Genomic DNA, 72089 nt, shown 5'->3' on the forward strand with positions numbered 1-72089 from the left:
CGGTGGGGGTGGGATTGGGAGGGGTGGTTGCACCGCCGCTCCGATTTAAGACAAAGTTTTTTCCATGCAACCCACACCGCAAACCCGCGTCGGTCGACAGGGTCTGACGTCGGAAAAAGGAAAACCCCCCGTCCCACGAAAAGTGCGGCCTCCCACGATGAGATGAACAAAAAAAAAACGGTCAAACCGGTCGCGGTGACAAATAACCCGTGCGGCCAGTCACGCGCCGCAAGCGCTTGCGCCTGGAAAGAACACGCCGTCGCGAGTCAATATTTATGCTGCGCACGATTGGAAGGAAAGGAACACAAAAAAAACACAAGATCTGACGGTGAGACGGGATTAATGCTGCGGTTATCACTGGGGCGCGTCTCGAGTTGCCACGCGCTGGGCCAGTGCGCGACCCAGAGGGGTCGGGGGGCCCCTTCACTCTCAACAAGAACGACACTGAGCGCGTACATTTCCAAGTAAGTCTCTTGTTAGAGTATCACGGTATATATCTGAAATACTTTTTATTTTATTTTAATTGTCGGTTGGAATCAAACACGAGCGATGAAGAGAACAGTACCGTTAATATCACGTTCACCCAATTCATTACATCACACATCTTTATTTACAGTATATCAACGTCGGTTTGCGATGAACATTAAGGAAATAAAACAAAACCAAACTGTGCAGTCTGTGGAGCACGTTTGCTACCGAGAAAATAGATATGCCAACCAAATGACACCTAAATACGTACGATCATAGCATTAATCAAGCACAATTATTCGCCAGTGTTCATTAAAAAGAAAGCTTCCAAACATAAACTGGCCTAAATAATATACATTACTCGAATCAACTGTGCGTGGTGCTACACACCAGATAGTGTTGAAATATATAAAGAAACCCCAACAGACTAAGGCAGCCCCAACGTGAACAAAGAAAAAAATAACCAGACAACGAAAAATTATATTCTGTATGCTACACAGCCATAAATTAATTATCCCCCTTACAAAATATTTATTTTTTATAATTTTTTTTACCTCCAAAGTTCATTCTTACAGCGTATAAAATCAACATTCACTTGGATTTGTAGCAAGCTATACAATTACAAGTGAGAGAGAGAGAGCAAGGCTCAGAGCAGTAAACAATTCAGGCCTATTTCCATTACAAAATGTACCCAAAATATTCAATTTTTTCTCTGCTCCTAATCTATGTATTTAGCAAAACCGAGCCTCTGCACTCCGTCCCGTGTTTTCGCTCCACCTCCACCGTGATGATCTGTGGTCACGCGTCAGCAGCTCAAGCCCAACATCGATGTGCCCTTTCGTTGCATGAAACAAACGAATACTAAAAACCCAAAACGTAAAATAACAAACCCCTCCCCCCCCCCCGTTTGAGAGCTGCCCACAGTGCGGCCACGACGCCCGCCCGCTGGGACGCCCGCCACACCGTACGTGAAGAGAAACCAAGCCCGGCCGAGAGCAACGCATTTTGGCAGAAGGGCGACGCTGTACAACGGCAAATAGGGAGATGGTCAAACGCTTAGCTCGGTGGGTCTGTTGGGGGGGGGGGGGGGGGGGAGCAACCGGTGCGGTGAGACGGGAGTGGGGGAACGCATTTTTTTGACCAACAGCCACAAGAGTCACCGTTTCATGCAAAGCTGCCCGCGCGCAAGCAACGGGGGGGACAGGGCTGCCGCCGTCGGGTTCGCCGTACACGTGAAGACGACGTCACTTCGGGAGGGTGAGCAAATGACAAAGCAGAAATGTATATCATCATCACCACCATCACTATCATCACCACCACGAGATGTGGGGCGCACACACGCACAGCTCCTGTACACATACCCGCTCTCCAGCACTTCAAGCATCACCACGAAATTAAGCTCACTTCCACGGACGTGAAATAAGCCCCGGAATCCAGGTAGCAGAGGCGGCGGTGGCGTCCGGCGGGCTGACGACGCGGTTACACAGTACCCTGAAGGACTAAAACAAAATCATATCTGGAGTGCACCAAACGCCAACATCCGAGTCCAAGGCTCGAGTGACATTACCAACCACGGAGAGAAAATTTCACGAGAGAAGGGACGGCGAGGGCTGTTGACGGCGGAGGGCTGAGCATTTGGGGGGGGGGGGGAAGATAAGAAGGTTGTGGTGGGGAGACGGGGAAGACAACGAGAGGTGGGGGGGCGGTAGGGTGGGGGGGGGTGGGGGTGGCACTCGCATCATCTCCCGGGGCCGTCGGCTAGAGCTTGAGCTCATTGGAGATCTTGGAAGCGATGTTCTTGAAAGCGATGGAGCTGCCTGAGATGCGCTTGAAGCGCACGCCGTTGAGCGAGAGGCGCGGGAGCTTGCACACCTCCATCTCCCAGCAGACGAGGTCACTGCCGACGCCACCGCCGCCGCCGCCACTTCCGTGATCGTCGCCGTGCATGCAGTAGAGCAGGAAGGGCTCGCGCACCTCGCAGTCGCACCGGTTGGCGTCCAGCACCTTGCGGATCTCGCGCATCATCTCGCGCGCGTCCATCGAGCTCGTCGTCTTCATGCTCCACGTGAAGCGCAGCGCGCGGGGCTTGGGATCGCGCGGGATCTCCTCCCGCGGCTCAGCAAACGGCGTCCGGCTACCGCCACCGCTGGCGGTGCGGGAGAAGGCGGGAGGAGGAGCGGGGAAGGTGGGAGGAGGGGGAGTAGGAGAGTGGGCCAGAGGCAGGGGGGTAACATGGGTCAATTAGTCTGGAAGTCGGTGACTTTTTCCAATTTTTTTTGTCTTTTTCCACAATTTTATTCGAGTTGGTGCCAAGTCATGGGACCAATAATCCAGTTGGAACTCCACCGATCAGTGCAACAACTTTGCCACGGAGAAATGTCCACAGAAGCTGTTAGTTAACGAGATACCTCTGAGAAACTCTTCAAGTGAAGTCTGGCTAACAGAGTAGTGGTCAGCACTTTACCACCCTCCCCTACTGCAAGCAGATCAATGTTCATTGGATGATAGTCAAACGGATCATTTTCATTCTAAGAGCTGGAATTTAGCCCAATAAAGTATGAAACCGCATTCAACGTGACTTTTATTTCCCGCGTAGTCATTGAAGGGTGGGCTGCGACCCATCAACTATCGCGACACTTGCGAGCTCAGCTTTTAATCGGAGGCGGCAGTGACGTGGATTCACAACTCCAGGATCTCAGCGGCGTCGTCTCACCGCTCTGACCTGAGCCACCCCCCGGCCACCGCTATTTGCGCAGCAGGGAGCAGGGCAGTGCAGGACAAGAACGTCAGCTGGGGGATTGCAACGCCAACTCACCTGGGTCCCTCGAGCCTGCCGTTCTTCTCCACCTCATTGACAGCCCTCCAGAGACACAAGAGACACGGAGCAGCAGATTAGACACGGCGTGGTGGACGAAGGTGCCATTCACAGAGGTCACACGGAGAGAGCCAGACACCAAGACAACGTGGCAGCAGAGTCGACAAGACAGTGCAACTACTGGCCCTTTCCCGGGGTTGAAACGAGGCCACCGAGGATACCACACCGTTAACCGCAACGTTAACCGCACCGTTAACCGCACCGTTAACCACACCGTTATCCACACCGTAGCGTTAGCGATGCTCGGCCTCGTGCTGCGCCAAACAAAACCGGGCCCCATTTTCGCGCACAGACGGAAAATGGATGAGGGCTCTCGTAGGAGAAGACACGACGACAGGAAGGACCATCGCATTGGCGTGGGGAGAGGGGGGGGAAGGGGGGGGAGGAGATAACACAGGCGTCGTTGTGCCACGGGGAGGAGCAGAATGCCCAACAAAGCAAGGCTCGGCCACCGTGCGCTTTGTCCCCATGCAGGAAAAGCACGGCACACCACGGGGGGGGGGGTACATATCGCGGGGGCAACACCGCATGGGCAACACCGTGGGGGCACACCGTGCAACCAATCACAACAACGAGCCACGCGCAGCGCAAGGAGAGGTTAGGGTTAGTGTGGCGAGCTGGAAACGGATGCGTTGGGGTTATGGAGAGACCGACATGAAAAATGAATAATGGTGCACTCGGCCTACCTTCTGGTAAATCGGATAGACAGATTTCTACAGCCAAATAAATAAATAAAAAGAAAGCAAAACAAAAAGGAAGAAAATTGTGAGATGGCATGTAAACGATAAACGTTTGACTTTAATTACTTTTAAGCTTGGGCAAATGAGCATGTGGTTCAGGTATACACAGCATAACAAATGTTGATGTCACTTGATTGAGTCAACGGGGCCAAGCGGTCCTTCTTCGAGTGTTGTCAAGTAGCGTGGTGGGCGAGGCGGTGGGCGGAATGGGTGATTAAGGAGATGCAAGTGCACTTATAGCACGGATGAATGAATGAATGAAAATGTCTGTGTTATGCATTCCAAACGCGTGGCCTCCTAAATACCACACATTTAAATCGAGCGGCAGAAAAAACTGGGGCACGGCTAGCAGCGGTCACACACTATTTTCAACCCTTGACCAAAGTCAACAAGAAAAAAATGATTTCCTGCTCAAATGAGTGTCGGCGGCGGTGCTCACCACTTAATATTTACAGCCCTGAGCCAGAGGGAGGTTGAACTTCCGCACTCCTACAATAAAATTCCACATTGCAACAGTCTGTTGACAATTGACCCCACCCCCTTCAACCAAAAGCGGTTACTCAGGTAAAACGAACATTTTCGTCACAGCCAATGCAATGATCCACGTTTATTTCTGGGCCAGGTCACGTGATGGTATTTTTATTCCAGTTTATTAACATCGGAGGGACGGGACATCAGGGGCGAGTGAACCTGTTGCCGCAAAGTCATCTCCCTCGCCTGGTACGCAGGAGGCCCTGGGTTCGACACTGATGATGCCTTCGGAATACTTTGGAGTTCATGTGATTTCTAACTCTCCCCATGGCGGTGGCGTGGATTTTTCTCCAGGTCCTCCCGTTTTCTCCTCTCCACATTTAGAAAAATGCACAAACATTGTTTGGCTGCTACTATAAATTCCCACGTATGATAATCCACTTTGATGAGCTATCAAGTATTCTCAGATCGCCTCTGAAACAAATCTAATAGCTTGGTGGGCTATACCTGGTAAATAAACTAGTTGAATTTTAACCTCCTCAACCGGTATATAAAATGGCAATTAATTTCTAACACTGTCTGTAAACATAAATTGGGTTCGTACGTTACTCTTTGTGGAACACCGCTTCCGCTTAGCATGTAAAGGCCATTCGCAAAGCAAGCGGAATTTTTCCATCCCACTCGGCTCATATACTTTGCTGGTAGTAGCAGTGGAAACAGAAAGCAGTCAAGTCGATGAAGCAACGTGCGCACGTCAGATATAAAAAGTCCTGCGGTGAAAACGCACAAACTTTTAAAAATCCAAAAGAGTAAAGCTGCTCGCATTCCATCGCACGCTTGTAGCAATCCATACCGCCCACCCCCCTGCCACCACTGTAATTTAACCGTCATCGGAAATACACGGTGTGGTGAGGAGATGGCAGTGCCCAGTGCAACTCCTTGTATACACAGTGGTGGGGCTTGCCTTACACACAAAGTCACTGTCATTCATGGAATTGGCACTTCTGAGAAATAAATCTTGAGACTCGGTGAGGCATTTCTGGGCGAATCACTGGCATCATTATTATAACTGGAATATTGTGTCGTAACTCGGAGCAACAATTCAAGAATAAGTTGATCTCATTTGTGCTTTTTTAATTTTTATGTCTTGTGTTGTACAGTTTTGCACTCTCCATTAGCCAATATGTAATATTATCACGCTACCTAAATTCGTTTGCCTTAACTGTAAGACTAATTCTCACACAAGATTTGATGCATGTACCATGTAAACTAAGCGTAAGGATCTATTTTGATCGATGAATTAATTGTTGCATGCCTAGACGATTGCACGAGCAACCTCGACCCATTAGGTAAAATATCGACATCGAGGTTTGTTAAAATAAACAGGCAAGCAGAGCCCACCCAAACACCTAAAACTCGTTTCACACATCCAAACGAGTCACTGGGCAAAAGCAAAAGTTGGGAGCATCTAAGGTGGCAAAAATTAGGTGGTGCCAATTAATATTGCCAATATAAGTGAATATACGTCAATGACCAATTCACCCAGAATCAGAGGTTGCAACCGGGTACCCGATACCCGTACCCGGCCGGGTACGGGTAGCCGTTTGCGACCCTGGTGCGGCCGGGTACGGGTACGGGAAGGCCGTGAGTCACTGGTGAGTAACCGTTTGTCACTCATTTCGGATAGGGTACGGAATGGGTACACGTACCCGGCCGGGAACGGGTACCCATTTGCGACCCTGGTGCGGCCGGGTACGGGTAAGGAATCAAAACCCGTTTGCGACCTCTGGCCAGAATATACCCTCCTGTATGTATTACTAATTTATTTAAACTGCATGCACTTGCCTAGCCTAACGAGGAGTTGCTCATCATTAACATAATGCTTAAAGAATGTTCCCACCCCTACCCACCAACAATGTTATCCCGATTGCTTTATTGGCATCGTATCATGAGACAAAGTCTCCATTCGGAACACTCGCAGAGCAGTAACTCGCCTACGTGCATAGTACAGAGCTACCTGTGACGTCTCTTTAAGTGACCTCTAGTCTGTACAGTAGAGGGCAGCACACTCATATGAATGCCCGTCCATGACAGCCAAACAATGCATTCATATGTATAGCCAAATTAAGCAACAGAACTCAATTTACCGTGATGGGTTTTCTTCGCGTGCAAAATCATTGGTCGACTCACTACGCTTGGGACCTGGCTTAATTACAACATTGTCTGCGCGTGTATACGAATCTCTGCGAAAGTCTACGATGTCTTTATGAAAGTCTCCGGTTTAAACGCAGGCGGCTGCTGAGACCCACGTTCCATCTCAGTGCTCAGAGCCACAAGCGGTCAACCTCGAGCATTTTGGAGTAAACACCCTGACGCTTGTCACCACGGTGCGAAGCAAAGGAAGACCAACGTAGTAATTGAATGAGAGTTTTCATCGTTCGGCGACATCATTATATATCGTTTTTGATAGAGCGTCCATCATGCTAGGGTGTTTCACAGCACTTTAAACAAGATATTAATACAATAACGGTTTTAAAATGTGGCTGATTAACAACAAGCAGATACATGCGGTCTCTGGTTTATGACGTTCCGATATACGACGATAAACATTTACAACGTTAATATGCCACCATGGGTACATTTACGACGCAGAAACTTGATTTACGACGGATCTTCTGACATGACTCCGAACAGGTTTGAACAGTCAGTTTGGTTTCCGATGTGACTTGGCGTGAAACTTTTGAAATTCTCAAGTTTTTTTCGGAATTTTGACCTATTACACCCTATTAAATATGGTTGACAAAGGGAAAAACACATCAGCAAGTGATGTGTCTCCTGTTTCTACTGTCTGTGGGAAAATAGGGTCAGATTTACGACAGGGTTGTAAAAGCAGGAACCAACTGTACTTGGAAAACTTACTCTGACCCAACTTTTCATCCATTTCAGAAAAAAATACTTTTGCATTGTCACAAATACAATTAAAAGGCACACAAACAAATCAACAAGGACAGAAAAAGCTCCCCACAGTATTTCCAGCCTTTTGGGGCATGCTTGTTTTGTTAGCGAGTAAACTAAAACTAACCCATTTATTTTATTTTACCAGGTAAGGCGCACTGCGCAGTATAGCTCTTCTTCTTGGTTCTTTCGGTAAAGTCACGTAGAAGGGAAGTAATAAAATAATAAAAATAAAACATAATAAAACAATTCTCACGACGTTTCGGCTACAACGCAAGCAGCCGTCTTCAGGTGAAGAATGAGACAATGCCAAGCTAGGAGCTTATATATAAGCTGCGTTGGAGGTGGAGGAAAGAGCGCCTTAACAAAAGAATGTGCATGTGAAGAGGAATTTAGCATATTCATGGAAAATGCGTAGGAGGTGGGCGGGGGGGTTTCAAAGTCATATTATGCCCATGCATTATGCAGGATCAACAGCACCAAGGGGGGGGTGCAGGGATTAGCAGTAACAAAGGAAAGGAATGTTAATGATATGTAGCTGCAGTTACTCAACCACCACGTAGAAAACTAAAGTATAAACTACATAAAAAACTAAAGTATAAATAGCATAGCACCATCAGTATACTTACTATACTCTACACTAAGCTGAGTTACTAACAGCAAGTAATACATTACAATTCTACGTCGTAAAAATTATATAATATGCTTCCATCTAAACTTTATTCTATTGCATCAACGAGCATATACCGTACTATATACTGCCAACATTAAATTATATACTGTATTGCTGTAAACCAACCTATATCTTATACATTTAATATAACACTATGTATTATTCTACCCACCCTAATGTGTGTCGAAATGGTTTATTACGTCCTTCCAATGATTGCTAAGCCAGAATCCATCTTCTCGGTTAAAATTGTTTCTGTGTTTGTATATGTGGATCGCCTCATGAACGAATCTCTCATGATAGCCAGATGGCTTGCAGAGAACCTCTGTCTTGGAGAAGTCAATGTCATGTGAGCCCACTGAATTGTAACAGTGATCTGCCACGGCTGAGGTGTTTGTCCTACCGTGTTTCAGGTCTGCCTTATGTTCACGGATGCGGTCCGAGACATGTCGTTTGGTTTCTCCAATGTAACTGTTACCACAGAGGCAACTTAGTTTGTAGACGCCAGGGTACTGTATGTCTGGAACCACATCTTTTACAGACGGGACCAGATCACGGATTTTATGTACTGTGTTGAATCGGACCTGGATCTTGTGTTTAATCAGGATTTTGGAGATCTTTTTTGTGACCCCAGCAATGTAGGGTAAGGTGATGGTCTTGAAAGGCTCCTCAACAGGATCCTTCTTGATGGTTGGAGTGATGGCTTTGCGGATTGTGTAGTCGGAGTAACCATTAGCCTTAAGAGCTTGGCGTACGTGTTTGAGTTCACTGGAAATGTGTTCATGGTCGGAGATGCATTGGGCTCTATGATATAGAGTCTTGATGAGGGAATTCTTCTGGGATGGATGGTGGTGGGAATCCGGTTTTAGATAAGCATCCGTGTGGGTGGCTTTCCTGTAGAGAGAGTGGCTCATTGAACCATCAGGTCTCCTTTTGATTAGGACATCCAAAAAGGGTAGCTTGCCATCATTTTCGACTTCCATGGTGAATCTGATGGCTGGGTGTATGGAATTGATGTGGTCGAGAAATTGGTCTAGAGTAGGCCGGCCATGTGGCCAGATGACAAAAGTGTCGTCTACGTACCTCTTCCATAAGGTCGGGCGTAGAGTGGCAGTCTGGATGGCGTCCGTCTCAAATTTCTCCATGAAGATGTTGGCTACAACCGGAGACAGGGGGGAGCCCATTGGGGTGCCCTCAATTTGCTTGTAGAAGGTTCCATTCCAGGTGAAGTATGTATTGGTTAAGCAGTGTCTCACCAGGGGGGGTACCCCAGCATTCAGTCCTTGATGAACCAAGTCTTCAATGATTGCGATGGTGTCAGGCACAGGCACCTTGGTGAACAAGGAAACCACATCAAAACTGACAAGCAGGTCGTCTGGGGACAGGGCAATCCCCTTGATTGTCGATACCAGGTCAGTAGAGTTTAGTACTGCAGAGGTGGTTTTTCCAGTGAAAGGCCGTAGGATTTCGGACAAAAAACGAGCCAGTTTGTAAGTGGGGGAGTTGATAGTAGAGACAATGGGACGAAGAGGTGTATCTTCTTTATGTATCTTTGGCAAGCCAAAGATAAACGTGAAAATAATATAACACATAGTGTTATATTAAATGTATAAGATATAGGTTGGTTTACAGCAATACAGTATATAATTTAATGTTGGCAGTATATAGTACGGTATATGCTCGTTGATGCAATAGAATAAAGTTTAGATGGAAGCATATTATATAATTTTTACGACGTAGAATTGTAATGTATTACTTGCTGCTAGTAACTCAGCTTAGTGTAGAGTATAGTAAGTATACTGATGGTGCTATGCTATTTATACTTTAGTTTTTTATGTAGTTTATACTTTAGTTTTCTACGTGGTGGTTGAGTAACTGCAGCTACATATCATTAACATTCCTTTCCTTTGTTACTGCTAATCCCTGCACCCCCCCCTTGGTGCTGTTGATCCTGCATAATGCATGGGCATAATATGACTTTGAAACCCCCCCGCCCACCTCCTACGCATTTTCCATGAATATGCTAAATTCCTCTTCACATGCACATTCTTTTGTTAAGGCGCTCTTTCCTCCACCTCCAACGCAGCTTATATATAAGCTCCTAGCTTGGCATTGTCTCATTCTTCACCTGAAGACGGCTGCTTGCGTTGTAGCCGAAACGTCGTGAGAATTGTTTTATTATGTTTTATTTTTATTATTTTATTACTTCCCTTCTACGTGACTTTACCGAAAGAACCAAGAAGATGAATCCCTGCAGTCACGAAAGCTTTAAATCGAAAAAAGTATAGCTCTTTTTTAGAAGCTGGCCACAAATAATAGCTCAACGAAGTGGCTTATGATCACGTGGAAATTTATATCAGCCAAATACTCTAAACGCATGTTGATTCTCAAAAACTGGAGGACCCAGAGAAAAATCCACACGATCATTGGGAGAACATGCAGACTCCAAATATACAGGCATCAGGGTCGGGATCGAACCCACAACCTCCTCCATACCAGGCGAGGTAGTTAACATCTTGCTACTGTGGTACCAGCAACTGTGACCGCCAGACAAAGCCAAAAAGCCCTCACGTATAGCCTTAACAGACTGTCAGGGCAAGTGCTGTTAACGAGCACCTATGAAAGGCCGGCACGGTACACGAGGGGGTGGGAGGCCAACACCATGCCCGGCTGCCTTTGTCCCCCCAGTGGCGATGTTTATTTAACACACCACACCAGGTACTCATTTGAGTCGACCTAGGGGAGGCCCAGGACCGGAACAGATAATCATCCCTGGCGTTGGCCACAACAACAACCACCATTCGTCACTAAGTGGCGGCGACGTCACCACGGCGCTTGTGCCAGGCTATGTGCACTTTAAGGTGTTGGCTACACACACACACACACAAGCACAGACGCACGCACTCACCTGCGGCTGAGCCGCGCCGTCAAACGGGAGAACATGTTGCCGGAGGCACTGCTTCCCCGGGCGCCGTCACGCGTGGCACGGGAGAGGCCGCCGGTGCCATCGCCGGGCTCTGCGGCGCCGCCAGCGTTGGCATTGCCGGTGGTGGTGCGCCGGTCGCGCACCTGCCCGCCGTGGAAGGTGCTGCGAGTGGCCATGCCGCGCGGAAAGTAGTTCCGGTTGTCGCCGGCTCCGCCAGCACTCACGCTGTGCGATGACGGCGAAGCACGTCCGCTCTGTTCCGCCCTGCCGGTGCCGCGGGAAAAATGGGGTGGGGGGGGGGAGGAAGAAAACGTGAAAATAATAAAAACGATAACGCCAGCGAAGACAACAAAGCACTCACACACACACACACACACTGGCCCACTCACGCACTCACCATACTGCAGGTCACAAGATTCTTCTCTCGCAAGTCTCCACTTTAGATTCCCCTCCCATCACCTCTTTGTCCAATCTCTCATGCTCTTGCTCAATTCGAGAGAAGTATTGTGCCGTTGATTGCTGGCGTCGTGGCATTTTGTGCCTTTACTCAGCAATGTTGATGAAAGTATTAATATACGGCCTCAAGATTCGATTTTTCGTGCGGCACGTGTTTCAGCATTAGCGAGTCTGATGCCAGCATGTTCTGCTTCTATAGCGTCCAGAAGCACACTTTACCGCTTACCCGATGCCACATTGAGGTTCGTTTTCATGCAGGAGTGGCCGATGACTTGGGACGTTACGATTGCGCCACTCTCCCCCACCCCCCCCCCCCCCCCAGCAATCTGATGGATTGCCACGATTCAGGTGCTCAAAGATTGATCGTTAAAATTTGCGCAAATTGTAATCGGTTCTTGCCCGCACGATTTAACGCGTTAGTCGAGAGCACGAGGATCAATTTCAATCGATGAATACATCGATGCATCATGGTTAATCTACTGCTGGGAGGCTCCCTACACGAGCCATTGTCATCTCTCACGCTTGCAAGAATCCATCTGCATTGTAAATATCCGTTCAGCGCTGACGCACGAGCCGATACCGTCGCTCTGTCTGTGCTGTGGAGAACCACTAATGATTTGAAAGGGGTTAATTTTTGGTTAGTAGCGACTAAGCCAAGAAGCTTTAAAGGAGGAAGCAAGGGTTAATCCAAACAGCTCCTATACGTACGCACCTCGGCTATGTACGCCGGGCAGGCATTTCGAGCTCTCGTAACGAGAAACAAAATATTTTTACGTTCTAGTCAAGCAAAGCCACCGTGTAGCACACGGGTAGCATCGCTGCGTTGATGCATTAAAATGTATGAGAGTGACATTACTCTCATACATGTCGTGCTAATGTTGCGTGCCCGCTTGACCGTGACATTCAAGTCCTTTGTAGTCATCGGTATTAATGATGAGGTGTGAAGACTTGTGTTGGGACAGCCGGGCGGCATGCACTGGCCTCGGTGCGTTATCTTCCAGATAATAATTTTCGTTGTTTCGATTGCGTCAATTTAACCGGTTCCGACAATTCCCACAAGGCTGTGCTGCAAGCGAAGGGTTGTACAGAGTACAACCCTTCGCAAGGCTGTGGCTGGGGGGGGACTAAGCAAAAAGCGTGAAACAACTTCCCTCCCCTCCACCTGAGTGACTATATTTAAATAAACGATTTAAGATCGATGATCGAGAACAGGTTCTTTATCCGGTCTCATCTGTACTCTCTTTCTCGGTCCAGGGGATTAGCCCAAAAGAGAGCTTCCTCAAAATCCATTGCTTACAACCAACCACAATGTGTGCCAATTTAATTTCAACGTATTTTTTTTCGTAATTTTTCCCAGTTTCATCCCAATTTTGCTATCGGCATCACATCATGTGACACAGAGCCTTCGTGTCGAAGAACGGCCCGCGGCGGCGGAGATCAGAGCTAACTCCTCTGAGATCCCTTCAGGAGAACGCACGTTCTCTACGTCACACAGGGCGTGTTCGACGATCACCGGAGGAGCGTGCGCGGCGAGTAAATGCGGAATCTGCTTCTCAGTATATGAAATCCGGAGGAGAGATCTCAATTTGTAGGAGAGATTGGTGAACGCGGTTCACGAGTACTGGAGTTTCGCAAGACCTAACAATATATCGTCTGCGCAAAACCTGCGCTGGTCGTAAACAGTCCAATCGCACGTGCACCAATTGACCCGTGTATTAGTGACCAACCTCAACAATCACGGTCGTTTTCGATTCAATGGATTGCGACTGCTTGGCAATTGCCGCCCGGTTCTCACAAGCGTGCGAGGGGAGCGCGGTGCGCAAGAGGAGCAGGGCAGTGGGGTGAGGGAAGGGCGGTGCGCGATGGGATGGCGATGATCGCTTACGTGGAGTAAAGCGAGTCGGACACCTCCGAGAGTGTGCCCGGGTGCTCCGACGAGGACAAGGACTTTTGGTGGCGCGTGCGCGCGGACACGACCGTCGGTAAGGGGGCGCCGGCGGCAGGCGAGGAGGAGGAGGAGGTGGTGGTGGAAGAGGCGGCCACGACAGAGGAGGCCCCGCCACCGCGATGCTGCGGAGACTCGGGCGCGCTGTGCCCAAGCAAGCGGCGGGATTTGTTTTTTAGCAGCGAGGATGAACGTTGCGAGCCGCGGTGGGAGCAGGGGCATGAAACACACATGGGGGGGGGGGGGTCAGGGAGGGTTGGTGAGTCGTCGGTCACGTGAGATGTGGATTAAAAGGCAATGGACGCAAGGGATGGCTGCGGAGAGTCAGCTGCTGCAGGAGGGGTAAGTGGGTTATGCTGAAAGCCTTAAAAATTATAAAATAGGAACACGACACGATGGGCAAGGGGATGCAGCGATTTAACCAACTCGTGAAAACCTGAAAATGTATTTGCGCACTTTAACAGCCATAGGCGAGTCAATACTGCACATGTTGGCTGAAGTACTCCTAATTTTGGTAAAAAGTGGCACAATCGTGCCTTTGGCAAATGCTCAGTTTCACCTGCCCTGCAGTGTACAATGCCAATTTTACAGCTTACTTCCAAAGCAGTGAAGAGTGTCTCTGCAAACCCCTTCCCATCAGTGGAGAACAGCCTATGGCAATGCAGTAGGCAATTTCAGCACAACTTATATTACTTACAACTCGTCCGCGCAACTCTGCGGGGAAACACACCTGCAAAACGTCCTCTTGCATCGTTACCGCAGCCGCGAGTGCACATACGCACACACGTCAAGATGCACATCCGTGCATTTGCAAGCGCATTTAAACATGTACAAAAGAGCACGTGTACATATTTAAATTGTTCGAATGCACCGCTGGCGCATGACTACACAGGCGAGAGGGAGGCGCGACGCGGCAGAAGCAACGCCCCCCCCCCCCCGCGGAAACTCACCTGTTCTCCTTCCCGTTCTGTATCGAGGACGCGGTCTGGTCCAAAGGTTCATACGGGTTGCGTTGCGAGCGCCACCCTGAAGCCGCGTTGTTCTGCAACGGTGCGCACGAGGCAATACGGCGTCAGGAGCCGCGTGCTATCTCGCCAAGGCACCCGCCGCGGTGGTCGGTTGCGACACGCGACATGCGCGCGCATGCGTGCACGTGTGTGCGTGTCAGCAGTTCCGACGACACCGCTAGGTGACGTGACGAACCACAGTCGGAAAAGCGCGCACGAGAGACAGAGAGAGTCCTGCTGCATGCATCGCTCTCCAGAGCCCAGGGCTTAATGTGAATTACAGCTGACAATTGGCTCAATGACCTCTGGCGGATGCTCTGGTGCACGGTGTAAGCAGTCACCGTAGTGAAACCCGACCCGGATGACGGTGCTTTATAAGCGTGCCCCCCCCGTATCTCGCCGTCTCGGACCCGACCGCCCTGAATGTGTCCAATCATTTGGGATCTCGGAAGTTAATCTGGGAGGTTGCGGTGCCTGGTCAGCGTTTGGGTTAACCAGATGTCGTAGGCTTGGGCTGCGAGGTGGCAGCACACAACAGCGGAAAAACAATAGATTCTTGAATACATCTGTGCGGAGCTCTGAGTTATTATCCCTTAATTTATTTTCTCTCAAACGTACTCCAGGGTCTGTCCGCATGCCATACAATGCCAGTGGAGCCGGACCTTCTTGATAATAATTATTCGTCTCGCGGCGTGGCGACACTTTCCTGGGTAAACCAACGGCAAATCTCTCCAATGCACTTTGGGGATGTTGCGACACGAGGTCTGACGTTTTTCTGCACCCGCTGGGAGCTTCTTCAAATACTGAAAGCGAAACGTCGGACATCTTGTCTATCCATCAAATATCTATAGCGTCTTCAGAGCATTCAAAACCGCCTCGCCCGCACAGTGCTCGGCACTACAAACACCCCTTTCTCAGAGCTTCTCAATCAACTCCACTCGCTTCCATTGCAACAAGGCGTGCTACACAAAGCCGCTGTCTTCTGTTACCAAGCGCACACACATGCTAGGTCAAACGGCATATTTAGCATCTGCCGTCTCAGTCTACGTCCCATCTCGCAACCTCCGATCTGCCCGAAGAGGCGTCCCTCATCATCCTTCTCCTTCTCAAACCCTGTGTCGTGTCTCGAACCAGACGATGCGAACGTCACTTCGCTATCGTCTAAACTTCACTCTCCCACTCCTCTCTCAAAGCGCCACACATCGGCGGTGTCGTCCTTCTGTCAGAAAACTTCATCGACTTTTTCTCCTTCTTTCATTCGTTCTCCGACGCCACCGAAACGTCCTTTCAAGTTCAATTCCGCGCGCACTATACGTTTTCATCATTGCGCTATACGTTGTTTAACGATGAGCAAACGACGCCGAACGATGGGCGGCACAACCCGGTAGCCCATCTTGAGGGCTACGCAGCACGGCGACCGCGGAAAACCCGACGGCGCGTTGCCACCCTGGGAGCGCTTACAGACGATGACGGCGTGGAGCCCTTTTTCCGCGGAGGGTTCTCCAAACGGCCCGCGTTGGACGGGTCGAACACCGTCGCCGGGCTGGGCGGTGTCCGCTCCGCCTTCCCCGAGCCGCCGCCGCCTGCTTTGCGACTGTCGTCACCGTCGTTGCCGGCGGTGGACGGGCGCTTTCCATACGCCGGGACGGAGGACGGGCCGCCTGCTGTGGGACACGCAGAGGAGGAAGGCCGTCGTCACCGTCGCCACCGCTTAGGGTTGGAAACCAGCGAAGGAGTTTCCCCACCCCCCCTGCCCACCTTCCGAGATCTACTTGCGTAGGAGGATAGGCTCAGGGAGGGTTCATGTACAGGTGCAGCCCTGCAATAGCTCGCTCACGCCACCATTAGCGGAATGTTCTCCCCGCGGTCGCTTGCATTTTTATCCGGGTCTTCCGGTTTCTCCCTCAACATTACAAAACATGCATTTAGAGTATCCATGGCCTGCTCTTCCAGAATGGCCTGCCCTCCTGGAAGGGGTGACAATACCCACACTTTACCCCACCACACGCAAGCTTCCGTTTTACTAATTGTGATGTACCATTTATACACTTGCCACTTATGTTAGCGGTGAATGAAAATGTAACCCAAGTCACTGTGTTTGTAGCGCAGTGCGCCAACCACTGCACCGCCATTCCCACGGACAAAGACAAAAAGGACTGGATATCCCCTTATAGCCTTAACAGACTGTTGGGGCAAGTGTTGTGGTTTGGCATGGCTGGCACCACTCCTGGCCACCTTTGTTTCCCTAGTGGTGATGTTTACACATCACACCAGGTACTCACTTAACACTAAATCGACCTAGGGGGGGGTCCAGGAACAGTTCAAATAACTGTCGATGATGACGGCCATGAGCGAGAATCAATCGCAGTGCGCTAACCACTGTGCCACCATTTCTACACGCTCGCGCACGCACACACACACACAGACAACTCCAGTGCCTTGTGATCGTAAACGATCCCATGACACGCCTTGTAAGAGCACCCTACTGTGAGCTGGCGCCTTGGTCAAACTACCACGCTCCTCCTCAAACCACCGTCGTCATAAACCAGACAAGGCGTCCCTTGAGAAGGGGCGGGGGCGGGGGTAGTAATTCAACAGAGCCTCCTTGAACAAAGTCCATTATTAAGAGGAAACCCACTCAGCGCAAAGGACATGAAATTTTCGCGACGATTCCCGCTCCTCTATCTAAAATCAAGAGTTTCATTGAGCCTCTCCCTTTCACGAGGAAGACGATGCGTGTTGTAAAAGGAAAATAGTGCAGCAACAGCACAAAATGCTTTGAAAGAGAGAATAAGGGCGACATTACAAAACGAATAAGGATAACGTTGTAAGATAAAGATGTGATGTACAATCCGTGATTGGCTGTGGGAGGGAGTTACATAGTTTCGATCAATGAAACAACAATCACCATCAGCTAGTGTCTATCCACTGCTGGATGTAGTCCTCCCCATGCCATCATCATAACGAGCTTTGATAAAATCCACTATATGATGAAGGCCTCCGCAAACTGTCACCGTGCCTTAAAATCCTGTGATGCCACAATCCACCTCATGCCTACCCATTAAATGAACTTCACCACGCCACCGAAATACAGTGTAACAATTTTTTTTGTTTCTGGGTAGTAAGTGTTATTTCCTAATTGATTATGCATCAAAAGTACAGAAAATGTCTATTATTCCCCACAAACTTTGCTTTTGTGACCAGGACAGTAATATTTTGAAATTCACCTATTTTTCAATGAGAAAACGGGCGAATTTGTGTCTTTTCGTTCACATCAAGTCAGAAAAAACAACATATGAATACAAATTTACATGTATTTATACTAAAGTAATACAAAAATTACTACAAAAGATTTAGACACTAACGCACACTACCACAGGCGGGACTGGCCACAGCGGACAGAGTTCTCTGTGGGGAGGAACACCACTGCACATCAAATTGGGCCTTATGAAACAATTTGTCAGAGCTGTAGATAAGGAGTCGGCAGCCTTCAAGTACCTTCAAGACTTCTTCCCTAAGCTGTCTGAGGCAAAGGTCAAAGCCGGTGTCTTCCTCGGACCACAGATGAAGAAGATCCTGGAGTGCAATGAATTCCCCAAGAAGCTCACTAGTTAGGAGAAAGTGGCTTGGGACAGCTTTGTCGCAGTGGTTCCGTGGCTTCCTGGGCGATCACAAGGTCGAAAACTATGTAGAGCTGGTTGATACTCTGGTGAAGAACTATGGCACAATGGGCTGTAGGATGTCCCTCAAAGTCCATATCCTTGATGCTCATCTTGATAAATTCAAGGAGAACATGGGAGCGTACTTGGAGGAGCAAGGCGAGCGCTTCCACCAGGATGTACTGGACTTTGAACGCCGTTACCAAGGACCGTATAACGAGAACATGGGAGACAACATTTGGGGGCCGATTCGTGAAAGCGATTTACAGTATAATGGTAAATCTTGAAAAACACCTCATTTCTAAATCTTTTGTAGTAATTTTTGTATTACTTTAGTATAAATACATGTTAATTTTGATTCAAATGTTGTATTTTTCTGACTTGATGTGAACGAAAAGACACAAATTCGCCCGTTTTCTCATGGAAAATAGGTAAATTTCAAATGATCACTGTCCTGGTCACAAAAGCAAAGTTTGTGGGGAATAGGAATTTTCTATACTTTCTAGGCGTAAGCAATTACGAAATAACACTTAGTACACAGGAACAAAAATTGTGTTACATAGTGTTATTAGTGGTCATCCTCTAGGGTGAGTTTAAAAACAATTACTACATATTACTTGCAATATTATCACCGGAAACAGTTCTCGGTTGAATCTTTTAATCCAGAGACTTTTACTATGTCATGTCCACATTAACAATGAAAACCCCATTTTTCAAATGATACCCAAGACACAAGGTAAACAAAGTATATTACAGGTAGGAACAACAGGGTCCACACTGCCCACCAGGGATTATTTATCTGTCGTGCATAGAGGAATCGAAATCGAAACCGAACCGATTGCTTTTCGATTCGTCATCTCGACGATTACTTCCGTTTCCGGCGTACCCACCCACACCCACCGCTGTCCAACCAAGTTCCTACCTGCCCACTCCGCAGGAACGTGTTTAGTTGACCGTTGTTCACGCTGAAGGTGCAGAGGGAGCGCAGTAGCTAGCACACTCCACAACTGACTCAGCAAGAGACGAAGAAAAATTCCCAGCCACAGCGAACATGATCGCCGATTGATATCTGAACCGATGTTGGACCTGACCTTCCACCTCCACCAACCCACACTGACCGTAGGGGGAGGCCTTCATCCGGCAGTAAAAGGTAAAAGTGCAGCCCTGCAATTTGCTGGCTCGCAGCATTACCTACGGAAGGGCTATCGTTCAAGAGAGCTCCATATCATACTTGGCCTACTCTTCAACTCTCACTTGGAAGAGGTGGCAACTCCCACACACTTTACCCCGCTGCACGCGACCTGCCGATCGACTGACTGTGGTGCAAGCATTTACACAGCTGGGTGGACAGATGGGGGTAGGGAGTGGGGAGATTTAAGAAACCTGAAGCAGTTGTTTAACACCATTGTTTAAACTGCCGGCTGGGAGACGGGCGACCTCTGGATTGCAAGTCCAGCGTACCGCTAACCGCTACACTGTGCCAGGGTCCCAGCAGTGGCCATGCTAAAGTCTACTACGTGCTCAAGCGAAGTGAACCTGTCCTTTGGACGAGTGGCCACAGCTAGTAGCCGAGATAAGAGTAGGAACAACAACAGTCAGGGGAGGAGTAACAACTTCCTGTAAAGATTCTGTTGACAAGAAACCCCGGAGACCAGGTCACTGCAAGGCACTGGAAGGCACAAAAACCCCCTACCAAAATTTGCGATAGTCTGCAACATTATGATTTATTTGCTGTAACTTTGTTATTTTTTTTTCACCAAGCTCCCTGCACGGGACATATTACATTATTGTAACATAGCCGGTGGCAGAATGTTTTCTAACCCACGTCAACAAATAAAATCAACAAAAAATAGATAAATAATACAATCACCACTCCACTTTCTTTGTGACAAGACTGCAGATTATTATTCATTCTTCAGACCGCTTTGCAAGTGGCCTTTTGAGATAGGTGCGGTGGGATGTGCCTGCGTTCCAGCGCTCTTGAGCCAAAGGTTGGTGGATCACAGAATGATTCACCTGGACCATCCCTCCCCAGCACAATTTGATAAACTGTCAAAATCAACATGGTCAAGAAGAATGACAAGAGATTACAATACCGAGCATCTGACGTATGCCCTTGACCTTTAAAGCCAGATCAATCTTTTATAGTAGGTTGTTTTTGCTTTTTGACCCAGGTTACCCTCGAAAATAAGATGCATTACCTGGTTAATCAAAATAAACTTGAAGCTTCCATAGCTGCATACCCTACTCTGCAACTGAATTCCTCAGCATCTGTTTCATGCACCTGTACCCAAAGGCCAGAAGCTTATTTTCTATTTGCTTGTTAAAATCCAGTTCTCTGACCTACAAAGATATAAAAATAACTCCTGCCTCAACAGTCACAAAACTAAAACGGAACATCTCCCAAACTGGGAGCAGTGGCACAGTGCTCAGTGTCATCGTGCGATGAACCGGGATACCGGTGTTTGATTCCTGGCCACGGCTAACATCAATGGTGAATTATATTGGGACAGGTGCCGAGGTCCCCCTTCAATAACCCACACTGACCAACATGGTGGCCAAATAACCCCCATGATCCGCATGGCATCAGGAGGCCCTCATCCAGCAGCGGACTGACAGAAAGCGCTGGAAATGTGTAACACTAATCAGATGATTTCTTCTGCCGATTGCGCTGTAGGCCGGGCACATGCCAACAATGAGCATGTCATTGAAAGTGGTTGCACATGTACACCATCACCACCAGCCATCGTCAATCCACTGCTGGTTGAAAGCCTCCCCAAACAGTCCACCACCTCTCACAAGGATGTACACAAGCGTGACATTACCCCGCTTTCTGTGATGGTGCCCGGGAATGGGTACATGCTGGCCACACTCCGTCACTGGATACGGCCGAACGACGTCATACACACGTGCCAAACATTATTCCCGTTCGTTTCTTCTTACGCCGCCGGCGCCACTAGCAGCGCGGCGGACGTTGGCGGTCAACGCCGCCCCCGGCCCCCACCCCCTCTCACCATGGCGGTGCTGCTTCTGCGCGGCTGACGAGCTGCGCTGCACCTTGCCGTGCGCCACCGCCGAGCCCGAGCTGCCGTTGTGCACGTCGCTGCTGGCGCGCGGCTTCATGGAGAGCGACTGCGTGCTGCCCGACTCGCTGCCGTCGCCCTGCGCGGGAGAACCGGCGTTATCACCGCCGCCGTTAACCGATTAACCGGATGGCCGCGTGTTTATTATTTTGTTAAAAACAAAGAGCCGCAGGCCATGCACTTTATTGACGTTGACCGGAAAGGAAAGCTATCGAGTTCATTAACAATAACTAGTATCAAGAGCTATGCATTTCATTTACGTTAACTACAACTGAAAACTATGGGGTTCATTAACATAACCAGAAGTAGTGTCCTTGAAATACCAGGGCAATTCAGGTTAGGGGTGTTGCCGGGAACATATATATTAGTTTTAACAAAGTGGAGTTATTTCCATTTAGAGCACATTAAAACCCATTTTGCACCTTGTAATGATATTTTTTTAATTAAGAAGGTTAATAAACATCACAGAACCACAAAAAAATCACGAGCCAATTTTGAAACATGCAATGCAGTACTGCAGTCCTTAGAATGCAGCACCCAACTGGGACTGCGACTGCGTGACGTTCTAGATGTATGTTATATGAACGTTTAACTTCTTTCGTACCGTACATAGCCAACCGTGCTGATCAAAGGTTTATGCGTGAGTCCTCATTGCATTGCACACCGTCAAATTTTAGTTGCAATTGTTTTAACATTTTGAGTGGGCATGGTATAGACGCCAACGTTACATTAAGGACACAATGTAGTATGGAAAGGGAAGCATTCCGTTACAACGGGAACTAGGAGGGCAACGTGATTTTGTCAGAAGTAGAACAGGACTGGAAATAAAAGAACGACCTATTTAAAGAACAATAAGATACTAATATAACATTATTGCACGGTTGAGGCCACATCACGGAGTTACAGTTTAACTGTACGTCACAGCTACGACGTGTTAATGAATTCTTCAAACGTACAAATATTTAAATCTCATCTTGCAATCAATGTCCATAGGCCTACTCACTTTTATGATGAGACAATCTGATTTCTTAACTATAGGTGGAACTAAAACTTATATCATATAATAATTATCATGTATATTCCCCACCGTTATTGATCGTGAGCGGAAATCGAACTCGGGTCGCCAGGTTCATAGCGGATTGCACCAACCATTACACTACTGTTCCCCCACAAGGTTCAACATACACGGCCAAGACAAACTTTGCACCTACCAAAGTACTGGGCGTGTGTGCGCGCGCGTGCACGCGTGGACGCGGGTCAGACTACGCAAACAACCTCTACACCACCACGGCGTGGTTTTGAGATACCGCTGCAGTTCGACGCTACACAAATCTAAAAACTTGCATCGTGTTTTCCATGGAGATGGCAAGGGTGGCTTGGGGGTGGCTTCATAATGGACGCACGCGTTTAGCCTCGCTTTACGTGGTAGATGCGTTCAAACAACAGGGCGCGGACAAAGCGAAACCGCACGACACAGCTGCCTGCCGTGTAGCGTGTACAGTACAGGACACACACACAGTGCCGTCCCAGGCACCGACCGCATAACCCCGTGTAAGTGAATTTAAACCACACAGCAGAGGGAAGTTTGGGTAGAAAAAGATTGGCCGTATATACGGGGAAATGGCACAAACCAAACCCGCGTAAAGCGAGGGAAACCTCTATCAGAGCACTGAGCCGGTACTGCTAGGATCGCGAATTAAAATCTGGGCATCAGCCGCCCGAGACAAACAGCGTTCTCATGAGTAGTCAAAAGTCAAAGTGATTTCCTGCTCATATGAGAATTTAAGCGGTGCTCATATTCTGTTCACAAACCTCAGCCGGTTGGGTAAATTCCACATTCCTATGGCGTGCGCTAGGCAATCCACAGGAATCCCACGGTTGACCTTCCCACAAAGGAGCATTAATTTAATCAACTCAGAGGGATGATGAGCCAAGTAAAAAACCCAACCAAGATTTGAACTCGCAGACGCTCACTCTAAAGCGTAGCCAGCAGGCCAAATGAATGCAGCGAGTTGCGTGCATTATCTCCAGTTCTTATAAATGTTTTGGTGGGATTGCCATGCGACAGAAACTCTTTGCAGGGCCAATAAAAGTGTTTCACCGAGTGTAGATAAGCAGGCCTGTTCGAGCACTCTCTTTTGAGTTCGTTTACTGGCAGAAGGGAGTTGAACAATCCTCGCTACAAGGTTTAAAAATGTAAACATCTTCATCTCATATGATGCCAACAGCACAATTGCAATATAAATGGGAGCATGAAAACAATAACGAAATCAACATCTACATCACCAAGAAGTGACGAGCAGGCCGCAGTGAAAATGCCAACAGGTGTGTGTGTGCGCATTTTCAAGCGAGCGCGGGAGAGCATTTGCATACGAGTGTGTGCGTGCGAGTATGTTTGGGAGTGTGTGGACCAGGCATGGTTGCTGGCCACCCACCCCCTCGTATGCCGTGCCGGCCTTCTACGGTCTATCAGGACTATACGGGGGACCTTTGTCTATGGGAGCATGTGTGGGAGTCCATGTGCGTGTGTGCGCGAGTGTGCGTGTGCCTGAGTGTGCGGGCATGGGTCGAGTGCGAGTGTGAGCATGCGAGCGAGCAAGGGTAGACCAAGGCCGGTTGGGTCAATCCTCACCATTTCTTGCTTGCGTCCCAGGAGCAGATACGTGGCCGTGATGTCATCGTACTTCATCTCTGAGAGCGACTTGGTGATCTTTTCCCGCGCGAAGCCCATTCCCACCATGAAATCTGCGGAGACCAAGAGTGGTTCTCTCAACGACGCCGTCAAACGCCAATGCCCCGGCAGGGGTTATTAGGGGGCGTTCGGGCCGCGCCGAGGTTACACGGTGGGCAGTGTAAAGTGTTGCCAAATTCAGATATTTTGTCACTAATTTTTGCCAACCTTTGGATTTCCTGAGCGATAACAATTTGCCAAGAGATTCGCGACAAAATTATCTTACGAGTTTTCTGGCACAAGGACAGCTTTAGGAGCAATTCCAAGCATGTATTAAGTAACCTGTTTCAGTTCACCACGTTTTAACACTTGGCAAATTGTCTAGCAGTGACAAATTGTGATGACTATATTATCCATCAAGTGCCATCTAGCGATTTTTTTTTAGGTTAATTTGGCGACTTTCCACTCTGAAGCGGTGTTGGCGACGGTGACCTTGGCGGTGGCGCCGCCGATGGGGGGGGGGGGGGGGGGAGAGACTTGCCTATCCGCTTCGTGTCACCGATGTCGAGCGAGGGCTCCAGGTACGGCTTCAGCTCGTCATCCTCGTGGCCCACGTTCATCCAGCGGTCCTTCATGATTTGCTGAAGAAAAAAAAGGCCAAAAGCACAATGACGGGGCAACGAACCCAATCTTCTCCCCATTTATGGACCCAGGAGTATTGAGGCCGGGCCTCAGTCCGTGGAGTTATCATACCCCCCACAGCCCCCCCCCCAACCACTCCTCCCCATGTAGTCTATGCCTTATACACTGGGTTCTTGTTTTATTACAAAAAACTATTTAAAAAAACAATGACAACAGTACAGACAACTTATAGACCATGTCACTCTATGACTCCTGTCAAAGTGAAGTGCCTTAGATAACGTCCGTACAGGTCTTGCTTCTAGCTGTTTTCCACGGGTGATAATAAAGTGTAAGGGCGCAAAGTTAACCTATGGGGGCCAGGCTATGCTGCCATTACTAGCATGTAACATGTATGTATAACTTCTTTCGCACTGTGCGTAGCCAACCGTGCTAAACGGAGGTGCGGGGGAAGGACAACAAACTAAACAGAGCAGTTCTAAAGAAATTAATTTTCAATTTTTATTTCAAAGTGCATAGCTCCAGTGGCTTCCTAATTTCGGAAGAGCATTCCAGACAGCCGCAGAAGCGCATCTGAAAGCACACGATGCGGTGAGGGGCAGGTGCTTCTTTGACGCCACATAAGGTTTACAAAAAAATGCCCTCTGCCACAGTCCCTTTTGGCGACACAGAATACTGTAGGAGTGGAGTGGTGGCGTAGTGGTTAGTGCACTGCGCTATGCACCTGAAAACATGAACTCTATTGGTCGGCCATGACTAACATCACCGACGAGTGAAATCAGAAACAGTTCTGGACTCCCACAGAATCGGTGGTGAAGTCTGGTCAACCAACCCCCATTGCCATTACGGCAAGGGGTGGGGCCCTCATCTGGCAGTGGACTGGCAAAATGGTTATAAATTCCAATATGTTAAATTATTAACGCGTGATTATTTGATTGAAAATAAACAATTGCGCACCATGTAACGGCGCTGCGCTTTAAAACACAAACATAAATGAAAACACATTTGCTGTTGTCGTGACTACCCCTTACCACTGGCGGATAAATTTAGCGCAAGTGTCATCCCCTTTTCCTCAAAGGTTTGCACTTCAAATGAGAGCCGTATTGGGATGCGGGGGGGAGGGGGGCTTCGTCTCAGGCTGAGAAAACAATAAACGCCACCTAATCCTCGCGAGCTACTTCACAAAGCAACGACAGTGCAACCAGCACTGATGACATAACGATTCATTCATACAAATTCACAAAACGCAAGTCATGATACCAACACCACGCCTTGAGTCACATGTGTAAGAATCAACCGTTTCCCCATTCATAAACACATTTTGTACGAAACTGGCCCGTGGAATTCCCACTGGCAAACATAAAAGAGAATGTGAGGTGGTGGGATGGCTCAGAGGTCAGGGCACTAAGCAGGCACTGCTGAGATGACCAGTTTTTTGCCACCGGTAATTAAACCAAGTTTCTTCACTGCAGTGAAGTTGCTGGTCTCAACCCAGTCACCAACAACTGCACAAAAAAACATCAAGTAAAATTTCATCCTGCATATAATTGAGCTAAATTCCGGCTTCGAAAATTAAAAATATCGGTTTCAATGCCATGTGCTAAACAGTACATTAAGAACGGATTCTGGATAAAACTAGGGTGGGGGGAAAGCTTTTTAAGTCTGAATTTTTTTTGTTAAAACATTCTTCAATTGAAACGTGACTCCAAATTGTGACCCAGCATCCACAAAGTGAGCGGGGGGTGGGGCAGTGGGGGAATTCTATCACACGCATAGCAACCAACATCGATAGCGGATCGCTCAAGTCAAACTCTCTCAACGTTTCCTGCGAGCAAACATAAGAAGCCTGCGCACATGTCACCGTGCGACACCACGGCGATAGTAAGCAGTCATTCCGTTGAGAACACAGGGAGGTGTGTGGGGGGGGGGCGGGGGGAAAGGGGGCGTGTGGTCGTAGATCATTTCGCGAAGTTCGTCGCCGACTCTGAGCCCGCGTAAGAGTCGTGTGAACCGCGTGGAGGCTGTCAGTGCTCGGACCTCCAGGCTGCCCCGTTTGAGAGGATGCAGCACCAGGAAGCGCTTGAGCAGGTTCTCGCAGTCGGTGGACATGTAGAAGGGGATGCGGTACTTCCCGCGCAGCACGCGTTCGCGCAGCTCCTGTCGGCACAGCCGGACGGCGGTGGCGTCAGCAGATTCACCGAGGTCACCCCACCCGACCACGCGCGCGCAGGGGTCAAAGAGTAATGCACGCATGGAACTCCATTTTCTGGACGAATACGGGCCATGTATTTTTGTTTACTCTGCCTCCACAAACTCGGCACATAGCGATACGCCATCGTACGCAGATTATTTATAGGTACCCGTCGGCCGCTTGAAATGTTACATTGCCAAAGAATCAAATCTCGAAATGGATCGATACCCAAATTGTGACAATGCGAGAATCTAACGAAAAAGCACCTGGGGCACGTGACAAACAACGCGTGGCGTGAACCGAACACACATCGGAGAGAGAACTCTGCAGCACAACTGTGAATTACTAATCAAAACTTTTATTTTACTAGGTAAGGCCCCACTGAACTATATAGCTCTTTTTTCAGAAGCAACCTGGCCCCAAATGATAGCTCAACGAAGTGGCTTATCATCAAGTGAAATTATATGTCAGAGAAATATTCAAAACGCACGTTGATTCTAAATATGGAGGGAAAAACAGGATGACCCGGAAAAAGACGTGCAAACTCCAGATAAACACGCGTCAGCGTCAGAATCTCGCCACCGCGGAATACCTACGCAGCCGTCAAAAGTACTTTTTGTAAAGCGTAAAAAAAAGAGTATGCCGACTTGTCAGTGCCCCACGTGTGTCACCGCGCATGCGAGTCTAAACACACCTTGAGGTTCTGGCCATCGAAGGGCAGCGACCCGCTGACGAGCGTGTAGAGGATCACTCCGAGGCTCCACACGTCCACCTCAGGCCCGTCGTACTTCTTGCCCTGGAAGAGCTCGGGCGCGGCGTACGGGGGGCTCCCGCAGAACGTGTCCAGCTTGCTGCCCAGCGTGAACTCGTTGCTGAAGCCGAAGTCGGCAATCTTGATGTTCATGTCGGCGTCCAGAAGAAGGTTCTCCGCCTACGGGGGGCGGGGGGAGCGAGATGGAGAAACCGCTCAAGAGATTGACCGATTATACCCACCACAGGGATTCCATGATTCGTCGTGACCTCGGACAAAAGCGATGGCCACGGTGCAAGCAACGTTTATGGCAAAAGAGGTGGAGGACGTCCCGTGGTGGAAGAGGAGGACTGAAGGCATTGTTCTGGAGACGCTGACAGGAAGACCGCTGACATGGATGCAATATCAACGGCTTGAGTATGACAGAAATAGATGGAGGACTCTGCTATCTATGAGACCTTTAAACCAGTATCAAAATGATTAAACAATAAGAATAGGTTTTAACCTTTCTGGCAATAAAACGGATGTCAAGATGTTGAAACACCAAATATATACCTTTTGCAAGGCATCAAGTCTACATTAACCACACGTACTTGTGGAAAAACAAACTTTTGTGTGGGCTATGGACCCAGTGGCTTCTGTAAAGGCTGGAAGGGAAAAAAAAGAATGGGCTGCGATTCGATTTAAGTATCGATTATTTAGTTGTGTACGTAATATAGCCAAAGTACAGTTCTGATAATTTAAAACTTGGTTTGAATGTCATGCGAGGAACAATCTTTCACGCAACATGGTGCATTGCTAGCTGCTACTATCTCAAGACATGATGCTGGAAGCACAATTGGAATATAATTGGGAAAAAAATGTGGAGAATTTTCCCTTCGAGGGGACTTGAAGAGGAATTTTTTTTTATTTTGGGGGGAGGTAGTAAGGCAAAAGATAAAGCGAGGTGGCAGGGTGGTACACTGATAACATTTGTGTCTCACCAAAAGAAGGGTCTGGGTTCTATTCCAGACCAGGACACTTTTCTGCGTAGAGTTTGTACTTTCTCCTCATATTCTGTATGGGTTTCCTTGGGGTTCTCCGCACTGCTGTGGCGAGATGTTAACTACCTCACCTGGTATGGAGGTCATGGGTTTCATTCAAACCCTGACGCCTCTTTATTTGGATTTTGCATGTTCTTGCCGTGGTCGCGTGAATTTTTCTCCGAGTCCTCCGGTTTTTCTCCTTCACATTTAAAATCAACATCCGTTTTAGAGTATTTGGTTGCTATAGATTTCGTTGAGCTATCATTTGCGGTCAGGTCTCTTCTGAAAGAGAGCTATATAGCTTAGTCGGCCTTACCTGGTGTAAAAATAAACCAGTTCCTCCCATAGCTAAGAAAACCCCATGTAATGTGACCGATATTGGCCAAAAACATCCAAATGCTGCAAAATGTCTCTTGATATTACTCAATTGGGATTCCAAGTAGCAACATCGGCCCCTACCTCTGAAAACTTGGCTGGACCCTCCTGAAAACCCGCATTGAGACTCAGGATTTTTTGAATAAAGAAGTCTCATACAAAATAATACTAATAAAACAATGGATCTGAATAGAAAGCAGGTAATAAACAGGCGGCGAGTCATAGCCAGAGGATACGAAGGCCTTGGAGCTTGGCCTTGACCACGGAGAGGGTTTGTGCGGTGTAGATAGCCAAGGGTGGCCGGTCAAATCTACACAAACAGGGGCGGCGGCGCAAGGAGGAATGACCTCCCACCAAGCGAAGATTGCCTGGGAGATTTGACAGGAGGCTCTAATTGCTGGAGCAAAGGGGCACACCAGGGGGGTAAGCAAAAAGATATGGTCCAGCAGAGAAGGTGAGCGCGGGAGATTAAAAGCAGCGGGCTTGGACTGGCCCCGTCCGTACCTTCAGGTCTCGATGTACGATGTGCTTCTGATGACAGTACTGCACGGCTGAGACGATCTGCACACGAGATAAAATCCCCGACGCGTGAGTCACACACACGGTGACGTGGCTGTGCAACTGGGCCAGGCCCCCGGGCGCCAGGCTACAGGTTTCCCACACCCCCCCCAACCTGCATAATTTCTTGCATCAAGGCCCATGCCAGCCACGCTAAGCAACCGGTTACAATCAAGCCACATCAACACCTTTTGGTCAGAGTGACCATATCATGCTATTTTGTTTGCTGCGGTTGCACCCGATTCAAGAGCCGAATGGCTCACAGGGCTATTCCAAATAAATGAAAAATGAAAACTGAAAATGTGGCCAGCGTCCAGAGAATTAAAAAACGATCATTAGACAGCAACTGGAAATGCAACAAATTTTCACAACCGATGCTATTGTTGCGAACGAACTTAAAGCTGTGCATTTTATGAATGGGAACTCGAATGAGAAGCGTGATCTTTTTTTGGCAGAGCCTGCATAGAACCGTGATCGAACGTTCAATCTCAGCAAGTCACAAGAATGGAACAGGAACGTGTGACATAACACCGAGTTGAGTTTAATTGGTCTGCGTCATAAATGAGGTCCCTATAACATTCATTCATTGTACACACTGTACAAATGGAAACCAAACTTGCCGCTTTAGGCCTACCAGAATTATAATCAATTCTGGTAGGCCTAATCACTTATTATGAAATCCTCGAACAGTTTAACAATGGCTGGAACTAAGAATTATATTGGTCGAAGAGAATTGGAAGCGACAATTCTACAACCAGAATGAGAACTGAACAAAACGATGCTTCCATCACGGACAGAAATAACACTAAATTGATGCACACGGAACAGAGTAAAAACAGCAACTAATTAATTATCATGGAACTAAAAATAACACTGTGCCGAGTACATTATAACCGCAGCTTCCACCACCGTTGTGTGATCATGGCCTCACTACCTTAACGTGGTCACTCGCCAATATCTTAATGTGGAACTATAATAATGGTACACCTGGTATAACCAGCATTCAGTGCATTCACAGAACACTATTCCCATTAAGCAATTTATCTACATTTGAACAAAAAAAATTAGTTGGTGATACTGCAACAGCAGTGGTGCCCAAGCATAATCAAAACAAAGCTTGTTGAGTTGGAATCATGAAAAGGGATTGTTAAAAGTATAGAAGGGTGATGATTCTGGCAGTGAACCATTGCCCTGAACGTTGAATAAATTAAAACTGCATAGGCAATGAGGCCAAAACGTTGCAAAGGGGGGCTTCTCTTACCTGCCGAAACTTGGCCCGTGCCTCCTTTTCTTTCATCCGACCGTGTGCTACAAGGTAGTCAAACACCTCCCCTGTGCACGCAACAGACGGAAGTGGAGGAGGACGGGGTGGGGGGGCATTAGGATGGCAACTACAGCAGCATCAGCAATCACAGCTGAACAGCAGGTGTCCATTGACAATTAAAAGTGCTGCAAGAAGCATGGAGCAGTGCACACCTTGGAATTAGGCTTCGAGAGAGAAAGAGGAACACACGGATTAGAGAACATGTGCCAAGAGAGGTAAGTGGGCTTGGGCAGGACACTAATGATGGGAGTTGCAGCCAACTTAAGACGACAAGCCCAAAAAGGCGTGTCCACCGCAAAAATTAACTCGGTCCATGCGCGAGATGGATTGTTGTACATCGCCGGACCGTGAGAGATGGGCAGTCTGCTTGGGGAGAGGACTTCATCCAGCAGTGGATTTGATAATGGCTAACGATGATTGTAATGACGAGTGCTGCAAGGGGAGAATTTACTTTTGTTCAATGTCACAAAATATTGTGAAAGGTGAAAATAGTGTACTGAAATGTTATTTGGAGATGCATGTAAGGTTAAGAGGTCAACCATTGTCACTGCTGTTGATGGCACCAAACCTCATCATTGCTTCCTTCCTTCTGACAGGGCTGTCAACTATTGCACATTAAACTTCTGCCTTCCAAAGAATGCTCTTACAGTCCTCCCCACCGTCTGACTTCGCATCTTCCCCTCGATTGCCGACCTTAGAGTGTCACTCCAATGCCCGTCTGAGTAACCTACCTTCCTTCATCCATCCATCACAACTGCCTCTTATCGATCAAATTAACAAGTGGGTACTTTCTATTCTATTTGGTTCTTCCTTGGAGGTAACTTGCACAAGCCGATTTGCACTGCAGGTAATTATGTTTGCAATATTTTCAATTCCTTCAGTGAAAGTTGTTTGGTTTTTTATTCCGATTTTGATTAGTTTTTTTACATCATACCGACAATCCAAGTCACCCTTGCAAATGAGATGCATCCTTGTGTCCTGATTTCTCAGCTGGTTAAACAAAAGAAACTTGAAAATTCCAAGCTGCTTAACCTACTCTGCAATCGAATTCCTACCAGCTGTTTCTGCACCTGTCCTCAAAAGGCGATAAGCGTATTTCCTCGTTGCTTCGTTAAAACTCCAGTTGTGAGAACCACGCCGAAACAGACTGCTGCCTCCACAATGACAAGAAGAAAACAAACATGGCCTCGTGTATACTGCTGAGGGTGGAGCGGTGAGGACAGTTGTGACAGTGCTGCACTGTGAACCCAGCGACCAGAGTTCAATTCCCGGCCACAGCTAACATCAGTGACGAGTGGTATCTGAAGTGGTCCTAAGGTCCGCCCCCCCCCCCCCCCTTATCAACTAACAGATGGGCACATATATAACTGACGTGACAAGGGGAGATAGGCAAGTTGATTGTCAAAGAACTGCCAATACTTGTGTTACTATTATATACACAAACAGCTCGCAATGCAGTTTTAGGGGTTCCCCGTTGTGGTTTCTCTTACAAAATAAAATAAAAATTGTCGAAGAAAACTGTTGTGGTTACGGTTCAAAATGGAGGAGAAATAATTACACTGCCACGGCACTTTCAGAAAGTGGTTATAAACGAGACAAGATGAGAGATCAAATAAAACTTACTGTCGTAAAGTCTCGCAGCAAACGGATGAAAGCAGCAGCGGATCGGTGTGTACCGATGGTCAGCGTAAGTGTCCACCGTGAAAAATCTCACATTCGTTAATAACACTATGTGTGGCCTCAAAAGAGAAAAACAAAATAAGTAACGTTTTGGACAATTCCTCTTCTTCATATCATATAAAGTATGTGTTTTGAAGGCCCATTTATGAGCTAATTGTTTGGAGATGCCACCTATGAAATATGTATTTCCTTTTAGGCCACAGTGTAATTGAGGCATGTGTTGATTTGTTTTATTATTTGTGCTTGTGCGCCAAGGCAGCAGCAGCAGCACTAAATAATTTGTTCACAACTAACAGAAGTTGGCTTTTGTTCAGTCACAAGGGCTCTCTCTTTACGATGGTATTACAATAACAACTTGCAGGTCACAATTGCAATAACCTACATTCTATTGGGGAGGAACTTTACAAGATGGTTAAAAACGGATTGACGTCAAATGACTAACCACCCGCAAAACCGGCCGAAGCTCAAGATAAAACCCGAACACTTTGTTGTTGTTGGCAGTGCCGCATTGGCAAAGTGCCAGAAATTCTGAACTGCACTGCATTTGCTGCCTATTATTCAAACGGATGGGGGGAGGGCAGAAACCAAATTAACATACACTCACAACAGATCGTATTGCACGAGAAAGGAAATGAATAAAGCACAGATAAATAGGCATCAAGTACACGGACAGCCCTTTGTTTAAATCCACTGCTGGACGAGGGACTCCGCGTGCCGTGCGGGTCAAGGTGGTTGATTTTGACCGTGATTCAGCACGCTGGTCGGTGCCGGTCGGTGAAGGCGAGGAACAGGGACGTGGGAACAAAGATGTAGAGTACAACAATGGATTTTGCTGTACAGAGCTCTGCCGTCCACCATAGGTACTTAAGAGCCTACAACAACATCACATGCATGATGGTCGCGCATGCAAGCAGTATTCAGGGCTTGAACCTGCTTGGCTATGGGATCTGATGAAATCTGGCAAAACTCAGGGTAATTTGGTGACAAGCAGCTACTCTAACTATCACCTTGTAAATAAGACTGCTGAATTAATTAACAATAACTCGTTTCTCCAGGAAAGCCTCAGTGAATCCAAGGCGTTGCAGTGAATTGTTTGGACAATTCCATTCATGAGCGTTTGGCATGTGGGAGGAAATTCTAGTAGAAAAAAAATTCCAACACACATGAGAGAATAAAACTGAAAACTCTGCACAGATGCATTTAAGAATCCAAGTTTCAACAACCCGCAGCCCAAGTTGCATTGCGAAGCAGTCTCCCATCCAAGTACAGCAGAAGCTGGATTTAAGCACACCCCTTGGGAGCAAGACCATGTGTGCTTAAATAAGAAGTAGTTTGTGAAGATCAGAAGTTGCCTGTCCCCCCCCCCCCCAAAAAAAACATGGACAATGTAAGCAAGTGCTGCTTATATCAGAACTGTGCTTATACCAAGGTGTGTTTATGTTCAGCTTCTACTGCATTCTTAACCAGGCTCAAGCCTGCCTGGTTTTCGAGATCTGACGAGATCGGACGCATGCACGCAAGGAGATGTGGTCGTAGACAGAACAGAAAGCTAGCAAAGGAGGCGTGGGGGGGTTGGTATATTAAGGTTGTATTGCATTGGTGGCTCAGGTTCATATCAACTTTCGCATTGTAACAAATGTGTTACCGAGCACCGATATGCAGCACTGATATGCTGATTTCTTCATATAATGAACCAAATAATTAAAAACATCTGCTGGCTTTCCAAGTAATGGTTTTGGCATGCACGTATTAAGTAACTCAATTCCGAATGTTTCCTGCTGGGTGAAGATTTCGAATTTGTTCTTCTGATAAAAAACCCAACGCAATCATACATTTTTGTTCATTAAGGATAAGTACAATGGACTTGCAATCCGGAGGTCACCGATTCAATTCCATTGCGACGCTTGAAACAATGGGGCAAGTTTCTAAAATCCTCTGTCCACACCCAGCAGCATAAATTGGTACATCATACAGTCAATCGGCAAGCTGTGTGTGGTGGGGTAGTGTCTGACCAGAATAGAGTAGCCCAAATACATTCTAGAGCAGTGGTTCTCTACCGGGGGGGGGGTGGGGGGGGCTACGCAGACCCCTCGGCTAAGGTGGCAATGTCCCAGGGGGTACGTGAGCTAATTTACGTGTGAATTTGTCATGTATGAGTCATTAGTGAATTATAATGTATGAATATGCCAACGTAAAAAAACTACAACAAAATGTAAATCCATATCGTAACCTAAAGCGAGATAAAATACCTTTGTAAACTCGTTGATCTTAAACAATATGATTTTCAGCGAGTAAGTAGCGAGCACAAACAAATCATGATAGCGCACAAAATGGACAGATGGTTAAAGTTTCGGTGTTGTTGGGCCTGCTCCACCCCCCTCACTTTACCCCCTGCTTACTATCAACAGGGTTGGCTTGCATCGACGGTTTGAACATGTGACACAAAAGTGATGTCACGGGCCCGCGTATTGCCTCAATAAAAAAAGATTGGTATTCATTATTCATACATTTATTTCTCAGAACCATGTTGGGTAGGGCAAGGGTTGTATACACGGTTGAAACAAAACTCAACAAGCGGAGGTAACCCAGTAGCTAAAAAGAGGTTGAGAGCCACTGCTAGTCTAGAGGAGCTCCCGCTGGGGTGGGAGGCCCTTCCACCAACAGTTGCGTGAAGCAAGCCAGCAACGAATCGCAGGATTGCACATCTACCTTCTTTCTTACACGACAACTGCTTGACCAGGGGTCGGGGCAACCCACGGCTCTTGAAAGAGCTGCTTCGTGACATTACTTTTATGAAGGACCCACCATCTCGTATTCACCACGTCCATTGCGGCTCTTGAAAGAGGTTTTTTTTTTTTACCGGATAAAAAAAAACAGCTCTTTTTGTTATTTTGGTTGCTGACCCCTGTGCTTGGACAGAGCGCCGACAGCGAGAACACAACGCGTGGCAGACTGGGTGCGCATGCAGACGCGAGCACAAACACCGCCTTCTCCGCACTCGTACCTCCGCTGGAGTACTCCATGACCAAGTACAAAGTCTTCTCCATCTCAATTACTTCAAACAGTTTAACTGCGGGGAGATAATTCACAAGCACATGTGAGGGCCTTCACACCGCGTGTTGGCAGCTCACTCGCTCGGCGCATCGCAGACGCAATCAAAGAGTGTTTTTTTTCTAAGTCTGGAGCGTGGCCACGTTTTCACGTGGGCTAAATGGAACATTGCGCGATTTCAATAATCAATGCTTAACAGTTTTTTTTAATGCATACAATTTCTATTTTTTTATAGTCTTACGTAAATTATGAAAGCGGTTTTCATATAATATGTTGTTCCCACTGTGGGACTGAAGGAAATGTAAGCATGGCTTTCTTGGATGTTTTCAGCGGTTGTGCCACGTGTTGTTTGGCACGATGTCTGACGTTTCGTGAGACATGCTGCGAGCTTACGCGGGATACCGACAAGAAACGTCTGACATCGTGTATGACACAAAAACACATCGGAGAGCAATGTGGCACAACCGTGAAAACCTATGTAAAGAAAAAGGTAAGCAATGTTCAAGAGTGTTTTCAAACTTGAAATGTCACACTTTAGCGAGGAAATTTGTCGTGCAATGCCAGCGAACGTTTCACACAACGCCGTTCCAAACGGCTGTGGGACTTTGTGTTCAAGATCCCTTGTGAGTGGGTAGTGCAGCACAGGGACGACCAAACAGACTCATGAGCAAATACCTACCGATGTTGGGATGGTTGAGCACCTTCATTATTCTGACTTCCCTGAAAAGCTGCAAGAGGGCACACAGAAGAGCGGAGGCAACGTTACAATGGGGGAGAGTAGCAATGACACTTAACGAGGCTGTAAGAAGGTAGATCAAGGACAGAAGGCATACGCGCGCACACCAGCAACTTAAGAGGGTTGTTTAGCCAAACTGCACAACGCTGGGCAGTGTGAGTTGGTGGCAATGGCGTGGTAGCAGATTGACAATATGCGGCACAACCCCAGAAAACACATCGGAGAGAGCTATGCTTAAATCCAGCAGTAGATTGACAAAGGTGTGTATATGTGCATGAAGTTAACACAGTGGCATTTTCCACATGCTACTCCAACTGATTAGGAGGGTGGGTCAGGGGGGGAGTGGTGGCATAGCGGTTAGCGTACTCTATGAACCTGGATATCTGACCTCAATTTTTTATCCACAAATGATATCAGCATCAATTGATACCCCCACCCTGACTTCGCCAAACCATATGGATCAGCGTGTCGAAATATGGTCAAATAACCTGTAATGTCCAAAAAAACTTGGTGGAGGCATTCATCCAGCAGTGGATTGACAAAGTTGGTATCTAATTTTTGCTTTGTTTACCCCACCGATAAACGTAAGTTTGAAAAGCGGGAAAGAATGCTGCCTTTCTTTTATAAAGCTAAAACATAAAAAAACGGCAAAAACTGGTATGACACTTCCTTTTTTCACGTTAAAACCCACCATAGGCGTAGAGTGGGCAGTGGTATGGACGCCAGATAAACACGGCAAGAGCAGCTGCTGCGTCACAAGCCGCCAATAAACCGGCTTTCATCAGCAGGCGAGTAAAGTCGAGGCGTTACGGGAGGAATCCACAGGTTCAACAACAGAGGCGTCAGTACCGACCCCTTAACCAGCACCAACCCAAGTCCTCTTCTCTGCCATGCAGGTAGTGATAATTATAACAGATGCCAATTATTTACCCAGGAATGCCTCGCTGAGTATCTAGATTTATTTTCAGGATGGGTTTTTCTACATTGGGAAGTTCATTCATGAGGGGTTGGTATGTGGAAGGAACGTGGTGTAAAAAGGTAAAAAGGTGGTACGTTGAAATTTCCTTACACCACTCTACTAGGAGCTTGGGAATTTGGCCAACTCTTTCATGCTTGGCAGATGTCTTGGAAGAGGTGGGAGAACCCGCACTTTGCCCCACCATATGCAATCTGCAGAATTGTGGTATAACCCATTATATGAGGGAGGTAACACTTAAAGCGCTGCACAGATGTATTGATTTATCCAGGAAAATTTTACAGAGTCCCAAGACTTATCATCATGAAGTTCTCACTACGCAAATATGTTTGGCCAATTTCATGAAAGAGTGTTTGGCATTGCAGACAATGGCACCAACACTACATTTGGCACGTAATCCAACGTAAAATTAATAATTTACAACCACCTTTTGCAATCCACTCACGGATGAAGGCTTCTCCACATTTGTCAGTCATGAGGGCTGGGTTTTTTTTTATCATACTTCCCCACACGAGTTAAGAACAGCAGGTATGGAGGTGGAGGGCACTCGCCACTGATGCTAGTCAGGGCCGGCAATCAAACTCGGGTCTCCAGGTTCATCGTGCAGTGTGCTAACCACTGCGCCACCGCTGCACCATATCAACCATCGATTCTACATTATTAAAGCAAACTATTTTTTCCATCAAGAAGTGGAGGTAGTGCAGTATCGATACACACGTGATGAAGGTCACACATTTGTGTTGCACAACACGTGGGAACGGTTGTCCCACATCTATTAGTAATCATCATGAACCCATTAAGGGCAGCATGACACCACTCACTTGCCTTGCACTCCAGAGGGCCCTTCATTACAGTTGGCTATTTTACAGCCGTGTGTTAATCCACTGCTGGATGAAGGCCTCACCACGCCTTGTTGACCATGGCGGGTATTTGGACCATACTGCAACCACGCCGGTCAGTGCGGGTTGGTGAAGGCGGGAGGAGGCCAAGTCTGTTTCAGATGTCCCCCATCAATAATGTTAACTGCAACTGGGAAGGAGTGCAGGCATCATAGCTCAATGCGCTAACGACTACACGACCTCTCCACCCCATGATTCTCTATTATCTAAGAATAAATGTCGAAAGCTTTTATTTGTACTCGGAACAAGCTGCTTTTGCGACTTGAAAATAATTACCTGGAGCAAACCCCTCCACCCAACTTTTACTTTTAATTTGGGCGTGCTACTCCGAAAACTAAAACAAACTTGGCTCAGTTTTATTTGGTCTGAGCGAGTGACGTTTTTGTCAAGGCGGGTTTTCTCAAGCTTTGCATTGGCCATGACCCACGGCCCGGGGAAAGAAAGCCCCACTTTGCACGCAGCACTCTGCAATTGTCACGCGAAGAATGACGAATCTGTGACCATTGTACAGTGGGCCCGCTTCGTGTGAGCTGGACCGGAACGGGTCAGTCGGCAACAAGCAAAATTACACCGCAGGCACCGCCCACCAGCTCGCAACAATCGGAAAACTGATTAAACAATACATCTGTTTACTTTGCCATTCAATTGCTTTGAGAACGGAAACTCCTGAACTTTCAAGTGCCTTAACTGATAGCGTTTTTTTCTGTGCTTATATTACGAATATTTTACAATTAGAAAATCACAGCAGGCCAAGATAAAAAGAAGTTTAAACCGTCATTACCTTCTGCAAGCTGGAAGTGTTGAGTTGCGTTTTGTCGATAATTTTTACAGCAACCTGCAGGAAAGCAAACGCACCGTCACGTTTCACACCATTACACAGTTGACCGATGTCACGATAGAAAAATGTAGAATTACAACACAGTGCGTACGAATATATAATGGACAGACGTGACTTCATCCCGAAAGACATTGTACAGAAACGGTGTCATAAAAAAATAAAAGCAGTTAGTTCAGTCTCAGTCGGAATAAAAGAAAGTTTTTGATACTGGACTTAAACAGGGTCACCGGGAGTCGACACAGCACAAACTAATGGGGCAAGGGATTTCCAGACTACTATAGCGGCAGCAGAGGAGAATGTGTGACCTCCCACTGAGCTAAAGTCGACTTTGGGGCTTTGACAGCAAGTCTTGGATGCACAATTAAGTGGGGCTACATTTACAGCGTTGGACAAACACAAGTATGAAGAAAACCTCACCACGTTCGTTATTAAAAATGCCTTCTGCTAGAAGGGAGATTGCCTGAAACGTCAGTCTACTGTACACTTTTGTGTTTAACCATAATCAAATAAACGCTCGCTAAGTTAGTATGGTGTTCAAAGAAACACCTCCCGACAACAGAAATAAACACGCAGGCAGTTTGCATTATTCTCTGCAGGCCTCATTTCAAATTATGCCCGTCGCTATGATAATTAGCAACACTCCTTTCCAAGTGGCCATTGAACCAGTGCACTGCAAACACATTACGCAGTTAAATGTAGGAGGCAGTTTCTGCAACGATGGCATTTAACATAATGCGCTGCGAGTGATTAAATAGTAATGTATTAATAAACGCTTTGCAGCGTTTCTCTACAAAGTGCTGTTGAGTCGGAGGCTCCATCAAGACATCCGTAGCCGTTGCCAACGGGTTCACTGTACGACGTCCCACTCACTGTACCGACCATGAGACACACAACCTTTGTGCGGGGGCTGTAAATTATACCGCCAAAAGCCAAAGTTACCAGCTTTGTCAAAAGAGTGAAACGTGAAACAGCGCCTGCATCACCAGGTCTTCAATGCGCTCCAGACAGGAGGTGATCGGGGAAGAGAACCGTGACATGCACATGCATCCGATCGTTTTAACAAGTACATCCAACTCTCGATTATCCATGCGTTGGATTATCCGGGTTACAGATTAAACGAGCTGCTGAAATCTTTTTACGAAAATATCTTTACACGTGCCGCTCATTTCATTTATTTGCTGCTCCTCAGTCATGGGGGGGGGGGGGGGGGTCAATGATTCGGTACCCATGTGACAACAAACATTGATGCGAGTAGGCCAATTACTTCTTTGGGACATCTATCTACCCCCCCCCATTACCGCAGAAAATCGAGTTGATGATCAGACAATGAAGAAAAACCATTCATACACAAGCCACATAGGTAAGGTGCCCAGTTGTTGCTGTTGATACTTCGCAACCAGACATGCAATGCATAGGAAAAGCTATTTAATCGGTGTGTACTGATGACAAACGGATCGATTCAGATTCTTAAGCTCATAATAAAAGTGTCAATCCACGTGCATTCATAAAAGGCTTTGCATTTGGGTTAGATAGCGTAAATATAAATGTGTCGTTCAGCCACCACCACATGATACTGCCAATTAGTAAGGTTCATCACGTAAATAAAACATGCCAATTACTTACTTATAGGAGAGTAACCAACAAACGGGTGTGCTGAACTCGTAACTAATTGGCACGTTTTGTTTATGTAACAAACCTTACAAATTGGCTGTGTCGGGTGGTGGCGGGTTAACGACACATTTATATTGACAAGATCTAATAAAAAAACTTTATTATGGATATTGGTCGCGGAAAACTACGTGTTAAATTAACGTGTATTCAGAATCAACATTTTTTTTTACAGGTTTATGTTTTATGTAATGTGCTCACATCATTCCCGCAGCCACTAGAGTTGCTATCATTCAGTACTAGATAAAGTAATCCCTGCAGCCACAAGAGGTGCTGCCATTCAGCAAATTAATTGATTCTCGAATGAAATCGCAACGGTGAAACACGACAATTCATCGAATCGCCAGAGGGGGTGTGAAACGTTACATTCCAAGTAATTAACAACAAAAACAGGAAGCTATCTTGTCTTAAACCACTCTCTATAAAAGTTAGCACTAAGCAGCGGCAACGTCTGTTGGACAACTTAAAAAAAAAAGACTTGAGAAAAAAGAAGCACTCACACGAACTGGCTAGACATGTGACAATCCATTATTTAACAAGCCCAAACCCAGCTGATGAAACCCAGAAGTTCAAAAACGGTCGAGCATGTTCTTGCTTAAACAAATGCTTCGAGATAATATTGGTCTGGAAAGCCAATAGGCCAATGGATTAAAATATATTCTTATTTGTTTGTGGAAATGCAAAATGACATGTTCTTACATGTGATTTTTCCCATCAATTAATGAGATCCATACGCTCACCATAACACACATAGTACTCATTTACAAGACGTTCCATCACTTATTATTGCTAAAATAAACATGCAAATTATATGCAAACGTTACATTTAGCCCAATTGAGCAACCATACATTGCACAAACAAGGCAGGATACAAACGTGATGGCCAAAACGAAACAAAAAAAATGGGATTATAAAAAAAAAACATTTTATTTAATCGAATCGTCATTTCCCAAATCGTGACGAGTCGTTAAATCACTGGGAAAGTGAACCAGCCCCTGCTAACTACCATGCCCAACAGTCGGATTCAGCGGGAGACATTTTTTGTCTTGCAATAAGCTCACATGATGAAGGCGGAGATGAGAGATTCAGCCAACGCTCGATTATCCAGCGTAATAGGGATGCAGTGGTGGCCCAGATAAAACAAAAAATATAAATGATGTAAAGCATCTCTAATTTTGGAAATAAAACTAATTTATTGTTCATCTGCGTAGAACTGGGGCCAAGACGTAGAATGTGCAGTTTTTATTGCTTATTTAAAAGTGATTGGTTTACTTGCCGACGTGTTTGTGGTCACGTGGGCGCCAAGTCATTGTCACTCTACGAGTGAGGGGCAGCAAAAAATTAAGCGGGCGCATTTAAACATATTTCATTAATTTTCCAAGCAAGCACGGTTTCATCGGTAATCGAAATAATCCATCCACAAATAATAAAGAGTTCACGATAGACGCAAAATCACAAACGAGAGTCGGCACTCGCGAAAACATCACGATCCATCCCGCATCTCGCCATCGCTTGTATCTCGTGAGCCGCACCTCCTGCCCGGTGAGCGTGTGCTTTGCCAGCTTCACTTTGGCGAAGTTGCCCTTGCCGATGGTCTTGAGGAGCCGGTAGTTGCCCACCCGTTGGGTCTGGCCCGAGGGCGGCTGGGCATCTTCTGCCGAGTTGGAGAGCGGGCTCCGGCAGCGCAGCGATTGGCCAGCTTTGCTCCCGACCTCAGCGGGGCCATCTCCCACGACGGGCGGCTGTTGTGGCGGGCGAGAAGGCGCACGGGAGGGGAGGGAGAGAGAAAGGGGTCAGAACATCGAGAGGAAGTTATGATGAAAACAAACCGCTTCCTGAATGGAAAAGCGCCCGTGCATATGCGTGCCAACCAGTGTTTGAACTCTACTTGGGGACCATATTTTCTGCTGCTGCTGTTTGTGTGTGTTTGTTTTCTTTAAACACAAAGATTACGAGTTAGACTGAGGTACCCCTTTTCTCCAGGTATCACGTAGCAGATGTGCTAAAATCGCACTTCGATATTCATACTCGGAATGCAAACTGGAGCCGAGGGAAAGCGGTGACAGCTATTCCATTAAGCCGTTAAATGGCACGTATGGCTCAAAACGGGTATTTATAACCCCTCGTCAGAAAGATCTGAACGATCGGTAGAATCACAGCGTTGAGAGGCGCGCAGGGCCACAATTAGACTTGACACTTTTATTTCCTATAATTAATCAGGGAGGGGTTTTTTTTGTCTTCTGTGTCACAGCCTGGCATCAAGAGACGACAAAATAGCACACTGGGCAGTGGGGAGGACAACAGGCCGCTTCTTAAATTAACCCAAATGGCACAAACTCTTGAAACACGCAAGCAACTATAATTTATCTTAGCACAGTGCTGCATTGGTATAACTGCCTAAACACATGTCCAACTACCACAGAATTCGTTTTCTTCAGTGGAGTACAACGTCGCCTATCTGACTCACTGGGAATTGAGGCATAGCCGGACATGTGAAATGATGAGATATATAAACCACCGTAGAATATTAGTTACACTGTGAGAAAATAGGTCACTGGACTAAAAATTCTCCTTTCAAAACACTTCTTAAACAAGGAGAAATGCCTTGCTGTGCTTCAGAAGTGAGCGAATGTATGCAACTTTTACAATACTATTGCAAGTGAAGAAGGCAGCATTGTGAACATCTGTAGAGAATGACAGTTACAGACACCACTGCGCACACAGCGTTGGGGACATGGGTGGTCAATTAGCGAGGGTGGATATGGGGACGTTGTACTGTCCCATCGGCCAGTCTCACAGGCAAACAGCATCAGCGCTGTTGACACTGGTCACTCAGTTCTCATTATAACTGGGCCCCATGACCCACGATGAGTACTCGTGACCCCCCCAGAAACCCCGGACACGTTACCGGCCCCGCAGCCGGCGCTTGCACGACCAAAAAACGTCCAAAGCTCGGCTCCGGGGGGTTGGGGAAAGACCCAGCTGGTTCGGCTACTCTAGTGGTGTCCCAACATTCGTGTGTTTCTTTATTTCTTTCCTTCCAGTCAGCCAACCGGCTACTGTAAAGGCAAACTATGGCCGGGCAAACGGACGCTGAGGATCGAGCGCCGTTCCATTTAACACGAGGGTGCAAAAGTTATTATCTCAAACACACGACGGAAGGAGCGCACACACACACACACACGTGGGGGTGGTGGTGTGGGGGACACGACAGGGAGTCGCGTCTTGTATCCACACCAAAGTAATTTACTTGGCAGCAGCGACGGGCAACGATAGCAAGCACACTCTCAGGAGATACAGCAACGCACCGAACACCGGGCGAGCAATACAGCAGACGACAGAATACCTGTGTAGTAGTGTACCCGCCCTAACGCGGAACACCCAACAACAAAGAACATTTAGTGCCGTGCCACAGTCAGGCACAGTAACACCGCACGGGCACACCACGCGCACACTTAACGCCCAGCAGGATGCTCCAACACCCACACAGACGGAACAGTAAACACACTGAATACACACGTTGGAGCCCTGCACACTCTACACAACCAGTAGGAGACACCCAGCACTTAATAACATCCAACAATATAACACCCGGCACACACGACGACAGGATATACGGTGCATCGTATACCCACAATGCTGTACAGCGACAACTCAGCATCGTGAATACTTAACAGAATGCACGCAGAAGATGGTACACGTGACACGGTGAATACGCAGAAGCTATGATTGAACATACAACACAGAGCCAGCCCACACTATAGCCAGCATAAAGAACACTCAAGATTGGATACACCCAATAAGAGCCCAGCCATCACACAGAACAACTCAGCCACAGTGCTGTACAAGACAAAGTCCATCCAATACTCGGTACAGCCAACACACTACGCCCGACGCACAAAACACCCGGCACAGAAATAGGCTCGGCACACTATTCCAGACAGTACATCCCAAAGAGTACAACCAACAACACACAGCCCATCGCTGGATATAGTGCACATCAGAGTCCACATCACAACACAGCCCAAACACACAATACCCATCTACAATACATGTGTATTGGGTTAGATCGCGTAAAGATATAAATGTTGTCGTTAAACCCGCCACCACCCGACACAGCCAACTAGTAAGGTTTGTCACGTAAACAGAACGTGGCCAATTCGTCACTAGTACAGCACTAACCGGTGTGTTAGAGAGCCAAACCACAACATTTACAATCTGAGTACGACGTTTAACCTGGTGTGCTTTACTTGTAAACAATTTGCATGTTCTGTTTACGTGACAAACCTTACTAATTGGCTGTCCGGTGGTGGCGGGTTTAACGACAACATTTATATCTTTACGCGATCTAACCCAACAAAAAAACCCTGTATTATGGATGATATTGGTCACGAAAGCCAACATGTTAAACACACAATACCCAGCGCACAATACAACCGGAACAATCAACCCTCAACGTGTATGTCTGTATGCTGAACTGCTTTCGCAGGGTGCGTATCCAGCCGTGCTCATCGGAGGTGTTTCCGTCAACAAAATACACTCAAAACAGTGCACCGCATAAACACACCCAACACTCAACTACCAACACAACATGCAGAACACCGGGCAAGAAAGTATCCCCAGCTTACAGGACGCAACTCGTACACCACGTGTTGAGTATACAAAATACTGGAGACATCGTACAACACCCATTCCACCTTACACTCAGAACACCGAGCCCACGGTACAGTATACAAGTACAATAAGTTCAACATGCAAACAGTTCAACATCCATCTTATAAGGTACACAATGCCCGCAGTGCACAGGAAATATTACACCCATCACCAGCGAACTGGCCCACAATACGCTCACGACATTACCAGGTAGATTATGTCACACCCAGCACAACACTGTACTCACAGTTTGCTGTAGATAGGAAATTATCCATAGCACGCAACATTTAACACACCGACCATTGTACTTTAACAGCAGTCAACGCAGCATAACATTTACAGGCGGCCTTCCCACAACCGGGGGGTTGTTTGACCATTCTTCATCACCCCGCCACCTACTGCATACTGGCAGAGGGCCTCCCAGGATCGGATCTCGTCCAGACGTCACTCACCATTAGATGTCAGCGGCCGTGGCAGGAAAATCGATCTCAGGTCGCCGGGTTTACGGCACAGTGCGCCAAGAAACCCGGGGCACAACTCACCGCTGGCTCCCCCGCACCCAAGCGAACATGGCACGAAAATAGTCCGAAAAAAAGTGGCACTCTCAGTAAAAGAGGGCAGAGCAGAGGCGAGCACACGCGGCTATTTACAGCTCTGGCTGGACCATTGTGCCACTATTGTATCATTACAGCTCTTTGGGGCCAGGCCCTTAAAACGCGTAAGCGTCAAAAAAAGAAACCCAACCGGTATGGACACAAGGCGATGAGTTATTAAAGCGTGGGTGCGTTAGTCACAAGGAGGCGAGGCGACACCGGCAGGCAGACAGGCACCGAGAGGGAGGGGAGGGAGGTGGGGAGTAGGAGGAGTAGGAGGAAGACGGGTACCATGCACGCGTCGGGGGTTAGTTTATCGCTGAAGTCGGTGGCCCATCACGCCAACAAAATGTACACCTGAATCAGATGACATTGGTGTATTATTGTACAAGGGACAAGTTAGAATGAGAAACTAAAGTCCAGTAAGGGGCACAACGGTTTGCGTTCTTATTTTGTTGGCCCATTACGCCATCGAAACGTAACACGAGATGACATGGGTGTATGCAAGAGATGACACGGGTGTATTGTCAAAGGGGCTAAGATTGAGCACTTCCATTCTCGTGAGAAGGATAAACTAAAGTTCAGTGAGGGACACGTGTTTGGTTAGATTATAGTGCTTAGTCGTCGGGGCCCATCATGTCACCACGCACTGTAACATGAAGGAAACGACATTGGGTGTGTATTGTTTAAGGGTTAATGTTGTGTACAGTCTTATCAGGATGAGAAATTAAACTGCAGCTGCAGTGAGTGGCGCATCATGTCAAGAAACAGGTAACATGAGATGACATATGACATGACATGCGTGTATCGTATAAGGGCTAAGAATGAGCACTTATTCTGATTACAGTGAGAAACTAAAGAGTTGCATGTTTGGTGAGGATATTTTGTTAGTTATTGGCCATAAAAAAAATATCGCACAAGACTGCGTGAGTGTATATCGTCTCAGTGCTAAGGTTGAGTACTTTTTCTTACCAGAATGAGAATGAAAACTGTCAGTGATAGTACTCTTAGGTTTTTTTGGTAAAGTCACGTAGGTAAAAAATGTAAATAAATCCAAGAGTATGAATCCTTGCAGTCACGAAAGCTTCAAATCTAGAATATCAGTGATAGGCCAGAAATTATATTGGTGGTGGCCCATCGAGCCATCAAAATGTAACATGAGATGACATCAAAGTAAGAATGAGATGACTTGAAGTGACGTGGGAGTATGAATGAAATGACAAGAGTGTATTTCATAAAATGCTAAGACTGAGCGCTTGTTCTTATTATGCGAAACAAAACTACAGGAGGCACACGTTGAGTCAGATTGCTATTTGCTCGTGACACATCATACCAAAGTGGCATGCATCAGTGTGTGTTTGTGCAAAGTACATGAAATACGATTGGGTATGCTATTATCAGAACGAGAAGCCAATGTCAAGTGAGGCACATGATTAGTTGGGTTAAGTTTTTGTTGTATGTAGAACTTCTTTTAGTACAGTACATAGCCAACCGTGCTACTCGAGGTGACAGAGGACAACAAACTAAGCACATCAAGCTATCAACAAGTAACTTGAGATGACATGGGTGTATGAATAAGATGACATGGGTTTATTGTCCATGAGTAACGATTGAGTACTGTACGCATTCTGACCAGAATAAAACAACCTCTAAACGGCGTTAAGAGACGACAAACTAGGTTATATTCTATGGTTCTTTTCGTAAAGTCACGTAGATGGAAAAAAGTATTTATAAAGTTATTAAAAATATCACGACGTTTCGATCGCAACACAAACGACCGCTTGTGTTGCGATCGAAACGTCGTGATATTTTTAATCACTTCATTTTTATTTAGTCTGTCTACGCGACTTACGGAAAGAACCATAGAATATGAATTCCTGGCAGTCACGAAAGTTTGAAGTCAAAACTAGTTATGTTTTAGTTATTGGTGAATCACCTCACCATGAGCAATTAACATGGATAAGAGGACAATGATGCATTTTCGAAGGGATAAGATTCAGTTGTACGATATTTTGATCTGAATTAGAAAACGAAATGCCACATTTTAGGTGGTCTCAAAATTTCCAAGTGGCTTCACTCACCCACAGTGACTCGCCGATTGAGTAACAAGCCTTTCGACTGTGTTGGGTCAGAGTTGGGGGAATGTTTTGACTACCACAGAGAAAGGTATAAAGGGAGAATGTGAGGTTTTTTTTTATACTCCTTTACACACCATACAAATAGAAATTCCGAAACTGACCACTGATTTACCGCTTACCAGGGAGTGGACAAGTGGAGCAGTTCGTCAGTGCACTGCTTTTTGACCACGGCAAACCTGAGTTCAATTCCCAGTCACGGCTAACATCAGTGGCGTGTGATATCCGAAATTGCGCCAAGTATTCCCCTTCACCGATATGCACACTGCCATGAAATATGGCTAAACAGCTCAGTATTAATTAACCATAACCCTCGAGTGTTATCCACACACACACTGCAAACACCTCGGTGCCACAGGTCTTGTTGCAAAGTGACAGGATTCAGGGGTCAAGACCATTTGTGTCCAGTCAGGGTTTCTATGTACAGCATATTTTAACCTGACATGATTTGACACTGCTTATCTGCATTATAGATGGCCCCAAACGCCTCTCTAAGTCCTATGGAAGGACTGTTCTGTGTTAAACCCGCCCAGCTCTTCGGTGGAGAAGGGGAGTGTGTGTGTGTGGGATCAAGTGAAGATCTGTCCAATGCTCTGTCCTCTTACACCTGCTGGCCTTCCCATACTTCTCTGACGTACGCACCTCGTTAGCCCTCCCACGCGCACTGTGAAAACTGGGCCACTGGGCAGGCATTTCTTTGGCAGGGTTCTTGGGAGTTGAGCCAAACATAAATCTCAATCTAGACAATGATTAATATGGGAGGCTCACCTCTCGTGCCACCTCAACTTTGTAACTTCCTGGCCATAGCATCTTGTTTCAGTCAACACCATGGTGGCCTCTTCACGTCATTTTTGCCTTCCATATGTATGCTGAACTTCTTTCACGCCGTACGTGGCCAACCGTGCTAATCGGAGGTGCGGGGGGGAAGGACGACATATCCTGATATCCTGACCCTGCTTAATTAAAATAAATACCCATTAGTTACCAATGTTTGTTGCTCACTTGTTGCCCTATCTGGTGGCCCAGAAAATAGTTTTAAAACGACGGATAAAGATTGTGAAGGGCCTACCTACCTCATCGCCCGACCCACATCTCTAACCTTCCAAAGCTCTCCAGCCTCTTCACCTCCTCTGGCCTATCCACACCTCAGCCTTCCGACACCTCTTTCAAAATTCCTACTCACACGGCCTCCACACCACTTCCGGCCACAACACCTCCTCCTTGGTCCTGAACACCTGTTTGCAAGCTTCCCCTCTGCACTGGCCTCCACACACACTTGTGTGTGTGGGTAGTGGTGGAATGGCCAAACAAAGTGGGAATGACGAGGTTTTGAGACGGATGAGGTGTGGAGACCACTACTGGGTATTTATTAAAAAAATATCTTCACAGCTCATGGGATTCCTCCAATATAAATACATATTCTGATACACCGCCGAAATCCGGACCTTGAAAAAAATTGTATCTTAACATCCTCTCCTGAATTGATTTCAAGTTTTCCTCTCCTGCCTGTTCCAACACTTGATGAGCCACCGCTATTCTACATCATCAGCCGACCTGCTCCACCTACACCACCTCTCCAGTCTATCAGCCTCCATCAATATCATTCACCTTCACCACTATTTGGCCATCCCAGATTTCCAACCATAATCATCCTTCATACCTCTCAGTCTATCATCCTCCATCAATATAATTCACCTTCACCAGTGCCGGACTATTTGTCCATCCCAGATTGCCAACCATAATCATCCTTCATACCTCTCAGTCTATCAGCCTCCATCAATATCATTCACCTTCACCAGTGCCAGACGATTTGTCCATCCCAGATTGCCAACCATAATCATCCTTCATACCTCCCAGTCTATCAGCCTCCATCAATACCATTCACCTTCACCATTGCCAGACTATTTGTCCATCCCAGATTGCCAACCATAATCATCCTTCATACCTCCCAGTCTATAAGCCTCCATCAATATCATTCACCTTCACCAGTGCCGGACTATTTGTCCATCCCAGATTGCCAACCATAATCATCCTTCATACCTCTCAGCAGAGGTGTGGACTCGAGTCATGTGACTTGGACTCGAGTCAGACTCGAGTCATGAATTTGATGACTTCAGACTCGACTTGGACTTGCATAACAATGACTTTGTCCCACCTCTGCCTCTCAGTCTATCAGCCTCCATCAATATCATTCACCTTCACCAGTGCCGGACTATTTGGCCATCCCAGATTGCCAACCATAATAATCCTTCATACTTCGTTAGTTCCACATCGTGGCCCAACAACAGCCATCGAATGACCATCAATCACACTTTGCCCCACGTTACCTGCCTCCGCATCTCCTCGGGAATCCCAGACGCACCAACATCGTGAGCATTCACACACACACACCTTGTCGACCTCTCCCACACCCCACCTCATCAGCCATCAAACCTTGTCGGACCCACCGCAACTCTTTCTGTCCCCATGTCTCCCCCAACATTGTCACACCCAGCGCTTACTTGTTTCGACTCGGAAACCGTCGGTAGAGGCGGTCTCGTCGACATCTCGGCGGTGGCGTTTCTTCCACTTGAGTTTTGTTTTCACAAGACGAGGAACGACAATTTCAAAAAAGAAATAAAAACAAACAAAAAACAAAAGCTGTGTAGGAATGACTTCTCAGTGGCAGCTGGACGGATGACCCAATTCGCCAAGTTGTTGGACTTGACGGATATGTTCAGCAAATTAAAAGACGAACTTCTTTCAATTCAAAAAGAAACAAAAACTCACAAAGTTCTGATTGGATTCTTTAATTATCCTTAAGACGAACAATAAAAGCAACTTGTGTCGCTTTTACACAAACGTCCAACCCAAACTCAGAGACGGTCGTTAAGGCTCAGCCATTACCAAGTTGCTTGAAACAGCTTCGCGAGTTCCAGATCTTCTCCAAAATCCTACTGCCCCCACCCCCCTCCTATGGGACCCCTAAGTTCCTAAAATCCTTGGACTGAGTCCTGGGATTCTTTCTATAAAGATCCCTGTGCGGACCGACTCCAGGTGTCCCGAATCTCTGATAATTCCACGCGGTTCCCGAGTGCGGAATCTATGGGGTTCTGTGCTACGGATATCTCTGTACCGAGGCTGGATATCTCTGTACCGAGGCTGGAGATCCCTTAACCGTGTCGGAATTCGTCCCCGAGTAGAGATCTTCCCCAAGCAAAGTCCTGGAGTCCCTGTGCCGAGACTAAGGAACCTTGCGCTGAGTTCCGGGGTCTCTCAGTCTTAGGGGGTGGTCCCTAATCAGATCCCCCAGGGATCGATGCGCTGAGTATAGGGGGGGCTCCTGTATATATCGATTACCAGGTGTCCCTGAATCTCTGGGGGTAGCAAGTCCCAATGACCCCTTCTCCAAGTTCTAGGAATTCCTGCCGAGCTGGGCGGAGTGGGGGGTCAAGGGTCTGGGACCTCCCCGAGCACCCGATCGCTTCGAATCCGCTCAACGTCGGGCTCTCTGCAGCTCCTTTGCCGTATCCCTCTTATCTTCTTCCCTCTTCAACTGCGGCTGCTGTTGCCGACGATGCTGCTGAGGATGACGAGGACGACGACGATCAGGACGAGACGACAGCAGCACCAGTAGAGACATGGGACGAAGCGTGGAACCTCTCCGTCGCCTCCTCCCGTTGGCCGCCCTGATGCAGCGCGGCACGGGCCGCCGCTCAGCGCCTCGCGAACATGGCGCGCGGGCGGGCCGACGAGGGCCGTGACGCCGGCAAGGCAGACATCTTGCTCAGGGACGCACGCGCACCGCTCCCCCGCCGCACGCGCACCAGCCCCGCTGCGTCAACACCCAGTTACGGGCCCCGCCCCTTGCAATTAGCTCAGCGTAGCGAAGGTGGTCCCTTACCAAGATGTCCGCCCCGCGCGTCACGTAGCTCAGGAGCCCCCCCCCCCCTCCCCCCCCCGCGGCCACCGGCCGCCATCTATAAGTCTGTTTACTACGGGGTTGCATTTCGTAGTGCGGATAAGGCGCGTCCGCCTCGCGTCGTCGTCTCTGATTGGTCAGCCGGTGAGCGACGAGGCGTGGCGCGCGCGCTCACCCCCTCCACCGTTGCGCATCCGCTGTGGGAAATGTGAAAGGATCGGTTCCCCCCCTCCCCCCCCAATCCCCCTCCCCGGCACGCTGTGTTCGGAAAACTTTACGGAAATATCCGAGCGGCCACGAAGATGACGTCGGGGCCCTACCTTGTTGCCGTACCTACCTCGAGCGTTGATGGTGGTGGGGGAGGGTTGCGTCATTGATGGTGGCCCAGAACCCAGAGGCTGAAAATGATTATGAAAGTTTTTTTCGTTTGAGTCTCACGCCCTCCTCGCGCTTATTGAAAGTTCGTGAGAATCGGAGGAGCGTTTATTTGTCGTTCTTCTCGTTGCAACGAACATAAACAATGCTCAGACATGATTTAAAGCCTTTCGTGACTTCAGGAATTCATACTCTTTGGATGTTTTAATCGGAAAGAGACCAGATGGCTCATTGGGACACTGTCTAAAACCTGACTCCCACCACCATCCAGCCCAGAAGAATTCCCTCATCAAAACCCTACACCATAGGGCCCGTTGCATCTACGACCAGCACCACCTAGCCAGTGAACTGGAGCACGTACACCAAGCCCTCAAGATGAATGGATATTCGGACCGCACAGTCCGCAAAGCTGTCACCCCAACCGTGGGGAGAGAACCATCTGAGGACCCAATCAAAACCATCACCTTGCCATACATAACAGGGGTCACCAATTTTTTTTCCAAAGTCATGAACAAACACGTGATCCAGGTTCGATTCAACACAGTACATAAAATTCGTGATCTGATCCCAGCTGTGAAGGATGCAATACCCCGGTGTCTACAAACTAAGTTTTGTCTGCGGCAGTAGTTACATTAGGGGAAACTAAGCGACATGTTAACCCAGCTTAAATATACGCTGCCAAGCTTGGTGGTGCTCATTCAGACGCTGTCTTTCCGACAGACCTGTTCTTCACCTGAGGACGGCTGCTTGCGTTGTGGCCGAAACGTCGTGAGAATTATATTTTATTATGTTTTATTTTTATTATTTTATTATTTCCCTTCTATGTGACTTTACCGAAAGAACCAAGAAGATGAATCCCTGCAGTCATGAAAGCTTTAAATCGAAAAATACCAAACAGACGGCATTCGCCACGAAGTCACGGGCGACGTCGTCCGTGCCAGGTCTAGGTGCAACCTTTGAGGGCACGTGAAGTTGTCGAAGGTTCGCTGACAAAGGAGGTCGCGGGACACGAAGCTTAGGTGACCATGGGGTTGAGCGACTTGCGGTGACTTGGCGGATATACCGGCTGCGGTGCCCACCTGCTGTAACAACCTGTGGGTCACATAATACGAGGCTGACATTTCTTTCCAACCCTGGGGAACCCTGTACAACTACCACCGTCTTCTCTCCCTCACCCACTCTCCTAATCTCACACCAGAGGTCGCAAACGGGTTTTGATTCCTTACCCGTACCCGGCCGCACCAGGGTCGCAAACGGGTACCCGTACCCGGCCGTACCCGTACCCTACCCGTACCCGGCCAGGTACGGGTAGGGTACGGGTATCGGGTACCTGATTGCGACCTCTGGGATGAAGCCATGTTGCTGGCGCAGGTGGGTTGATTCTAGGAACTTGAAGTGTGAGAAGAGACAAGACGTTGGGAAATGAGTGACAAACGGTTACTCACCAGTGACTCACGGTCTACCCGTACCCGTACCCGGCCGCACCAGGGTCGCAAACGGCTACCCGTACCCGTACCCGGCCGGGTACGGGTAGCCGGGTATTGGGTAGGGTACGGGTATCGGGTACCCGGTTGCGACCTCTATCTCACACCGCCAAAAGTATTCTCCTCACGCATCGCTCAACCACCATCAACTGGGATGAATCGAATAATAAAAAAGGGAACCGTCCGTTCCGTTACCTAAACCACTGACTTGCCCTTTGTCAAGCCACTGCTGGATGAAGGACTCGTCACACTCAGTCGTGGGGGGAGAGGGGGGTTGTTTGACCATACTTCACCACGCTGGTCATTTGCAAGTTGCTGAAGGAAGGGGGGTGGCCCAGGTTTGGAAGGAAATGTCATGCGCATAGTATGGGGCCCACAGGTCCCCTTGAAGAGTTCTCAGAAGTTACGTGATATCAGCTTCCGCGGGTCATCCTCGAACAGAGAGATCCAAATGGATTATATTTATGACGCCGGTAGCATAAATCTGGATAAAATTGGGTCAATGAACAATATAATAATGAATGTGTAGATTGCATTTTCACCGATACATAATCCCATTCGTAATCCATAACAGTTTGGCAAATATTATTAAGTGAACACTTTAAAAAACACACACAAAACTAAACTAAATCTGGTTTTAAACATCCAATATTATGCACTCATTTGTGTGTTTTTGTTTCCACAAGTCTGCTCGTGGCCGTCACCATTATTATTATAATTCACTTGGTATATATTTGGAAAGAAACATCAGAGAGTGCGGGTAACACATTCGTCAATAACATTGCCTTAAAAAGAAAAGGTGACGTTTTGGGCAATGACCCTTCAGAGCACATTTAGAGAGGGGCCGGTAGGCAGAGTGAGAGGTCAACAGGACTGTTGTCTGGGTCAGAGTTTCAGAAATGCAACGATACCCCAAAACAGTTTACCTGGAAACCCTTTTGTCAATCCACTGCTGGATGAAGGCCTCTCCCACACCGTGATGGGCCTGCAGGTTATTTGACCATACTTCACCACGCTGGTCAGTGCAGGGTTGATGAACAGATGCATTTAACAAAGTAAAAAAAACCCCACAAACTTAATAAATTGAGTCAGGAGAATGCGAGCAATCTCTGAAGCTAAGCAGAGTTTACACCATTGGAACCTCATTTGCCAGTAAAAAATATGATAATTGATTTTTTACCCTATTTTTAAAAAGGTGTCAGTTTTGTTGCCAGATAAAAGGGTAAAAAATCAATTATCTAAGCAGAGTTGACCCTGGATAAGTGCCTGGGATGGGTGACCGTCATACATAAACAGGTATTATAGGCTGCAGCTGCTACGTGGGCTACGTCAATGTGGGCAGCAGATGACTTATGATATATTGTACTATACGGCTATGCTCCCACGGATGTGCTCCCTCGCCTTCACCAATATGAATGACCAGCGTGGTGAAGTAAGGTCAAATAACCCCACGACCAGCACGGCGTGAAGTCGGTGTTCATCCAGCAGTGGACAAAACTGTACTGCACGACGAAAGGCTGAAACATTTTTTTTAACGAAGCAGTTGAAAGTGCACCGGGCGCCATCTGCTGGATCGTGTGAACATTTGTGATTGTAAACATCGTCTGAGATGTCATAGATTTGGATTTAAAGCTTTCGTGACTGCAGGGATTCATATTTTTGGTTCTTTTGGTAAAGTTTTTAGAAGGGAGAAATATAAAAAATATATATATTTATTTTTTTATATTTTTTATTTTATTATTTCCCTTCTACGTGACTTTACCGAAAGAACCAATAATATGTCATAGATTGTCAAGGATGTAATGATGTGATCGTCCACAGTCGTGGGGAAGGGTCACATATACCTGTCAATCCCTTATCAGCGCCTATCTTATTACAGACGAATCCAGCCCCCGTTGGTCACCACGTGCCCTTATAAAATCTCTGATTTGTTCTGTCTTCGAGCATCAGCGAAAATTGTGTTATAAGTTGAAATAATTATAATTATTATGACAGTGACGTGAAATCGTGATGAGATGAATGATGATGTTGTGAGAGGCTGATGGATGAAGATGTGGTAAAGAGATGGATGGTAATCCAGGAGATTCAATTATGGTTTCGGTTGCCACCTGTTCTATTCCCAAGATTATCTTCTTTTTAAGGTGGCTGTGATTTGTTTACTTTTCCTATACGTTGCACTCATGTCATGTTTTTGTTCATCGTTTGATGTTGAAACGTTCTGACCTGCCCCTACTGGACATTTGTGAAAAAGAGCTTCATATCTCTTCAGATTCCTTCGATATAAATACATATTCTGAATAATCGAGTTTTTTTTCAGTTGCGTGTAGTTCTCCCCTCTTCTTGGTTCTTTCGGTAAAGTCACGTAGAAGAGAAATAATAAAATAATAAAAATAAAACATAATAAAATATAATTCTCACGACGTTTCGGCCACAACGCAAGCAGCCGTCCTCAGGTGAAGAACAGGTCTGTCGGAAAGACGTCTGAATTAAATTGAAATTGAGTTCTCCCCTCTTCAGGTATGCGGCAATTCGTCTTTCCACGACATGTCCCGTTTTATTTGTACTGCAGATGTAGCAATCCTCCGGATGATGTGGGAGTGTTGGTGGATTGTGATGTGGTGGATGGATGTATATTGCTGTGAGCGTGTATCGTGATGTAGGTGATGAAGCAAACGTTGCAATGTGTCTCACGCACATACAAGACGCATCACATTCCGAAATCTGTGCTCCCTTTAATACATGTATTGTGTATAAAAACCCAGTTTTCAAAACAAAGAATGCAAAACTTATACCGGAAGTACCACGACAAGTAAACACAGTTGTTGCTCGTTAGTCGATTATCCGATTCGCCGTCAACTATTAGAACACCTACCGACGTTGTACTTCTAAAACTCTTACCAGTTGGAAATACCGTCGTCACAATTTCCAAAGGTCCATCGCGCCATCTTGTGGGAAAAGACTCGTAATGCATGAATATACAACCGACAGACACGTACACAAAACACTTGCTTATTATATTATTTGCATCAACATTATTTCATCGTTTATTTACGCCAAAACGTATTTCACATCACTGCTGAAGGCCATCAGCAGTTGTTTCTTGCTGTGGTTGTCCCACCTGATGACCATTGCTTGTGTTGCGATTGAAACGTCGTGATCTATTATTTTTCTACCCACGTGACTTTACCGAAAGAACCAGAGAGTATGGATTTCTGCAGTCACGAAAGCTTCAAATCAAGATTGTATTTCACATCAACAAGCATCAGTCAAATTGCCAAGGCACATTGTTTTTTTCTGATACGTATGAAAACTATAGCTCCCGGTTGTACTTTTCAATTGGACCGCGTGTTGTTCTGCATGATGTCCGACGTTTTGTGTTCACCCCGACCACAACTGAAGAAGCTGCCCGCACGTGGAGCGAAACGTCGGATATCGTGCCGAATAAGACGTGGGAGGACCCGAAAACGCATAACAGAGCTGAGTTATTGCTGTTGTTGGCAATGCATGGATTCCTCACCACAATTTTCCTTACCCCGACCTCAAAAAAGACCCTCCTGTGTAGCCTTAACAGACCGTTTGGGGCAAGTGCTGCTAGCGAGCACCTATGAAGGCCGGCACGGCACACGAAGGGGTTGGATGGCCAGCTCCACGCCCGGCCGCCTTTGTCTCCCTAAGTGGCGATGTTTACATACCGCACCAGGTACTAATTTGAGGCTGAGTCGACCTAGAGGAGGCCCAGGACCGGTTGAGATGATCGTCACTGGTGTTGGCCATGAGCGGGAATCGAACTCCGGTTCGCCAGGTTGGTAGCGCGGCGCGCTAACCGCTGCACTACCGCTCCCCACACCCCGACCACAACAGCGGACTTTCACGTGACCTTTCGCCACCTGCCCCCATGCGGTAGAGGCCACATTACCTCCATCTCACACCGTGGCGATGAAGATCATCCGCTCCGGCCGGAAGGTCCGAATCTTCCGGCTGAGCGACTGCGACACTCTTATGCGGATCCCACCGGGGGGCACGTTGAACCCCGCGGGGACTGGGGACCCGGGTTCGATTCCAGGCCGAGGTGACCCCAGCACCGGCTCGACACCGTTGCTGTCCCCTTCCGCGATTCGAGTCCCCGGAAACGATGCTGGGATCGTCGAGCGGTCATCGGCCACGGCCACCACCGCCGGGTCGCATTTCCCAATGCGGGTCCGATGCCTGTCCCAGGAGTTGTTGTTGATGTTGTTATTGCCACTCAGCCTTGTGCCCCGATCCTCGCCGGGTCTTCTCTTGCGCCGGATCCGGACTGCTCCCTGGCGCCGCCACTGCCGTTCAGCGCTGTCGACGTCCGCATCACTGTCCGACGTCGCTGGGAGCCACCTCTGCCGATACTTCTTCTGCTGCTGCTGCTGCCGCCGCCACTGCCGCAGCAGCAGTCTCGACTCACCGGTGGAGACCGGCCAGTCTCCCTCACCCAACCGCTCACCACCCCGCTGCGTATCCTGGATCAACCTCTGCACCTCACCCACCCATTCACCCTCGATCGACCTCTGACCTTCGTGCGCCCGCTCACCCTCCTCACACGTTTGCTGGCCCTTACCTGTCACCTCACCCTCGATCAGCCACCCACTGTCACACACCCGGTCACTCTCACATAGCCGCTCACCCACCCGCTCACCTTGAGTCATACTCTGACCGTCACCCTTTCTCTGGCTCTCGCACTAGAGGGCCGCCCAATCCAACCGGTGAGCAGCTTCTGATGAGTGACGACTCCATCCCCGTGGGTGACCCTGTGTGGATTTTTCGCCGGCTGTGGGATGACATTGAACCAACTCTGACCGCCGCGGTAGGTACGGCCCATCGAAGTTGCCAGTTCGGTTCGATTCCCCGTCCGGCGTCAAATCGCACTTGGGTCGCACAACCGAGGCCGCCGCGGCTGAGCCATCGTTCGCGGGAGAAGCGGCGGCACCACCCGCAGTGGCTCCCGCCTTGCTGATGAGCATCGATTTGATGGAGTTGCGGCGTCTGCATCGCGACGGAACGGGGACGCCGCTCAGGACGAGCGAGTAACGTGCTGAGACCGCCGCTCGCCCAACCCCCACCTGCTCCTCGACCTCCTGAGACCCCAGCTCCGGGTCGTTCTCGCCCTGTAAGAGTTTGCGTCTCTCCATTGGCGGTGACTCCAGGTTGCCATACCTCGTTCGCCTCCTGTACTGCGCGCTGCCCGCCACCCCGAGGCTGACTCGTGGACGGGATGATGGGTGGACATGTCCTTGCTGTTGATGATGATGATCATGCTGCTGATGCTGATGGTGATCCTGCTGTTGTTGCTGCTGATGATCATGCTGCTGCTGATTATGATGATGATGTTGATGCTGATGTTGTGGCTGATGATGATTCTGCGGTTCATGTTGCTGATGCTTTAGCTGCAGATGATGATGCTGCTGATTATTATTCTGCAGTTGATGCTGCTGCCGATGATGTTGTTGATGTTGTAGGAGCCCACGAATGTAGGCGATTGCTCGTTCCACGTTCATTTCTCGAGGCCGCGTCTCACGGGGACTCCCCAAGTTCAGGGTCCACATTTCCTGATGTTTTCCTGCATAAAATAAATTACGTTATGCCGAGTTTATATTATTCGCAGGTTAACCACAGTGCGTGCTCAGAATACCGGGCCAATCCAGGCATGGCCTACCACGGTATACCAGGTTTTTTGTAATTAACACCTCCCCATTATTTCCATGAATACCAAAAGTTTTCAGATTTTGGTTGATTGTTTTAGTGCTCAACACGTGTTTTTATAATAAAACACAAAAATTGTACCATATAACATTTAGATATCAAGACATGTTATACAAACACATCTATTGAGAATGTCCTCTGTCTGGATGTGTGGTTGGCAGTGCGGATCCGAGGGGGTGGGGAGGGTGCATTGGAGACGATTGCCTCCACCCCTTCCCCTTGAGACGCTGAATACTGCGATGTTATTAATATTTACCAGAATACATTGAATATTCTTGTTTTTCTTCTTGGTTATTTCGGTAAAGTCACGTAGAAGGGAAATAATAAAAATAAAAATTAACATTTTATTATTTATTATTTCGCTTCTACGTGACTTTACTAAAAGAACCAAGAAGATGAATCCTTGCAGTCACATAAGCTTTAAATCGAAAAATATTATTGTTTCATGTATTAATTAGATAATTACTTACAAAGCTTAATATACGCATATGCACTACCCCCCCCCCTCCCCCCGCCTCGGGATGTTGGGGTGGTAGAGCAGTACTTTCTGGGCAGTACGTTTCAGCTCAGGACTCATCGACTCATCTGGGACTGGCTGGCACGGGGAGTTTCCGCGCGGCGTGGAGACGCGGCTGGCTACGAATCAAGTCACAGAGTTGCTCACTGTTCGCCGTTTAGATTTTAAAGTTGGGGAGTGTGATTCTTACGTAAAAGAAAAAAAAAATTCCTACAATTTTTATTCATTCATTCATCACGCACAGTCGTCGAAGGACCGTTGAGCAGAGGTCGCAACCGGGTACCCGATACCCTACCCGATACCCGGCTACCCTGTACCCGACCGGGTACGGTACGGGTAGCTGTTTGCGACCCTGGTGCGGCCGGGTACGGGTACGGGTAGGCCGTGAGTCACTGGTGAGTAACCGTTTGTCACTCATTTCGGGTAGGGTACGGGTAGGGAACGGGTACCCGTACCCGGCCGGGTACAGGTACGGGTACCCATTTGCGACCCTGGTGCGGCCGGGTATGGGTAAGGAATCAAAACCCGTTTGCGACCTCTGCCGTTGAGCCAAACGTGTTACCTCTTGCGACAGCATTGGCGTAGACTTCACTCGGCTGCCATGCACCGGCGTCTCGAGTGATTTGTTTGATCCACGGATCACGGGGGGTGGGGGGAGGGGTGGCGAGCACGTGGACGACGCTATTCCTTTGAGGGTCGCAGTCCACTTTGAACGTCAGAGCCGTTTTTATGGGTTCCCCATAAAGCATGCGGCCCATGGCTATTCCCACCCCACGTTATGTCCGTGGGAATTTTTCCACCACCGGCTCTGGACTGTAAATGGTAGATGAGCGACTACCTCAATGCTCATTTGAACAAGAGCATCACTTGCACCATATAACATTAAGGTATTAAGAAATTATTTATTCGTCGATATAAATTATATTAGAATGTTCTCTGTCTGGATGTGTGCTGGGCCTAAAATCACGCCATTCTTCTGCATCATAGCAGCCTCACTCCACGCCACAAATGAAGGCGAGAGACGGAAGCAAGTCTGTACTGCGGCCGACGTCAAAGATTAACATCTCGTACAGGATCCTACCATCGAAGCCCACAGTCTCAACCTTCCACGCAGCCAACTGTCGACCATCAACCGAATCAGGACCGTGCATGGCCGATGCGGTCACCCCCGATGCGCAAAAATCTCAAACCATCGACCCGCATCGTAAAAACTCCGCTACTGCGGTCTTCAACTCCTGTAAAGGAGGAATTGTCGAGATCCACTCTACGTCTGAACACACAATTGAGTGGATAACAAATATAAAATTGCATTTTTAATCTGCTCCTATTAATCCAAAGGAAAGAAGGCCAGTTTGCCTGTTGACATATAATCTGGACACCTGTGAAAAAGAGCTTTGTAGCTCATCGGATTCTTCTCAGTCCAAACAAAAATTCTGATTCTGATAATCTGCCAATTATCTTCTCAGTCACCGTGAATGCGTGCGATGAGATGGGATGTTGAATGTCGCACCTTCATTGCCACTCGCTGGGCCCTGCTGTTCCTCAACCAAGCTGTGAGGTTCAATTCCCGGTCCGGATCCCTCTCGGAGCCCCCCGTTTTCGGGAGTGATTACAATTTCGCAACCGCTGCTCCCGGAGCCCCCCGTGTCGCTGAGAGACGCAGAGCCGCTCTCGCTGGGCTCGTAGAATCCTGGGCGTGAACGAAAACAAGGAGGGAAAACTCATGCACACGCATGGAAGTCCTGTACCGTTTCCCAACCAACACGTGTGCCCGTAACGTGCGTGGCGCCAGAGCGATGTGGTTGAGCGGTGTACGGGTGAGTGGGGTGGACACTGCGAGTGACTCTACTCACCCGAGCTGGGTCTGGATAAGTCGCCGCTGAGGATACCCTCATCGAATCGACCCCTGAAGTCGAGGGGACCCCATCCCACAGGGAGAAGGGGGGTCCAAGCGTCATCCCCTCGGTCCTGCCGAAGTCACCATCGCATCGTACATCATCGCCATACATCACGTCCACACATCATTACATCATTCCATGAACACATCGCTACATATGACAGCACTACATCACCGATGTATCATCTGATTGTGTTTATTGTCCATGCATCTCTCCGTCAGCCTCTCGGTAAGAGTGTTCACGTCTCTGCGTCCTTGTGTCCTCGTTTCTGTCAGGCAATCGGTATGTCTGTGTTTGTGCGTCTCTCTCTCTCTTGTCGCTGGGGAGCCGGACAAGCCCTCTGTACCAGCGTGGACGGCACTCTCGTGTTCACCTTCTGAAGCGCTCGCTCGTCACCGTGGCGTGCGCGTTGACCACCACCACCACCACGTGACTTTTCTTTCGTGTTGTGCGCGGTACTTTTAGCGCCACAGCGCGTGGATTTGTAGCGTTTATTTTCGTTTGTTTGCTGGTGACTGTGTATTTCATATCGAAATCGCCTCCAGTGCTGTTGCTGCTGGCGGCAATAAAAGTTGTTTAAAAGTCAAAAGTTTCTTGTCGTGGATACGTCTATCAGTCAGCGGGTCTGCCCGTCTGTCTACAATCATCTATCCCGTAACCACGCGACACTCACCCGCTCTCTCTCGCGTCGCTCCGAGCCCGGGTCGGGTTCCCCCTCGCTGTCTCCACTCCTCTGCTCGCCGACCCCATGGGTCGCCCTCATCCCCAGCGCCCTCGACACCCCCAGGACCCCCAGCACCAGCTGCCTCTGCCGCTCGTGCCGGGTGCCGAGCCCCGCCAGCGGGGACCCCCCGGGGTCCGTGACAGGGACACGGAGAGATGCCTCCATCACTGGGGACATTGGAGTGATGGTGATAGTGTCGGTGGTGGTGGTGGTGATAGTATTAGTGCTGGTAAATGATTGATGATTAATGATGTTGGCGATAGTGCTGAAAGTAGTTTTGGTTGCGGTTTAAACATTAATGTATTTATTAATGTGGGAGATTTGGCGATGGTGGTGGTGATAGTGATGGTGAAGATAGCGGTGTGTGTGGCGAGAGAGGTGGTGATGATGTCGGTATTAATACTGATGTCAAGATTGACTGATTATTGTCCTGGTGGTAGTGATGATGTTGATGATGGTAGTGATGGTATTGATGATGGTATTGATGATGGTATGGCTGCTGGTAATGGTAGCGATGGTATGAATGATGGTGCTGATAATGATTGTGCTAATGATGGTGCTGATGATAGCAGTGATAGCATAGTTGAAGGTGCTGGTTATGGTAGTGACGGTATTGATGGTGATGGTGATGATGATGGTGCTGCTGATGATGATGATGGTGGTTCTAATAATAGCAGTGATGGTATGGCTGATGGTGCTGACGATGGTACTGATGATGGTGTAGCGTTCCACGTAACCGCGGTGCTGCACGTGCTTATACGTGCGCTCCTCGTTACCCGATTGGCCAGCGGTAATTGAGGGCGTAGCCACGTGACCAAGTGTAAACATACCACGAGCCCCCGTGAACATTCAGTTCAGGCCAAATTGCACAATGGAATGATGGGTCACGCGCCATTATTATCACTACACTAGTCATTATCACTACCAACAACATCGTTATCGTTACTACACGTAATTACATCACTATCAACATCATCAGTACTGTACCACTACTATAATCATAATCACCACCACCGTCATCATCACCATGACATCAACAATATGAACACTAACAATAAACAATGCCTTCGTTATAATCACTCAATCATCGCCACTAGCCTCAACGCAGTCATCGTCTTCATTAACGCGACCACCGTTATCACCATTGTCATCACCACCGGCATCAATCATTACCAACCCCACCATCACCAGCATCATTAACAGCGCTCAACTTATCCTTACCACCAACACTGCCACCGTCATCAGAAGCCAATAACACAGTGTTATAATCGACCACCGTAATCGTCACGACCATCGGGGGCATCAATGTATTAAGCAACGCAAGCAAACATGATTAATGCCGTTTAGTAATTGGACACGTACACACACACGCACGCGCGCGCACGGCACAATAGCAGCGTCTGCAGCGCCATTAACACGGGATTAAATCCCAGGTGAAGTCACAAATATTTGTCCACCCCTCTTCGCTGATCCTCTACGTCCGTGCCTTGATCCATAAGGGCTCAACGCCTCTGGACACGCGTTCTGCGGTCGTGAGCTGATTATTTTGGCCTTTTAAGGAGGAGATGAGGATGGGAAAAAGAAGGTAGAGGAGGTGGAGGTGAACGGAGATGAATACGAGGATGAAGGGAGGAGGTAGAAGAGGGGAATAATGGTGGGTGGGGGGTAATGATGAGGAGAGGGGGTGGAGTGAGATTAATATGAGGATGAGCAGACGAGGTGGAAGAGAATAGAGGAGGAGGAGGTGGAGGAGGAGGGAGACAATGAGGAGAAAGATGAGGATGAGAAACAGGAGGCGGAGGGAGGTGGATATGAGTATGACGAGAGAAGGAAGGGATGGGAGAATGAGAAGGAAAATAAGTGGGGGGTGGGGGGGGATGAGCAGAAGGATGATTATGATGACGATGATGACAAAGGAATGTGCAGATGAGGAGTGGGGGAGATGAGGAGGAGTGGAAGTGAAATTGGCACGGTGCTGCCACTCGCTCTCACCTCCCACTGGACTCTAATCTCGGAACACTTCTCTCGCCTGCACGACAGATCTCGCACGGAGCGGCCAATACACATCCAGCACCGCACCTGCCAGGGGCCCCCACGTCAGCCACTCATCCGTGGATATCAAATCAATTATATCAAACCCCCCTCCCCTCGCCCGTCTCTTGACGTGAATTTGAGATGTTTCTTCAGGCCATCAGCCTACATGGCCTTTCCCGACCAATGCTATCCATATTTAACGCGTGCAGGCTTCAGGGCCAGATCACGTTCAGTAAAATGTGTGTCGTACACCCTTCTGCATCCAACGCAGCGAATGAATTAAAAAAATGTTACATAAACAACCAGTTTCGAGTGGAGGCGAGTGGTACGGCACGCAGTTACTTACGCGATCTGACCCCGAAAGATAGATTATGAATGCTATCCACATTATTTGGTGGTGCTGCTGATGCTGCGTTGGGAGTGATGCACAAGCACAATTTAACAACAAAAACGAATCTATCGGGTTGACTGTCATGTTACTTTCAGTGGCAGGACGGTTGGGAAAATGCATTTTCCCTCTTGTGTGGGAACAAGGGTTTACTTAGAAGTTAATCTCAGAGGTAGCAACAAACGCAACACATTCGTTAACAACGCTATGCCATTAAAGTAAAACATATATGATAGGCGACGTGTTTGGCAAAGGTCCTTATTCATAGCACATAATACTCATTTTAAGTTGTAAAGCCCCCCTTACACAATCGTTCTCAGGGCGCTATGCATGGAAAGGCGGAAATATTTTATCATCAACCAAGGAAATAAGAAGCGAGAAAGGCATTTTAAAATAATTAAAGAGCGAAAGCCGTTTTAAACATATAACAGAGTTTAGCTGCCGCAATTACAAAAGGCAACGATCACCCCCCCCCCCCCCCCCCCCCAGTGTGTAGCCGAGACCGTGGGACAGTGAGCAATTCACAATCTGAAGATCTTAATGATCAAAGCAGGCAGGTGTCAAAGCTGGCAAAACTGCGGACAAAGTTTCAGCATCCACGCCCTGCTGATGCAAAGTTTGGTCGTACATGTTATGTATATCGTTTATTGTTAAATTTGAATCACAGTTCCTATGATCACTGTTACGTTGTTTTTATAGCTTTATTTTGGCGATTTCGAAAACGTTTTGGTTTAGCCATATTTGTTTGTTGTAGTACAGAGATAGACTGATAACTTGAATCTAAATTGTCTTATGGTTGTTATTGTTTGACTTGCATCCCATTGGGATTTTTGCACAGAGCATTGATATACGGTGCTTTTTCTGGAAGACTTTGCTGTTTTTTCCTAGATGTTTCTGTTGCGTGTCGTCACTTAAGATGCTTCTTGTTCATGTTTTTGTTTGTTGCGGTTGCACCCGAGTCAAGAGCCGCATGGCTCACATGGTTATACCTAATCCATGAAACTGAACTGATGAGCCTCGGAAACTCTAAAGCGGTTCTAGATTTGAAGCTTTCGTGACTGCAAGGATTCATATTCTTAGGTTTTTTCGGTAAAGTCACGTAGGTAAAAAAATTAAAATTAATAAAAGTAAAATAAAAATAAAAATCACGACGTTTCGGAGGCAACACGGAAGCTTGTGTTGCCTCCGAAACGTCGTGATTTTTATTTTTATTTTACTTTTATAAATTTAATTTTTTTTACCTACGTGACTTTACCGAAAACACCTAAGAATATCTAAAGCGGTTCGAGGTGTGCCCGTTGGAAATTAACGCCACTGGAAAAGCACAGGCCCCAACATATCCCGATGCAGGATCCTCCTGTCGAAGAACAACGAGACGCGAAAAGCGAGGCTCTTTTGGAATAGGCGATAAAGTATTGCAGCTCGCTTGTCTCCTGGACATCTGTAAACAAGAGCGCCATAATTCATCGGATTTCTCCAGGATAAATAAAGATTCGGATTCGGATTGTCAATCCACTGCTGAACGAGTGTTTCCCCATGTCATGCTGGCAGTTGGGGTTATTTGACCCTACTTCACCATTGACATTCTTATTCTTGGTTCTTTCGGTAAAGTCACGTAGAAGGGAAATAATAAAATAATTGTATTATGGGTTTTTTTCCCTTCTACCTGACTTTACCGAAAGAACCAAGAATATGAATCCCTGCAGTCACGAAAGCTTTAAATCGAAATATTTACATTCTTGCTACGACGACCTAAATATCTCTTACAGCAGTCCGCACAATGATGGCACGGGGCGACAGGGACAATGGAACGGGGAGGGGGCACTGACCCCCCCCCACCCCTATAACTGCCCCCCCCCTCCCAATTCTTCACTTGTGCCGACTGAAGCAGGTGGCACGTGACCAGCAGCTACAGCCACGTGGTGTGCTGTGTGCCGAAATATGCCGCAGCTTGGCCAAGCCAGACGGACCTGGCTGAGATTAAGGCCCTCTTGCATCACCCACCCCCCCACACCAAACCACTGGCCCGCGCCACCCATCCCAGCCGTGTAGCCCGAACACGCAAGACGCCCGTTCAACGAAGTCCCCTGCTCTAGATAACAGCTGTTGTAAGCGTGCGCTACGTTATACGAAGCTTTGTGTGTTTGCCTAGAGTCTGTTTCCTGTTTGTGTTTTCGTTTGCTCCCCCCCCAACCACCCCCGAGAGAGAAGCACAAACATCGACGTGTCCCAAACGACACGGACCCCTGCCAACTTTCTCACGGGACCAGTTTTTCTTGGGCTCTCGTCTCAGCTGGAGGTCCCGCGCTGTTCGTCACCGACTGTGTCTATGTGTGTGTATGTGTGTGTCTGTCTGTATGTGTGTGTCTGGTGGGGGAGCGGTAGTGTAGCGGTTAGCGCGCTGCACTATGGACCTGGCGACCCGGGTTCAATTCCCGCTCACGGCCAACACCAGTGACGATTATCTGAACCGGTACCGGGCCTCCCCTAGGTCGACTCAGCCTCAAATGAGTACCTGGTGCGGTGTGTAAACAATGCCACTCAGGAGCCAAAGGCGGTCGGGCGTGGTGCTGGCCACCCATTCCCTCGTGTACCGTTCCGGCCTTCATTGGTGCTCGCTAACAGCACTTGCCCCTACAGTCTATTAAGGCTATACGGGGGATCTTTGATCTTTGTGTCTGTATGTGTGTCTGGTGGGGAGCTGCGCTACGAACCTGGCAACCCGGGTTCGATTCCCGCTCACGGCCAACATCGGTGACGATTATCTGAACCGGTCCTGGTCCTCCCCTAGGTCGACTCATCCTCAAATGAGTACCTGGTGCGTTGTGTAAACATCGCCACTGGGGAGACAAAAGGGGTCGGGCGTGGTGCTGGCCATTATTAGGTGCTCTCTAACAACAGACTGCGAAGGCTATACGGGAGATCTTTGTCTCTGTATGTTTGTGTTCATTTAATTTGCTTAATCATTGTCATTCATCAGTCGTAATCGATCCACTGCTGGATGTATTGATAGAAGGCCTCATCTAACCATCGCCATATCCAACGGTCCCGCGAGAGAGTAATCCATCAAGAGCTGATTCCAATGGCTTCGTCTCTGTGGTTGTACGTTCTCTCTGCAGTGTTCACTCCTTTGACTGCCACTCTGTTGCTAGTCTCGACCACGGGCAATCGTGCGTCGTCCATTGATGCGTCCTGCCCAACCCCGCTTTGCGTTTCTGAGTGCATGTTGAACTTTGATTTGAAGCTTTCGTGACTACAGGGATTCATATTCTTGGTTCTTTCGGTAAAGTCACGTAGAAGGGAAATAATAAAATAATAAAAATATAAAACAATACGAAATTCTCACGACGTTTCGACTGCAACACAAGCAATCATCATCAGGTGTGAAATATTGCTCTGGATTTCACACCTGATGATGATTGCTTGTGTTGAAGTCGAAACGTCGTAACAAAAAATATTGTTTTATATTTTTTATTATTTCCCTTCTACGTGACTTTACCGAAAGAACCAAGAACATGTTGAATTTATTTCGCTGTGTGCCTGTGTGTGTCTCTCTCTGTTTGTCTCTGTGTGAGTCTCTCTCTCTCTGCTTGTATGTATGTCTGTGTGTCTCCGTGTCTGTGTGTTGTCTCTCTCTCAAATTTAGCAATCTTTAGAAGAATGTATTCAACCAGGTGGGGTGTTGACTTGTGTTGGCCGAATCTCTGTGTTGTATTGCATTATATTTCCAAGTTTACTATGTTTGTTGTCTCATTCATTTGTACCTGATGGTGGTTGCTTGTGTTGCAATCGAAACGTCGTATTCTATTATTATTTAATTTAATTTCTCCGTGACTTTACCGAAAGAACCAAAGAGTGATTTCGCCAACCGCGCTAATCGGAGGGGCAGGGGAAGGAGTTTTCAATCTCGATTTAAGCCAAACCGATAGATTCGTTCTCAGAGTTGGAATTTAACCAGATTAAGTGCAGACACGAAACCTAATGCGATGGTTTGTTTGTGCAGGCGTTGGTCACCGGGATGAGACCACGAGCCCACTACACTTGAAAAGGCGATTTGATCACGGGCAGTGGCTGAAACCTAGACTCGAACGCAGGATCTAAGCGGTGCCGGATCAGCACTCCGACCTCTGAGCCACCCGGCCTACTCAACGATTATCACTGGTCAACACACTTTGTCTGGCATAAGGTCATTTTGGGGTGCTTATTCCAAATCTGGCATCCATCCCCGAAGCCCCTCGCCAACAGCCCCTTGAATCATAACCCCGTCCCCTCTCCACCGCCCCTCGCCACTTCTGCCATGTCCCACAGCTCCCCCCACCCCCTCCAGCCCATGCGGGACTACAAAGCGAAGGGGTTGACGACCCCCTGCCAGGCTCGCACGCTGCTCGCACCAAACGTTGTTGTCGCTCGCTCGCTCACGACGTCCTCGTGCGTGGGTGCCCCCGGGGTTAGCGTGGCCCCGACGCTGCGAGCAGAGCACAGCGGGCGAGTGCGACGCGAGGCGACCGAGACGCAGCAGCGGATTGATGCCGGGGTGGCTTGGAGATGTTCACTACCTCGCCTGGTGTGCAGGAGGTCGTGGGTTCGGACCCCGACGCCTGCTGTATATTTGGAGTTTGCGTCTCTCTCTCTCTCATCATCATCACGGTGGCTAGGAGACGTCATCTACCTCGCTTGGTATGCAGGAGGTCGTGGGTTCGGACCCAGACCCTGACGCCTGCTGTATATTTGGAGTTTGTGTCTCTCTCTCTCTCTCATCATCATCACGGTGGCTAGGAGATGTTCACTACCTCGCCTGGTATGCAGGAGGTCGTGGGTTCGATCCCTACCCTGACGCCTGTGTGTTTGGAGTTTGCAGGTCTCTCTCCTCGTGGTCGTGTGTGGATTTTATTCTCCAAGCCATCCGGGTTTTCCCTCCACATTTAGAAACATGCGTTTAGAGTATTTGGTTGCTATGAACTCATTTATTTCAAACGAATTTCTTTTGGAATACATTTGTTGTGTTTAGTTTGTTGTTCTTTTTCCGCACCACCGATTAGCATGGTTAGTTATGTACGTTGCGAAATAAGCTGAACATTCATACGCACATCAAATTTCCACATAAGCCACTTCATTGGGCTCTCATTTGTGGCTAGGTCGCTTATGAGGAAGAGCGATATACTTCAGTGGGCCTTATCTGGTAAAATAAAAAGTCAGATAGTTAAATAGTAAAATTAAATAAATTTGGGGCAAATTTGACAACGCGCCTGAAACGATGTCCTATTGGGAGATGGAACGATGAAATCAACTCGTGTGCATTCTGAATAGTTTGCTGCATTGCAGGACAGGGAAAATAGCGACAGTTGCTGACAGTTTAGGGGAGGCCTTCATCCAGCAGTGGATTGATCATGGCTGATGATGAATTTAACGAAATTGACTTGAAAATATCTGGAACATCTCACGAGTAAAATCAGTTTTCACAATTTGGAGCATATCAGAACATGCTGAAAATGTTGAAACAAGTGAAAATTATTTGATTTGCTCAGATTTCACATTTATCTGAGTACTTTTCCTTTACATACAAACATAGTGTTTTAATAATACAGGTTTTTGGTCGTAATAAAGGTTTTTGGGTAAGATCGCATAAGTATAAATATGTCGTAACCCTCCACCACCCGACACAGCCAATTAGTAAGGGATTTGTCACGTCAACAAAACACCAATTAGTTACTACTTCAGCCCACCGGTGTGTTGGAGAGTAACCCCACAACATTTACAATTTGAGTAATGCGACGTTTCGCTGGTAATTACATCCAGCACCATCGGGCGATTTGCCAGAATAGTGAAGTTGAATTGTGTCGTAACCCTCCACCACACGACGACGCTTCCTCAAGAGGAAGGCAGAAAAACAGCGGACCCCACAAGAGTGGGACAAACGCGTGGAAGAAGAAGACATCTTACAATTACAAATCATTAATAGAGGAAACACATACTAATTAAGATTAATAATATATTATATAATTACAATACCCCCCCCCCCCTTTGATCTTTGCACCTGATGGGTTCAGGTGATGACGTCATGCTGCTGCTCTATTTAAGACCGGAAGCACGTGGGTTGCGTCACTATTCTGGCAAATCGCCCGATGATGCTGGATGTAATTACCAGCGAAACGTCGCACTACTCAAATTGTAAATGTTGTAGAATTACTCTCCAACACACTGGTGGGCTGAAGCAGTAACTAATACAGGTAGGAACAACAGGTTCCACACTGCCCACCAGGGATTATTTGTCTGTCGTGCATGTGTCTGTCGTGCACGAATGCGCTGTCCAACCAAGTTCCTACCTGCCCACTCCGAAGGAACGTGTTTTGCGCATTTTGTTGACGTGACAAATCCCTTACCGATTGGCTGTCGGGTGGTGGAGGGTCACGACAAATTTAAGCTTACGCAATCTAACCCAAAAAAAAACCTTCATTATGAACAATATTTGTCGCGTAAGCCTCCGTGTTACATATAGTTGATAGTGCAGCAACATCTATTGTTGTTCCCATGGCTACGCTACCCGCCTTCGACCAGCACTGACCGGTGAAGTATGACCAGAAGTCATGCACGTGGCGTGTGCTAAGGCCCTCCTCCAACAGTGGACTGACAAAGTGCCCTTTACTTGGACACTCCTGACACTCAGTCAGGGAAGTTACCATAACACGGCAACACATTAACCCAACAAATTAACAATCAATTACAATAGGCAACTTGCATCCAATGGCGGAGCCAGGATTTTCAGGTAGAGGGGGGGGGGCAACCCGTCCAGCAATGAAAAATGATAGAGGAGTTGTTAGCAAGTAAGGACTGGTCCCTTGCTTTTTATTCGACGCGTGTGCGGTGATGGCGCAGTCATCATCGAGGGAAGTCGTGTGCTGTACACGCAACTGCGCACAATTCTAAGTCACTTATAACTGCTTTGCCGTTACTTGTTGCCAATTATGGACTCAGACTATTGTCCTATCATCTCAGAGTCCCTGGCACATCATAATATGCTAC

At 47.7% G+C, this 72089-nt stretch overlaps 1 protein-coding gene across 5 annotated transcripts; it reads right to left on the reverse strand.

Annotated features, from left to right (window-relative positions):
- Positions 1–494: 494 nt before the first annotated feature.
- Positions 495–51775, reverse strand: LOC133341434 (MAP/microtubule affinity-regulating kinase 3-like). Of its 5 annotated transcripts, none has more exons than XM_061550065.1 (19): positions 50520–51775; positions 42170–42379; positions 38913–38966; positions 36200–36248; positions 35474–35539; positions 30727–30797; positions 29412–29468; positions 27451–27687; positions 26603–26722; positions 24468–24567; positions 23888–24000; positions 21187–21334; positions 15975–16174; positions 14457–14548; positions 13447–13650; positions 11088–11369; positions 4030–4056; positions 3284–3328; positions 495–2614 (listed from the first exon to the last, which is right to left on the reverse strand). In XM_061550065.1, exons 1-19 carry the CDS (start codon positions 50562–50564, stop codon positions 2227–2229), a joined length of 2508 nt encoding a protein of 835 aa, XP_061406049.1. In that variant the 5' UTR covers positions 50565–51775; the 3' UTR covers positions 495–2226. The 5 variants fall into 5 exon arrangements, with proteins under 5 accessions (XP_061406049.1, XP_061406048.1, XP_061406052.1 ...); XM_061550064.1 differs by having other exon boundaries at positions 15975–16177; positions 50520–51773; XM_061550068.1 differs by lacking the exon at positions 50520–51775 and adding an exon at positions 45743–46021 and having other exon boundaries at positions 15975–16177.
- Positions 51776–72089: the final 20314 nt, after the last annotated feature.

Source organism: Lethenteron reissneri, chromosome 11, assembly GCF_015708825.2.
Source record: "Lethenteron reissneri isolate LAM-NWPU_2019-01 chromosome 11, ASM1570882v1, whole genome shotgun sequence".
NCBI lineage: Eukaryota > Metazoa > Chordata > Hyperoartia > Petromyzontiformes > Petromyzontidae > Lethenteron > Lethenteron reissneri.

Coding starts and splice junctions, on each gene's coding strand:
- LOC133341434 (XM_061550064.1), bottom strand. CDS start 50,564: ATGTCGACGAGACCGCCTCTACCGACGGTTTCCGAGTCGAAACAA. Junction 29,469..30,726: donor CACGGGCCAAGTTTCGGCAG/GTAAGAGAAGCC, acceptor TCTCGTGTGCAG/ATCGTCTCAGCCGTGCAGTA. Junction 27,688..29,411: donor TCGTACATCGAGACCTGAAG/GTACGGACGGGG, acceptor CGCCCCCCGTAG/GCGGAGAACCTTCTTCTGGA.